This window comes from Hibiscus syriacus, unplaced genomic scaffold (genome assembly GCF_006381635.1).
Source record: "Hibiscus syriacus cultivar Baekdansim isolate YM2019G1 unplaced genomic scaffold, ASM638163v2 tig00111358_pilon, whole genome shotgun sequence".
NCBI lineage: Eukaryota > Viridiplantae > Streptophyta > Magnoliopsida > Malvales > Malvaceae > Hibiscus > Hibiscus syriacus.
This window is the reverse complement of record NW_024063070.1, coordinates 1,147,220-1,219,308: the sequence shown is the minus strand read 5'-3', so window position 1 is coordinate 1,219,308 and position 72,089 is coordinate 1,147,220. Positions and strand designations below refer to the sequence as shown.

Sequence of the window (72,089 nt, the reverse complement as noted above, 5' to 3'; positions counted from 1 at the left end):
TAATCATAATCATTGGCGGTCGACAACTAATATTAAAATTGGTGTCGTCACTGGCTAAACAAGAAAAAATAAAAAAAAAAGGGGGAGACAAATTTGATAAAATAATTAGGTTGAAGAAAAATAAAAATAAAGAAACATGTTTATAATTGTTGAGTTAATCGATCGATGGAATAGGCCAAGAGGGGGTGAATTGGCAATAAAAATTTTGGTGGAAGGTTTTGCAGAAAATTGAAAATATTTGCACAGCGATTTAGAGTGGTTCGACTTTCTCAACCAAAGTCTACGTCCACTACCTTAGCTATCCACACTAAGGATTTTCCACAAATTCACTAATTTGTCTTTCTTTTGAGGAAAAAGAGTAACCTTACAAATCCCTCAAGAATTATACCCCAAATTCTTGAGAACACTCTCTCCCAAAGAGAACAATACAAATTTTGCAAACTTACAAGAAAATCCTCACAAGGAAAGATGTTTGCACAATTCTAGAACAAAGAAAGAACACTCAAGAATAATGCAATTGAGCACAATAAGTGTTCTTGAAAGCAAGGATGAATATTGAATGAAATTTGGCTTGATATTGCTCAAACTTGAGGTTTGATGTTTTCTCTTTGATTCTCTCTTGATTCTTGTTTCTTGTTATTTCTTCTTGTTGATCAATGGCTTCTAAGCTTGTTTAAATACTCATTCAATTGATTATGAACGTTGGGGATTATTAGTGGAGTTAATGGAGCCGTTAGTGTGTGAAAACAATTAATAAAACAGTTGGAAGCGTGTGTGCATCGATGCATAGTCAAGGTGTATCGATGCATCAAGTGTAAAATTCAAATATTTCGACCGTTGGAACACTTAGTGCATCGGTGCACTAAGGGTGCTTCGATGCATAAATTGCATTCGATGTTTCAAACAAGCCTGGAGTGCATCGATTCATAAAATGCATTCGATGTTTGAAAATAGCTGAGGTGCATCGATGCATGGCTTATGCATCGGTACACTAAATGCATTCGAAATTCAATTTAATTAGGAGTGCATCGATGCATGACATAGTGCATCGATACATTCTTTAAAAATTGAATCTTTGGCTTGTTTTTTGTTCGAAATACTTTGTGAAAGTTGTTTCAAAAACATTTAAGATTAAAACACAATTTTACACTTTAGTAAGGATTGAAATAGATCTTTGAAAGACTTGGAGTAATATTTTGATATTTGAATAATTAAATCGAATATACTTAGAAAATTATTTGGAAAATCTTAAAAGTCATTTATACTTAATTTGTTATATCAAAACATCAAAATGTTTTCAACAATCTCCTCATTTTTGATATAACAAAACACTTGAAATTTTTTTAAGATTTTCTTTGAAAAATAATTTTTTTAAACAATGTTTTTGAAAATTTACTCCCCCTTACTATAACATCTTTTCTTCTCCACATTTTTGTTAAATCAAAAAGATTTTAAGAAAATAAAGATTGAAATTGAAAGCTCAAGCTGCTAAGATCACAATTAAAAGAGATATTAGCCATTAGTTCCATCAATATTCATAATAAAAAATATGAAATGATAAAAATTGGTCATATGCTAAATGATGCAGAAATTAAGATAAAAATTCAAACAAACCAAATATGTATTAAGTTCAAATGTCCAAGCTTCCAAAACACAAATCCAAATAAATAATCATACAAAATAAAAACAATCCAAGAACAGCAAAATATTTATCAATCCAAGTTCTAAAACCAAGAAAGTATGGCAAGTAAAGATCTACTCCATCGGAGGGTCGGGAGGAGGAGGATAATGTGCTCGCACTTCAAGAGTGAGAGCATCCATATGTTCACGCATCTCCCGTTGAAACTCAATCAGTTGAGATTCCATGGAGGCAAACCTCAGATCAAATGACTCCATAAATGATCAAAAATATGGAGGCATTTGGTCCTCTTGCTGTGCTGGTTCTGGTGCTGGCTCATTGTTTGGTACGTGATCGTCAATATCTTGCATAAGCTGTTAAAGCTCTGGATCATCGTCAGCAGTCGGTGCCGGAGGAGGAGGAGGAGCCCAAGAAGAGCTAGGTGCAGAAGCAACTCATGAAGAACTAGCTCCCGGAGTTTGCTTATTTGGTCGATAAACCCATTGTCCAGTTTCCTTATCCTGTTTCCAGTCAACTTTCTTTAAGGAAGTGAGATTGATTTGGTTTTGAAGAGGGATGAGATTGTCAAGAGAAACTCTAAGACTGAGTTTGATAAAAATATTACTAAGTAGATACCCATAAACTAAAGTTTCTACATGTTTGGATGGGACTACATTTATGGTATCTACTAGTTCACTAAAAATGATTTGTGGCAAATTTATCTTGTTATTATGTTGGATGCAATGTATCCACCATAAATCTCTGACACAGAGAGTGGAGTACCTACCTCTGGATGGTCTAAACCACCAAGAGATCATCAAATAAAGAAATTGATCGTGATGAGATCGTAAAGTACTAATACTAGCATTAGGAAGATATGGATATACCACGGTCTCTTTCTCATTATATAAACCATCGTCATCTAGTCCAAAGTGAGTAGCGATCGTTTCAGAATCAATATAAATATATTATCCTAAAAGATATGATCTAATTCCTATAGTAGCACTTTGGCGCACATTTTGGACACAAACAACATTAGAGTAAAAAATACGGACTAACTGATGATAGACAATTGGTTTAAGGTGAAACAAATTATTAAACTTCCAGGATTTGAGAGTCGGTAGGTATTCAAAGTTGATATCTACCATGGCTTGAACAGAGGGAATATGTTCTTCCCAGATTTTGTATGTTCGGAAAGAATCCATGTACCTATGGTAGATTTCTTCTTTATGACGACCAGGCATATTAAAATAGAAGTTTAGAATGGTTATATTGGGATCGTTTGGATTTTGAGGTTGAGGAGGAATAGGATTAGGAGGTCGGTTAGAATGACTCGAAGAAGTCCTAGGGCGTTTAGGGTTGGACATGGTTTAAGAATCAAAATTGGATGGGTAACATGCAAATTTAAAAACATGTATGCAATATAATCAATCCCAAAACTCAATTGAGTCCACAATAATTCAAGATTATCTAAACCGAATCCTAATGGGAAAGATTTTGAAAACTATTTGAAAATAATATTTGAAAAATCATAATACGTATAGTTTTCATGAAAACAACACAATTAAATCAAAAAATAAATGATTTTTGAAACTTAATTTAATTTTTTTTATTTTAAAATTTCAAAGAAAATTTTAAAAAGTTGTTTGTTTTTTACGAAATTGATTATAAAATATAGTTTAGAATCATAATAATGTTCATCCTAGAACTAATCTAAACTAGTTCTAAAATCAAAATTTGATAAAATAGAGGTTTTTGGGAAAATACCTTGAAAAATTCGGATTTATGAGAATGAGATGTTGTTTTGCACGATTCAATGATATTAGCAGGATTTGGAGATGTAATGCTTGAAGATTCTGATAAAAATTTTGGTTTTAGAGCAATTTTGAGAGTATAGGGTGAGAGAGAGACGAACGGCGGCTTGAGAGAGTTTGAAGGGTTTTGAGAAAATGAAGAAGAAACAGGGTTTTTAACCAAAAACCCGATAGATGCATCGATGCATGGCATTGTGCATCGATGTACATTCAAGGAGTGCATCGGTGAATCTTCATAATGTATCGATGCACATTCAAAGGGATGCATCGATGCACCTTCATAGTGTATCGATGCATTATGCACAAAAATGTCAAAAAATCCGTTTTAAACACTTAAAATACTAAATAATTTAGCTCTAGTGGTATTGGCAACTCATATATTGAAAATTAATCATGTTCAATCAATCAATTTTATTCTTAAACTACATTTGAACATATAATTAATTCTCACCAAAGATCATAAACTCCCCCTAACTATTAGCATGGAATGCATTCAAAAGTGTTATTTTATAAGCATTTTCAAATTTAATTTATAAGTGCTAAAATTGTTTTAAACACTAAGTGAAGATAGGTAAGTTAAACCTAATTCTCACATAAGTGTCCAAAATATTTCTTTGTCTAAACGTTTTGTAAAGATATCCGCTAATTGGTGCAAAGTATCAACAAACTCTAGAACTACATCTTCCTTAGCGACATGGTCTCTAATGAAGTGATGTCTAATTTCAATGTGCTTAGTTCTAGAGTGTTGGATGGGATTTTTAGTGAGACAAATAGCACTAGTATTATCACACTTGAAAAGAATGATACCTACTTCAATTCCATAATAAAAAATTTGTTTCTTCATCCATAAAACTTGTGCACAACAACTACCGGCTGAAATGTATTCCGCTTCAGTGGTAGATAATGCAACACAATTTTTTTTCTTTGAAAACCAAGAAATCAACATATTTCCAAGGAATTGGCAAGTACCGGAGGTGTTTTTCCTATCTAATTTGCATCCTCCATAATCCGCATCAGAGAAGGCATGCAAGCTAAAGCTAAAGTCTTTAGGATACCAAAGTCCTAAACTAGGAGTGTCCATAAGGTATCTAAAGATTCTCTTAACAGCTAGTAAATGTGATTCCTTAGGACATGATTGAAATCTAGCACATAAGCAAACACTAAACATAATGTCTGGTCTACTTGCGGTTAGATAAAGCAATGAGCCAATCATGGATCTATATAATTTAATATCCACACATTTACCTCCTTCATCTATGTCAAGCTTTGTAGATGAGCTCATTGGAGTGTCATGAGGATTCCCATTTTCCAGTCCAAACTTCTTGAGCATATCTTTGACGTACTTAGCTTGATTGATGAAGATGCCATCTTTTCTTTGCTTGATTTGGAGTCCCAAGAAAAATGAGAGCTCTCCCATCATGCTCATCTCGAATTCACTTTGCATTAGCTTAGAAAATTCTTGGCAAAGAACATCATTAGTAGAACCAAATATTATATCATCAACATAAATTTGAACGACTAATAAATCTTTACCTTTATACTTTAAAAACAATGTAGTGTCAACCTTCCCTTTTTGAAAAACCCTTTTCAATTAAAAAGTTTGACAATCTTTCATACCAAGCTCTAGGAGCTTGTTTTAAACCATAAAGTGCTTTTGTCAATTTAAGAACATGATTTGGAAATTTTGAATCTTCAAAACCTGGAGGTTGTTCCACATACACTTCTTCTTTTATAAAACCATTTAAAAATGCACTTTTAACATCCATTTGATATAATTTAAATTCACTGAAACATGCAAATGCTAATAACATTCTAATTGCTTCCATCCTAGCTACGGGAGCATATGTTTCATCATAGTCTATGCCTTCTTCTTGAGTATAGACTTGAGCAACAAGTCTAGCCTTGTTTCTCACTATATTACCACTTTCATCAAGCTTATTCCTAATACCCATCTAGTACCTACAATAGACTTATTATTAGGTCTTTCAACTAATGTTCATACTTTACTTCTCTCAAATTGATTTAACTCTTCTTGCATAGCCATAATCCAATGTTCATCTTTTAATACTTCTTTAATACTCTTAGGCTCTATGCATGAGATAAATGCAACATAATTACAAATATTTCTAAGAGAAGAACGAGTTGTTACCCCTTTGGATGGATCACCTATTATTTCACCATCCTTGACATAGTTGTATTCCCTTGGGTAAGAGACTTCCCTTTCTTCAATGGTTGGATTCTCGAGAGGATCCTGAGTTTACTCATCTTTCGTTTCTTCCTTTGACGATGGTTCTCCAATGTTATGTGTAACATCATTTGTGTTTATAACACCTACATCATCATTCACACACGAATCCTTCCTCGGAAGGGGATTATCATTGAAAACAACATGTATAGACTCTTCTACAACTAAAGGTGTTTTATTAAATACTCGATAAGCTTTAGAATTTAAGGAATAACCCATAAAAATTCCTTCATCACTTTTAGCATCAAATTTGCCAAGATTGTCTTTACCGTTGTTTAAAACAAAACATTTACATCCAAAAGGATGAAAATAACTAATGTTAGGTTTTTTATTTTTAAAAAGTTCATATGGAGTTTTCTTCAAAATAGGCCTAATCATTACTCGATTAATAACATAACAAGCGGTATTTGTGGCTTCCGCCCAAAAATATTTTGGCAAATTGTTTTCACAAAGCATGGTTCTAGCCATTTCTTTTAAAGTTCGATTTTTCCTCTCAACAACTCCATTTTGTTGAGGGGTTCTAGGTGCTGAAAAATTATGGCTAATACCATTAGAATTACAAAATTCAGTAAATCCAATATTTTCAAATTCATTTCCATGATCACTCCTAACACTAGTTATAGAGTAACCTTTTTCATTTTGGATTACTTTTGAAAACATGATGAATTTTTCTAATACTTCATCTTTAGTACTTAAGAATAGAACCCAAGTATATCTAGAATAATCATCTACCAATACAAATGCATATTGTTTTCCACCCAAGCTAGTAGTTCTAGATGGCCCAAAAAGATCTATATGGATCAATTGTAATACTCTACTAGTAGATGCATCATTAATGGATTTAAAAGAAATTCGCTTTTGTTTTCCTTTAGCACAAGCATCACAGATTTTATCATTATCAAATTTTAGTTTAGGCAACCCTCAAACTAAATCTCCTTGAATTAACCGTTGCAAAACACTCATACTAGCATGTCCTAGTCTCCTATGCCATAACCAACTATCATGCTCATCCTTATAAACTAGGCATAAATTAGTCAAATCTATAGAATCTAAATGCACCATGTAAATGTTTCCTATTCTATGACCAATAAGCATAATCCGATTAGATACAATGCCAATGACTTTACAACCATTAGTATCAAACATGACATTGAATCCCTTATCGCACAATTGACTAATACTCAATAGATTATACTTTAATCCATTCACATATAAAACATTCTTAATTTGTATGGATGAGGTATTACCTATAGTGCCTATACCTTCAACGTGACATTTTGAGTTATCACCAAAAGTCACCTCTCCTCTATTTTTGGCATTGAGCTCTATGAACCGGCTTTTGTCTCCGGTCATGTGTCTTGAGCATCCACTATAAAGGTACCATGAATTTGAATTTGTTTCCCGTGCCTTGTAGCAATGCTCATTTTCCTACAAACATAGATTAATTTTTTATTTTTGGAACACAAATTCTTTTGGGTCCATATTCATTAGTTTCCAAAATCTTAGTCCCCTTCGGTATCCATTTGTCTAGGATATCCTTATCTTTAGTAGTAATGAGTTCTTTAGGAACTCATATACTTCTAATGATTTTTCCATTAGAGGTTCTTCGGGGGCCTCTATGATTGTATTTTTTAAAACTTTTTCTAACAAGGTTGGATTTTGAATTTTCTTCATTTTCAAAACGTTTTGTTCCAACTTTATCAAAAGAAGCTTTAAGATCATCAATTTTCTTTTGATGATCATCATTGACATTTGAAAGTAAATTATACAAATCAGAAATTTTCTTTTCAAACTCTTCTAGTTTGATTTGCAAATTTTTTATTTTACTTTCAAGATCATTGTTGGTCTTGGATATGAGATTATTTTCATTTTTCAATTTCGAAATATCATTTTTATATTTTAAAAACAATTTCTTATAATCCGAAGCCAACCCATTATATTCCTCTAATAACTCATCATAAGATAAATCATCTAAATCAAATGAGTTAGAGGTTACCTTAGAATCTTCCCCGAATGCCATCAAGCACACGTTTGCTACTTCTTGTTCCTCTTCATCGGAACCTTCTTCATCGCTCCATGTAGCCACATGAGCCTTGTGCTTATTATTTGATTAACCCTTTTTCTTCAGTTATGGGCAATCATATTTGACATGCCCCGATTTTTTGCATTCATAGCAAATGATCGGGTCTTTCTCTTTTGGTTCATTCTTAAAGCCTTCATTTCGTTTGAATTTTCTTCCTCGGTTTGGCCTCATCATTTTTCTGAACCATTTGGAAAACAATGCCATCTCATTGTCATCATCATCTTCATCCGAATCACTCTCGTATTTTGTTGATTTGAGAGCAACTCTCACGTTCTTCTTCTTCTTTGGCTCGTCTCTTTTCTCAAGGTCTTCCTCTTCTTTAAGCATCATTTCATGCGTGAGGAGAGAGCCAATAAGTTCATTGAGTGTTAAAGATTTTAAGTTCTTAGCCTCGATGATCGATGTCTTCTTTGATTGCCAAACTTTTGAAAGAGAGTAAACTAACTTTCTTACAAGCTTGTCATTTGGAATGATTTCTCCATATGATTTGAGACTATTGACAATCGTGGAGAATCTCCGTCATAGCTTTGACATCTTCATCCAGTTTCATCCTGAAATTTTCATAGCTATAAGTTAGAAGATTAATTTTAGATTATTTTACCTCGTTTGTGCCTTCATGAGTGACTTGTAGTTTGTCCCATATCTCCTTGACGGTTGTACAAGATGAAACTCTCCCGTATTCATCCGGTCCAAGAGCACAAAAGATAATATGGATAGCTTTGGAGTTGAGCTGGAACATTCTTGTCTCTCCTTCACTCCACAATCTCGGATGAGTGGAGGGTTTGATGTATCCATCTTCTATGACATTCCATGCTCTCATGTCACTTTCTTGAATGAAATACATCATTCTATTCTTCCAATAATCATAGTTAGCTCCATTTAAGAAAGGAGGCTTGTTGACCGACATTGAATCGAGAACGAAGTCAGAGTTTGAAGCGTCGGCCATTGATGACTTGAATATCGATGTAACTCTTCCCGAATCGACTCAAGAGATGATTAAACCTTCAAATTAGTGAGGTTATGATACCAATTGTTGAGTTAATTGATCAATGGAATAGGCCAAGAGGGGGGTGAATTGGCAACAAATATTTTGGTGGAAGCTTTTGCAGAAAATTGAAAATATTTGCACAGTGATTTAGAGTGGTTCGACTTTCTCAACCAAAGTCTACGTCCACTACCTTAGCTATCCACACTAAGAATTTTCCATAAATTCACTAATTTGTCCTTCTTTTGAGGACAAAGAGTAACCTTACAAACCCCTCAAGAATTATACTTCAAATTCTTGAGAACACCTTCTCCCAAAGAGAACAATACAAATTTTGCAAACTTACAAGAAAATCCTCACAAGGAAAGATGTTTGCACAATTCTAGAACAAAGAAAGAACACTCAAGAATAATACAATTGAGCACAATAAGTGTTCTTGAAAGCAAGGATGAATATTGAATGAAATTTGGCTTGAAATTGCTCAAACTTGAGGTTTGATGTTTTCTCTTTGATTATCTCTTGATTCTTGTTTCTTGTTATTTCTTCTTGTTTATCAATGGCTTCTAAGCTTGTTTAAATACTCCTTCAATTGATTCTAAACGTTGGGGATCATTAGTGGAGTTAATGGAGTCGTTAGTGTGTGAAAATAATTAATAAAACTGTTGGGAGCGTGTGTGCATCGATGCATAGTCAAGGTGTATCGATGCATCAAGTGTAAAATTCAAATATTTCGACCGTTGGAACACTTAGTGCATCGATACACTAAGGGTGCATCGATGCATAAATTGCATTCGATGTTTCAAACAAGCCTGGAGTGCATCGATGCATGGTATGTGCATCGATGCATAAAATGCATTCAATGTTTGAAAATAGCTAAGGTGCATCGATGCATGGCTTATGCATAGGTACACTAAATGCATTCGAAATTCAATTTAATTAGGAGTGCATCGATGCATGACATAGTGCATCGGCACATTCTTTAAAAAATTGAATCTTTGGCTCGTTTTTGGTTCGAAATACTTTGTGAAAATTGTTTTAAAAATATTTTAAGATTAAAACATAATTTTACACTTTAGTAAGGATTGAAATAGATCTTTGAAAGACTTGGAGTAATATTTTGATATTTGAATAATTAAATCGAATATACTTATAAAATTATTTGGAAAATCTTAAAATTCATTTATACTTAATTTGTTATATCAAAACATCGAAATGTTTTCAACAATAATAGATTATAAATATATATTCTTAAATTTATGTATTTGTGTAAATCAACACTACATTTCCATGTCATTAATCCAATAAAATTACATGTCATTAAAAATTTGTCATCTAATTAAATGAAGGTCTTTAATGAATGTAAGATAAAGAAAAAGAACTTATTTTGGTAAAAAGTAGGCTAAAATATAATTATCACTATTTAATTATTATCTCTTTCTTTAGAACAGATAATATTTTAACTATTAATTCTTTTAATTTTGTAATTAAATCACTTCACTAATTGAATCACTTGCCTATTTAGGTGTTATCAATCTTTACAAAAAGAAGTTAAAAAAAAAGTTAAGTGTTATCCAATCAAACTACTCCCTTTAATATTAAGTAGAGGAGGTGACATGGATATTAAAAATTTAATATAATTACACATTCAATTCTTAATATTTATTCATTGTATCATTTTAGTCATAATCTTAATTAAATAAATATAATATTCAATTAGATGATAACACATATCACTACCTAAATAAAAAAAATTTAAATTCGAATTGAGTTATAAATAAAACTCAAATAACTCGAAATTTATTTACTCAAAAAATTTAAATTAAATTTGAGTTATTTTATTTGAATTGTAGAATAAAACTTGTCAACTTAATTTTTTTTAACTCGACCAAGCCAAATACTCATCTCTAACTACGCACGAAATTCTCCTACTCGAATTGTACCAGGGTTTCCCATGGTATTCTTTCGTGTGGATGACATGAAAAACATCAGATTGGATGAATGATGCCATTCCGAATACAGTAGTCTCATTGTGTATCAATTTGTGCAAAACCGAAAAGTTGGGGGAAATAGGTTGTTATTCCCAAAATCATGAAATGAATCAACAGGATACAAAATTATTTCCCAAAAGAACATGCCAGCCACTAAAAAACAGATGAACCACCGATGTCGTTACCGACGACGTGCGAGACCGATTCTATGTCCTCACACGATCATCCATGTCAAATGCCCGTAACCAACCCATTTGGCAGCAAGATTGATTCCGATGGCCAAGGCTGCACCTAATAACGGCGTCGGAAGCCGCTTCTCTGTAGCTATATCTCTTGTTTCCTCCTTTACTTCTGAAAGCTTCTTTGAGTGGTGAAAGATAGCTAAAGCTAGATACGAAGTCATCACCAGAATCCTCTCCAAAGGCAGCCATTACAACTGCAAAAGGCAGTGCTGATGTAACATCATCGCACTTTTTAATCAAGCGTGAAAAACTGTATAACCCCAACAAATATTTTGAAAAGCACATACTTGTGGACAAAAATATTATGACAAGAAGATAAATAAAAGTGTCAAGTACTTAATTTTTAAGAAGTTAGAAGTGGCTTTGAATATTATGACAAAAATATTTTGAAAAGCACATACTTGTGGACAAGGTAATTGCGAAGAAGCACGCATTTTTGCAGCAAATGCATTCGAGCTGATAGGCCCTTCCATGACAAATTAACCGAATTAATTCAGTTCGGTCGATTAATTCGGTTAAAACCGAATTTTAAACACCCCTAAAAAATCATAACAAACGACGACATTTGGTTTTTTTTTTAAAAAAAACCCGGCGGTTTACACCGATTTTGTCGGTTCCTAGTCGGTTCCCAGCAGGTTCACATCGATTTTATCGGTTCTCAGACGGCTCATTGTAAAACTGGTTTTTGGAAGCTGACCGGATCGGACAGGCAATTGATTCCCGGTTCAACCAGTCGAATCAGCCGGTCCAATTCGGTTTTGATAACCATGAGATTTAGCATTGTTTTAATGTTTCAATGTTCACCTTTTTTCTGTTTACCACAATTCCCCTCCATTGTTTTTCAAACTGCAACCCACAAAGCATCTGTTATAAAAAGTTTTTGAGTCACATTAATTGCATCACAATAAAAAAATGACTTAAGGTAAAAATAAGTATTCAAAGTATGTTGTAGGTTAATTTTGGGTGCATAAAATAGTTTTTGTTAAAAATTGGTATGTAACGTTTTTAGCATTATACTTTTAGGGGTTTATCCCATAACGATAGTTAAAAAAATCATTAAGCGACATGCATGACGTTTATGTTTTTTTATTTTTAAAATAAAAAATATTATTTTAAAAAAAATTACACATCCCTTCTCTTCCTCCTGTCATTGTTTTTACTCCCTCTCTACGTCCCATGCTTTCTCTCCCTCCTGTTCGGTTGTTCGGTCATCCGACCCGATCTTCCGCACTCCTCTACTTTCTCTCCTGCAGTATGTCTTTCCCCTCCCAACTAAATCCCATTTAAATCTCCACATATTAAATCTAGGGTCAGGGATTTAGGGGTTTATGTAATTAAGAATTTGGGATGATGAAAAAGATGATGGTCAATCAATTAGTGGACGACGATAGAGACGATGGCAAAAAATAGCCAGTGACGGTTAGTGATAGAGATGGGAATGGAAGATTTTTGTTTCGGGGATTTCTTTCGTAATTTCAAAAAATAAGTTTTCTTAAAATTAATGGTTTTTTAAATTAAAAAAAATAAAAATAATTTCAAAAAATATAAACGTGACATGTGTCACTTAATGATTTTTTAACGGTTGTTATGGGTAGGCACTTAAAAGTGTAACTGTAATGCCCCAAAATCTGGGTTAGTAGTTTTGGATTAAACCGAGAGTGTTTTGGAAAAGTTTTCTAGCATTGTATGAAGCTTGAACCAAATGAGTGTTGGTTTAGGCTTGATATGGGCCCAATAGTGGTAAAGGAGGTATTTTTTAATTATGATCAAAGTAGGAAAGACCAAAAGGGGGATTACACCATCCTTAGTTTGAAAAGTTAATTTCTATTAAAAATTGGTGATCTCACGTTGTCTCCCTCTTTTTCCTCATTTTCCTTTGTCTTCTTCCTTCCCATTCATATTCTTATTCTGCCTCTTCAAGAAGTAAGCAAAGTGTCACGAACTTGAGCTTTTTCCCCACACTTTGGGCTATTTTGGCTATGATGGGCCACATTTGGTCTTGGAGGTTGATAGAATAGTGTAGATTATTCTAGAACACTCAAGACTTGTACATATTCTAGAAGCATTCTAGAGTCTTCCTTGTTAGGTAGGAAATTATGGAGAATTCTAGAGAATCTCTCCCTACCGTAGGATCAAGTCAATCTCCACCGTCCATTGAGGAGGTGGGATGCTATAAATAGGTATAGAATCCTCATTTGTAAATCATCCAAGAGTTGTAAGCTTTCAAGCATATCAACAAGCTTTCTTTCAAAGTTCTTTCCTTTCTTCTTTGCTTCCTTGTCAATCGTTTCCCACACTAGCACGAGTTTGAGTGAGGCTGACTTAGCTATCGTGAGGGACGAAAAGGAGCTAAGGCCGCACGAGGCTTATTGAGAGATTAAGTCCGTGACAAAAGGCAAGCTTAGTTGAGGTTCTAAACATAAGAATCTTAATCCTCTTCTCTAGGGCTTTAATTTAAGCCTTAAAGCTCCTCATTTCACCATAGCATCAAAAATAAGGGTTTAGTGGGGTTTTAGAAAACCACAACAAACTAGCTCATTTTTGAAAGAGTTAAACTCTAAGAGATATTCTAAACTCCTTTCTAAGTTTCTCAATAACGTTAATAACCTATATGTTTGGTTTTGCTTAATGAGAGAAGTTGGAGAAACCTCCAAAGCTAGAGGGAAAGAAAAGCTTGTGTTTGGGTGACTTTGATGTATCTTTCAGTAGCTTAGAATTAAAGGTTACACACTTCTAACTCAATTCTATCACATGTAGATCATTAGGTGTTTTGGTAGTTGCATGAGTATTAAGCATGTTCATAGTAGCTTGCATCTTTTTATGTTTCAGCATGTTAAAAAAACCCTTTTATGACCCCTTTAATCATACTTTAAACTTAAATAACAGTTGGAAACCTCAGTAGGGCGTTTGGGGTAGAAAGTTAGCATTTTTATACCCAAAATAGGGTATTTATGGGCACGAGTATTAGTACTAGAAGAACAATATCGATATTGTTCATTATATATAGTAAAAAAAGAGTTTTGGGAAGAGAGTATCGATACTCATTTATGAAGTATCAATATTATAGGTCCGGTTTTAACACTCACATGGTGGTATCGAAATAGGGGGCACAAATCATGTTCCAAAATATATTTTTTTGTATCGGTACTCAATGAAGTATAGATACCCATAGTAGAGTATCGATACTCCAGTAGGGGTATCGATACTAAAGTATTTTTTCAAAACATCGAACCTAATTTCGATATCGATACTCAAGATAGTATCAATACTTCAACATTAGAGTATCGATATACCATCCCCTATCAACATATAATGGTCAGTAGGTATCGATACCAAAAGGTGAGTATTGATACCCAGGGTTTAGTATTGATAGTGAAATACCAATATCGGTACCAACAGATAGTTTTGGATAAGTAATCCAATAAGTAAGGGATTAGACCTGAGGGGCCCAATATCATCAGTATATTAGCAGATAAAACTACAAGAAATAATAAAATTAATTTTAGAACAGCTAGAAACAGTAACATCTATGACTACATAAAACTAGTCTTGTTTGACACTCGAGAAACAACCAAGATACCTGAGTCTCTGTAGCAGAATATGATAGTCAGTTGGATATCCCAGTCAGTGCCAAGGCGCTTTAATAGTCGACTGGGTGCAGATGCCCCAACACTTGACATAGTAAGTTGGTCGGGTATACGTTTTTGATGTAGTTTCGGATCTCACCCCGGATACCCTAGGGTATCTCAGAAAGACTAGAGGGGTGTGTGAGCTCCGAGATGTAAAACCCTCAATCGTATTATGATGTATACTCATCAATTCATAAAGTTGTTCCCATGGTCATATTCCTATGCCACTTGCATGTTTATCTAGCGAATGCATGTTGTATAGTACATTTATTAGGGTGGCACTAAACTCGTAAGCTCAACGTATGTAATGTGTTTCAGTGCGCAAGTTCATAGGTGACCAGTTTAGGAGCGTTACAATCACCAGATATTCCAGCTCAAAAGGGATCCTTAGAGTACATATTGATTTGTATTATAGGGCATTTACTATTTATGGACCCTTATATATTCAGTCGTAACCCATTTTGATTTAAACGCGATATTGTATTATTTTGGATATTTTGGGAGTTATTCTATTTTATTTTACTATGGATGGATTTTATCATATGGTTTTAATTTAGTTTTAAAGAAAAATTTTGTGTTAGCCATTTTGGTGGGTCTCTTGTGACATGTTAATCTATCGATCTTCAGGTCATATTGGATTAGGGTGTTATATTTAATGGTATCAAAGCGTCAAATTTAGTCATTCCTAAGAACCGCTAGTTAAAGTCAGTTATTGTATATACATGTACATGCCTTTCGAGTAAAGAGTGCTACAATGAAGATAATGGCTTTCATTTCTTACTAATTTCTAAGAAAACCTATAGCATACGATCTAGCATATAATCAGGACGGTAGGGATGAGAGTCGTGCATCCCTAACAATCAATATCAGTCGAGTTCGTCCTAAATGCAAATTATCCAAAGATACTCGTAGACGTGCGGGTCGAGGAGGCAACCTTCTTCACGGACCTTGCCTCCATACTTAGGAAATTTGTTAGGTCCTTACCTAGCACCTCAGCTGCTCCACCTCTCCCACCTATACCCCCAGCTCAACCAACAGTAGTACCCTATAAGTCTCTAGTAGAATGGCTTCACAAATATAAGACCTCATATTTCCACAATTCAGTGGATGATGATCACATACCAGAAGACCATTGGCTTAGAGAGACTCTTCGCACCCTCTGTCAAATGCATTTTGTAATACCTCAAATTTTGACCAGTGACTAAAATGTAAGTTTTGAAAGTTTAGTGCCTAAAGTATAAACTTTGAAAAGTATAGGGATTGAAATTGTAATTTTTAAAAGTTATATATTTTAGCTTGTAAATGAACAGTTTGGAAGAAAAATATTTTAGTGGAAATCATAATTTCGGTACGAGATTTGTGTTAAAGGCTATAAAGCGGTAAAATTTGGTATTAAAATTGGATAATCAGATCGAATCAAAATTTCACGAAAATGTGAAGGATGCTAGATAAAGGTTGGAAATATTTTTATATATTTTAGAAAAGTGAAATTTAACATGGATCAATGGAATTAAGGTTGATTTTCCATGTTAAGCTAAAAATTTGGAATTAGGTGACTAAATTATAATTTTCAAAAAGTTGCAAGGACAAACATGAAAAATCAGAATTTATGATATTTTTTATGGATATGATGAGGTAAGGGATGATCTCATTGAGTGGCATGGGTGTAATTTTGGGAATTCATTAATGGTAATTTAGTCTTTTGGCCAAAATGAATAAAAAATTAGTTTTCAATTGATTTTTAAAGGCCAAAGTAGGAGATATTTTTTAGAATTTTCGTGAACTCCTCTTCTCTCCTTCGGCAGGCTTCCGAAACTCCAAGTTCTCCAAGGTAAGGATTTTTATTTTTGATTTTTGAAGCTATATACTTGATTTTTGAGTTTAGCTATTAGATAGAGAATTAATCTACATGAAATTCTCTATCATTTGGTACAAAAATTTCATGGTGAAGATAAATGTGTGATGAGATTTTATGATTTGGGGGTTATGAAGAGTTAAGTGATTTTAAAAAATTAGTTGTAAGAATTGATGAAGAACATAAGGATGCAAATTAATGAAAACAGTTTTTATATGAAAATAAACGGGGATCAATTTATATATTTGTGTTATTATATCAATATAGTTTTGTTTAAAATAAACGGGGATCAATTTCAAGGTATATAAAAAATATATGAATTTTTAACTGAGGAAAGGTCAGAAAAACGGGGCAGCAGATTCTGCACAAAACAGATTCTATCGGTCAACTTTAAAAATTTACCATAAATTGTACAGATAAAACTAGAAGGATTTCTTTATATGGATAGATTTGTATTCAAGTCTAGTTTTCAACAGAAGAAACATAATTAAATTTCAGTGTGTATATCAATACATAATACTGATTCTTTAAAGGTAGTGCGGGTTGTCTAAATATGGAAATTTTAGAATTTAAGTGGAAATGGATTAGAAGCTGAAGAGTAATGTTTTAATGTTTGAGTATATTTTTTGATGCTTGGAATTGAAGTTAAATGTCAAGATATCATTTTGAATAAATTGTAAATGTTGAGAATAATTCTAAAAGAATTCATTTTAATGGTTAGATGGTGGAATTTGAAAGGTTCCAAAACTTTGGAGACTTGTTTGCAAGTTATTAAATGAAGAAGTATTATTAGAGTAAATTATTGAATGATGGAAAATTTTTTAGTATTCTGAAATTTAATTAAATATTGAGCTGAGGTTGAATTACAAATTTATTGAGTTTGGTGGTTGAAAATCGAAAGTTAGGAAACTTTGAGTTGAAATTATAAATGTTTGAAATGTTGAGGTATTGATTTGAACATTTTATTAAAGTGCTGGAATTTTTATATTTAATGTACAATGAGCATAATGGTGAAGACCATTATGAATTAAATGGAAAGGTTGAGGTGAATTCTAAAAAAAATTCACAATTTGTGGCTTATTTGTGTAATTTAGCAAAGATGAAGGGTTAAATGGTGGAATTTGAAAGGTTCCAAAACTTTGGGTACTTGTTTGCAAGTTATTAAATGAAGAAGTATTATTAAAGTAAATTATTGAATGCTGGAAAATTTATTAGTATTCTGAAATTTGAATTAAATATTGAGCTGAGGTTGAATTACAAATTTATTGAGTTTGGTCGTTAAAAATCGAAAGTTAAGAAACTTTGAGTTGTAATTATAAATGTTTGAAATGTTGAGGTATTGATTTGAACATTTTATTAAAGTGTTGGAATTTTTATATTTAATGTACAATGAGCATAATGGTGAAGACCATTATGAATTAAATGGGAAGGTTGAGGTGAATTCTAAAAAGAATTCACAATTTGTGGCTTATTTGTGTAATTTAGCAAAGATGAAGGGTTAAAGATGAAAATAAGTATTCATGAATTTGGAAGAGTATTTTTGAGAAGTTGGAAATTATAATGGAAATGTGATTTAGTTAATATCGATTTAATCTCATTTTTTTAATATATTTTCGAATGTTAAAATCAGCTCATGCTAGTACAATACTAATATATAGTTCGAACATTTTGTGTTATAATTTGGTATTGTCAGACTACGATAAATCTAGCAATCCGAACAATACGAAAGGACAAAGCTCATTACTAAGACTATTTTATAAAAGTTTTGTAGTGAGGCAAAGGTGAGTGCAGTTATTTATTTAATTATTTTGATCGATGACAACTTGCGATAAGTCAAACTCACTCCAATTTACAGTATGATTTATAAAGTTTATAAAGAATATATTTTTATAATAATCTATATCAGTTTTATGAATGATTTAGGGTATGAACTGCCCAAGCATGATATTTTGATTATGGATTTATTATGATACATCAGCCCATTGTGTGTTATAGTGAGAACTGTTGGTACACATGCCATGCCATTAGTTGAGTATTTATCCATTATCAACTTTGATATATTCGTGTATCAATGTTATCATATCAGTTTTGGTACATTCATGTATCAATGTTATCATATCAGCTTTGATACATTTGTGTATCAATGTTATCATATCAGCTTTGGTACATTCGTGTATCAATGTCCAGCACCGTTGGTGCTTATTCAGGTTATGATGGCACTGACGTGCATCATATCTCAGTATCAGTTACGATTTGCACCATGTTGTGCATAGTGCACACCTTACTCACATATCTTATGTTCCCATAAATATGCATTGGGCTATGAAAATGAATATGCAAGTTGTGAATGATTTTCAGTTGACAGAAAGCATGATATGCTTATTTTATCAGATATGATTTATTAGAATTTTCATGAGTTCATGATTCAAAAAGAAATTTCAGCTCTCAGTGAAGAAATCGACTTGGAAAATTTGGTTTGTCAGTTTAATGTTTTAATTCGAATTATTTTATTTATATTTATAATATTTTCAGATTTTTCTCACCTTAGATTATTACTGCCTCACTAAGTTATACTTAGTGCATGATGATTTTCATGCGTAGGGCCTAATTGAGATACAAACGTTTTATGAGGAGCCTTACAAGCATCATGTGCATATCATCTATAATACCATATCAATAAGATATCATTGAAGTTTCTTTTTACCATTAGTGGCATGTATAATTATGTCAGTAGTTTCTATTTATCGTACTTATTTTAAATAATTTGTAATAGTAAACTAGAACTATTTTAGTTTATTTTACTTAGTTTAGTTTTATCAGTATATATGCATGAAAGGAATATATTAAGTTATTATATATTTAAAAGATTTTATGAAAAGACATGGTTTAGTAAAATTATTGATTAACAAATGAATTTATTTTCCTGTGACAAAGAACTAAATTATAGTTGATATATACGTTAAAATAGATTTTAAAGTTAAAATAGAAGTGTTTTCAAGTGAAACAAATTTTTAGACAATTTCAATTCAGTAAATGTTTTTAATTTGATGTGACATCTTTGACTCGTATATCGAGACATATACAAGTTAAGAGTGTTACATTTATTGGTATCAGAGCTACATATTTAGTCTATTCTCAGCCTAAATCAAGCCTATGTTATGTCAAAAATACGTACATGCCACTAGGATGTCAAAATTACTGATATGGTATGGTATGATGATTTTATTTATGATATTGCTCCTTTCTAACTTAAATTTGTGATTGTATTTATATGTCGGTTCGAAAGGCATAAGACAATTCACCGAACAAGAGGGGATAGTAATGAGGTAGAGTATGTACCTCAACAATAGGGAACACAAACACATCAGAGAGTGTCGTCTCCAGATTTGGAAACATTTTACAAGCTCTAGGTGCTAGCATGACTCGATATCAGCTAGCTGCAACACCTCCTATTCCTATGCCTCTATTTCCTCCTTCAGTTCTGAGAATATCGGTTACGAAAGAATCAAAAAGTTTAGGAGCTGCAGAATATAAAGGCGAAACAAATAAAGGCCAAGTAGTGGTAGATATATGACTGAATGATGTGGAAATAATGTTAGACAATATTTACTGTTATGATGATGAAAGATAGGATGGAATAATTTCATTGTTACAAGGCCAGACTCGTATATGGTGGACGAACATGATGACATGTGTTCATCCAGATCAGATCACTTTGTGGTTTTTCCTAGAAGTATTTAGAAGAAATATATCAGTGAGTTGTTTATTATCCAGAAGAAGCATGATTTCTTTAATTTGATTCAGGGTGGTAAATTTGTATATGTATAAACATGAGTTTAATAAACTTGCTCGATATGCCTCAGAGATGGTTCTCACTGAAAGAGACATATGTCAAAAATTTATTTGAGGCCTCCACCTTAGACTTAGGGAACTGTTGTTGACTACAAATATTACCACTTTTTAGGAAGTGGTGAATAAAGAAAAAGATTTGAAAATGGCGTAAAATGAGAGTTATATTATAGATCGGAGATGACAAGCCAAAAGATCAGGAGTGTCATCCTCATTTTAGACTAAAAGAGGTCGAGGTATTCGGTTATCGGTACCAAAATAAATCTGAAAGTGATACTTTCTATCTTTATGATGAACCTATATTTTTTTTATTGATCCGGGTTCTACGCATTCCTATGTTAGTTCGAAATTAGTTAAAAATAAGAATATTTTGTTAGAACCCATCAATAGTGATATGATAGCTATAAAACCACTAGGTCATAGTGCTAGAGTTACACGGATTAGTACAAATTATCCGATAAAGATTCAAGGGGTCGTATTCTCAACAAATCTTTTGGAGTTACCTTTTGATGAATTTGAGATTATATTATGCATGGATTGGTTATCTCGGCATTATGGTTGGGATTAATTTTCGCATGAAGCGATTATTTATAAAGGATGTAAAGGGTGCCGAGATAATAAAAATTAGAGAAAAAGTGAAATCTTTGCCTAATGTGATATTAGCAGTGATAACAACGAAAATGATGAAAAAATGTTGTATAGTTTTCTTAGCAAATGTGATTGATACCCGAACATCTGAAATTGAATTGGAAGATATTCCAATAGTTCGAGAATTTCCAGATGTATTTCCTGATGAATTACCCGGATTATCTCTTGATCGAGTAGTAGAGTTTAAAATTGATATTTTTCTGGGCAATGCATCTATTTCAATGGCTCCGTACAGGATGGCTCCAATGGAATCAGAGAATTAAATGCCCAATTACAAGAGCTACTTGATCTAGGTTTTATTAGATCGAGTGTATCTCTGTGGGGTGCACCGGTACTTTTTGTTAAAAAGAAAGATGGATCGATGTAATTATGTATTGATTATTGTAAACTGATTAAAGTGATAGTAAAGAATAAATACCCTCTTCAGAGGATCGATAACCTGTTTGATCATCTTAAAGGTGATTTAGTATTTTCGAAAATTGATATTCAATCAGAGTATCATCAGTTAAAGATAAAGGAGGAAGATATTCCAAAGACGGCTTTTAGAACCTGATATGTCATTATGAGTTTGTTGTGATGCCGTTTGGATTGACCAATGCTCCAATAGCATTTATGGACTTGATGAATCGGGTGTTTCAGCCGTATTTAGATCAATTTGTGGTTGTGTTCATTGATGATATTTTGGTGTATTCTAAGACTAAGGAGAAGCATAATACACATCTTCATATCATACTACAGATGTTGCGAGATAAAAAATATATGCTAAATTTTTAAATTGTGAATTTTGGCTGTCAGAAGTTGCTTTTCTGGGCAACGTGATTTCAGTAGAAGGAATTAGAATTGATTCCAAGAAATTGCAAGCGATAGTGGAGTGTAAACTTATGCAAAATGTTTCAGAAGTCCAAAGTTTCTTGGGGGTTAGTTGGATATTATCGGAGATTTGTGAAGAATGTTTTTTTCGATAATTGCATCTCCACTTACCAAGTTACTTCAAAAGGATGTACCATTTTTCTGGACTAAAAAATGTTAAGAAATTTTCGATAAGCTTAAAACGATTCTGACATAGGCCCCAGTGTTAGTGCAATCAGAGTTAGGAAAAGATTATGTAATCTACAGTGATCCATTCCATAATGGTTTGGGATATGTTTTAATGTAAGAAGGTAAAGTGGTAGCCTATGCTTCAAGGAAGTTAAAGGCACGCGAACGGAATTATCCAACACATGATTTGGAGTTAGCAGTTGTAGCACTTGCTCTGAAGATATGACGCCACTACTTATATGGTGAGCGAAGCTACATTTGTAGAAATTATAAGAGTTTAAAGTATTTGCTCACTCTGAAAGAATTAAATCTAAGGCAAAGAAGATGGATTGAGATTCTCAAAGATTATGATGTGATTATTGATTATCATTCAGGGAAGGCTAATATGGTAGCTGATGCACTTAGCCAAAAAACCTTTGCTACTATAAAAGCGTTAGATGCACGACTATCAATGGAAGAAGGTGGTGCATTAATTGCATAATTAAGATTGAGACCTTCCCTATTAGATTTAATCAAGGATCTTCAGAATAAATATAAGAGGTGTCTAGATATAATAGATCAAGTAAAGAAAGAAAAAATGACAAATTTTAAAATTAATTCTAATGGATGTTTGTATTATCGGAATTGGATTTGCGTACCTGATGACAAAGAACTGAAGAAATATTCTTTTACCGAAGCTTATTATAGTCTTTTGACTATGCATGCAGGATGAATAAAATGTATCAAGATTTGAAAAGTCGATATTGGTGTGTAGGAATGAAAAGATGAAGGGTTAAAGATGAAAATAAAAATTCATGAATTTGGAAGAGTATTTTTTAGAAGTTAGAAATTATAATGGAAATGTGATTTAGTTAATATCGATTTAATCTCAATTTTATATATTTTTTAATGTTAAAATCAGCTCATGCTAGTATGATACTGATATGTAGTTCGAACATATTTTGTTATAATTTGGTATTATCAGACTACGATAAATATAGCAATCCGAACGATCCGAAAGGAAAGGACAAAGCTCGTGACTAAGACTATTATATAAAAGTTCTATAGTGAGGCAAAGGTGAGTGCAATTATTTATTTAATTATTTTAATCGAGGAGGACTTACGATAAGTCAATTTATAAAGTTTATAAAGAATATTTTTTTATAATATTCTATATCAATTTTATGAATGATTTAGGGTATGAACTGCCCAAGCATAATATTTTGAATATGGATTTATTATGATATATCAGCCCATTGTGTGTTATATTGAGAACTGTTGGTACACATGGCATGTCATTAGTTGAGTATTTATCCATTATCAACTTTGATACATTCGTGTATCAATGTTTCATATCAGTTTTGGTACATTCGTGTATCAATGTTATCATATCAACTTTGATACATTCATATATCAATGTTATCATATCAGCTTTGGTACATTCGTATATCAATGTCCAGCATCGTTGTTGCTTATTCAGGATATGATGGCACTGAAGTGCATCATATCTCAGTATCAGTTACGATTTGCACCGTGTTATGCATAGTGCGCACCTTACTCACGTATCTTATGTTCTCATAAATATGCATTGGGCTATGAAAATTAATATGCAAGTTGTGAATAATTTTCAGTTGACAGAAAGCATGATATGCTTATTTTATCATATAAGATTTATCAGAATTTTCATGAGTTCATTATTCAAAAAGAAATTTCAGGTCTCAGTGAAGAAATCGACTTGGAAAAGTTGGTTTGTCAGTTTAATGTTTTAATTCAAATTCTTTTATTTATGTTTATAATATTTTCGTATTTTCCTCACCTTAGATTATTACTTCCTCACTAAGTTATACTTAGCGCGTGATGCTTTTCATGCATATGGTCTGATTGAGATACAAACGTTTTATGAGGAGCCTTACAAGCATCATGTGCAGATCATCTATATTACCAGTATCAGTAAGACATAATTGAAGTTTCTTTTGACTAGTAGTGACATGTATAATTATGTCAGTAGTTTCTTGTAACACCCATCTCCCGTATACCTTTATGTATACAAGATACAAATGTCACATCACTTTTAAAACAGTTTATCATACAAAAAGCCGTATAAATTTGTTTCATTTTTTTGTATATCTTTATAATTTACTTATAATAAAAACATGCTTCAACTTACATACATCATAAAATAGACATTTAACATTTCACTATTATACATTAGTTTAATTTAAAAGCTTTTTAAAACATTTTTATTAAATCTATTACATGTCGTCTAAAATATAACAAAAGTAGACCAATATGTCATACGGTTACTGATGAGGTGACTATGACTTGGATGTCCAATGATCTCCTTACTCCTCTGGTATTGCACCTACGCGTGAAATAAACACACGTTAAGTATTACTTTGTGAGGCAAGACTTGTTACAATTACAAATCTAATCACCACTTTTTTTCATTACACTTTACATTTTCAAGAATCTTTCATAATTTAGGCACACCAAATGCCAATACGAAAATTCATACATTTAGTTTGAATTTATCTTGTTAGCACACAAAGTGCCCTATAAGGAAATCCATACTCTCAATATGAATTTCTTATCTTGTTAGCACACAAAGTGCCCTATACGAAAATTCATACACTTAGTATGAATTTCTTATCATGTTAGCACACAAAGTGCCATATAAGGAAATTCATACTCTCAATATGAATTTCTTATCATGTTAGCACACAAAGTGCCCTAAACGGAAATTCATACACTTAGTATGAATTTCTTATCATGTTAGCACACAAAGTGCCATATACAGAAATTCATACACTTAGTATGAATTTCTTATCATGTTAGCACACAAAGTGCCCTATACGGAAATCCATACACTTAGTATGAATTTATTATCATGTTAGCACACTTAATGTCATTTGGTAATCACCATGCATACATAAATATTTCATAACACTATGACTATTATAGCATATTCGTACATAACTAAATGCACTCACCTGGTTCGCCTTGCTTAAATATCCTGATTGGAAAGATGACTACTCTAGGACTTGGCCCTTGCCTTTCGCCTTACTTGACTTGGGAGCTTGATTTCGAACTATCCCATATTTATTTACATATATGCATAATATCAATTGTTAGTGTATTTCCTAACAATTATAACTTAATTGTAATCAAAATGCTTATTATTAATCTTTCTACAACATTATCGTCCCAACTTCACATTTCTGGCCCTTAGGTATCGATACACTCTATAGGGTATCGGTACATCCCTTGACTGGTGTATCGGTACACCGCCTATGTATCGGTACCCAAATTACATTCGAAATTTTCATTTCAAGGGGGTATCGATACACTACCTATGTATCGATACACTTATTGAATTCAATAATTTTTCGTTTGAGAGTGTATCGGTACCTATTGAATGTGTACCGATACACTTTACCCAAAAATCATATTTTAAGCACGAAAATTCCCCTAAACTTACTTAATTCTTCTCATATAACCTTCTTTTTACTCTTTAAACTTAACTACACTTATTCTAGCCAACTTATATCACTATAACTCACCTTAATATCCAATATTCTCTCTTAAATTTAAAAAACCAAGAATCTTAACAATTTATCAACATGTTCTAACTTTGTTTCTAACACTTTGAATTTCTTATTTTGACCGATGACAAGTTAAATCTACCATAAAACATCTATAAACCCTCATATTTTAACATGTCACTCAAAAACTCATTTTCTTTAACCTCTAATATCTCATCAATAACTTAGTTTTAATCTCATTTAAACCTTCCTTTAGCTTCCATAATGTACAAATCTTCAATACCCAACAAAAATTGGAGGAAATAACTATTAAATTGAAAACTTACCTTTGAGCTATGGAGGAAAGTTTCTCACGGCCAAGAAGAGAAGAAGAGAAGAGTTGACTTCATTTCCCCCACTCATTCTTTTATCTCTTCACTAATATCCATTAATTGATTATTAAATTCAATTAAATCTAAATGACCAAAATGTTCTTTTAATCATCCTTTATTCCAATTTAATCTAAACCACTATTTCAAATCCATTATATCTTCTAACATTTTAGCATTTAAATACTCAATTGTTAAATCTTTTCAATAAAGTCCCTCATTCAATAATTGGGGTATTATTCTATTTATCGTACTTATTTTAAATAATTTGTAATAGTAAACTAGAACTATTTTAGTTTATTATGCTTAGTTTAGTTTTATCAGTATCTATGCAAGAAAGGAATATATTACGTTATTATATTTTTAAAAGATTTCACGAAAAGACATGGTTTAGTAAAATTACTGATTAACAAATGAATTTATTTTCCTGTGACAAAGAAATACATTATAGTTGAAATATACTTTAAAATAGATTTTAAAGTTAAAATAGGAGTGTTTTCAAGTGAAACAATTTTTTAGGCAATTTCAGTTCAGTAAATGTTTTTAAGTTGATGTGAAATCTTTGACTCGTATATCGAGACATATATGAGTTAAGGGTGTTACACATCTTACCTTTGACGGTAAACTCAAGTGCATCACTACCCTACTAAATAGTGATGCCATGGATTGGTGAAAGATAATACAGTTGGATATGGAGCCAGAGAAACCATATGAGAACAATTCCTCTCCGAGTTCAAACAAAAATACATAAGAGAGGCTCACATAGATAACCTGAGGGAGCAATTTGTATACTTAGCTTAGGGGGATTGGATGGTGATAGAGTACGAGAAGAAGTTCCTCAAGCTGAGTAAATACACTCCAAAGTTAGTGTCATCAGATGAGCATTGCTGTCACAGATTTAGAAAGGGTTTGCACTTGGATATCTTGTCGCACCTTGCAGTCGACCCTCATAGGGTATTCGTGGAGTTATCTTTCCCGATAAAAACTATCTAGAGGGTTCTAAATAGGAGGGCTAGGAAGCCTAATAAGGATGTAGGAAAAACCAGGAGATCCCCTAAACTAGCAAGATCTGTTCTAACTTCGGCTAAGAGGGCTAAAGTCAGTCAGGGTTTATGGAGACCCCCAACAGCTTAATATAGGAAATTCAGTTAAAGTTCCAATCGGGGGGCAGATATGAGTCTTTGAGGAGAACCTTAACACTAGTTTCTGGAGCTAGTGCTAGCGAGTCGACCAGAGTCTTCACCCATTCGATCTATGCGCAATGTGGGAAAAGACACATAGGGTCGTGCCAACAAGGTTCGATGGGTTACTTTAGTTACGACTCCTTATACCACTTTGTTAGGGACTACTCAGGGATTTAGGGAATAACTCATGTGGCATCTTAAAGATCAACACCGTTAGTACAAAGAGGTCGAGGGACAATGAGGGATGACAGTATTGCATTTGGGCAGTAGAGTAGAGGGACAATCAAATCAATGACTGGTGCAGAATCGAGAGTAGCCTTCAGACAGTAAGTGGAGAGAGCCCGCGAGGAGTATAATGCATCTGATGTTATATAAGGTACCTTTATAATAATCTCTATTCTAGTTACTATTTTGATAAACCCTAATTCCACCCACTCTTATATGTGTTCTGACCTAGTTCAGGAAATAAACATTCTAGTAGAAGACCTAGAGGTAGGTGTGCGAGTATCAAACCCCCTAGGTATAGACCTTCTAGTAGACGTCCTATTAGACAAGGTTCATAAACGATGCTCAATAGAGATTCAAGGTTAGACTTTCCTAGAAGACTTGATGGAGTTTCCCTTCAGGGAGTTTGACATTATCTTGGGTATGGATTGGTTAACTGTGTACGTTGCCAGTTTGAAGTGCAAGGCCATGTAGCTTAAGCTCAGAGCATGCGATGGTAGCAAGTTTATAATGTCGAGTAAGACATCAGGCCAGTCTAGGATAAGTGTCAGCTATAAAAACCCATCGGATGATCGACTGGGGATGTGATGCCTTCTTGGCTCATGTGTTCGACACCTGAATCTCAATTCCAACACTCAAGGTTATTCGAGCAGTGTCATATTTCCCTAACGTGTTTCCAAAAGAATTGTCAGGTTTATCGCTTGAGCATGAGTTAGAGTTTGGTATCTAGGTGATGTCAGGTTCAGCTCTGGTGTCTATTGCGCTCTACTGCATGGCACTGGCAGAACTAAAGGAGTTAAAAGCTCAGATTCAGAAGTTGTTAGAGAAGGTCTTCATTAGATCGAGCATCTCTCCGTGAGGAGTATTGGTCTTGTTTGTTAAGAAGAAAGATTGCTCGATGAGACTATGTATCGACTATAGAAAGTTGAACAAACTAATCATCAAGAACCATTATTCGCTTCCAAGGGTAAACGACCTCTTTGACCAGTTTATAGGAGCGTGTGAATTCTTGAAAATCGACTTGCGACCAGGCTATTATCAATTGAAAGACAAGGATGCACATGTAGCAAAGACAGTTTTCAGAACAAGATACAATTATTATGAATTCTTAGTAATTATGTTCGAACTAACCACTGTCCCGAAGATATTAATGGACTTGATGAAATGAATCTTCCGTCAGTACCTAGATCAATTTGTTGTGTTGTTCATAGATGACATCCTAATGTACTCTCGATCCAAGGAAAAGCATGATCAATATCTCTGCATCATCCTTCAGACACTTCGAGATAGACAATTGTATACCAATTTTGAAAAATATGAGTTTTGACTACTATATGTTTTATTCTTAGGCATGTTGTGTCAGCAAGCGGCATCCGAGTTGACCCCTAGAAAATTCACGCCATAGTTAAGTGGAAGCCACCAAGAAATGAGTTATAAGTGCACAGTTTCCTCGGTTTAGCCTCGTACTATCATCGATTCATTCATGGATTCTCGATGATAGATGCCCCACTGACCAAACTGCTCCAGAAATGAGTCATCTTCAATTGAGATGAGAAGCGCCAAAAAGCATTCGAGTAGTTGAAGGCCATCTTAACCAAGTCCAAGTGTTGACCAAACCAAAGTCGGGTAAAAACTTTCCATTTTTCACTGATGCCTCATTGAATGGTCTTGGACGTTTATTGATGCAAGATGACAAAGTTGTAGCTTACACATCCTATCAGCTTAAACCTCACGAGCGAAATTACCTACCAATGACTTAGAGTTAGCAATAGTGGTGTTTGCCTTGAAGATTTGGCGTCACTACCTTTTTGTAGAAAAGTATCATATTTTCATCAAGCATAAGAGTCTCAAGTATCTACTCACTTAAAAGGAATTAAACCTTAGGCAGCGTAGATTGGTCAAGTTGCTTAAGGACTATGATTGTGCGATAGATTACTATTTGGGTAAAGCTAATGAAGTAGTAGACGCCTTGAACAGAAAGTCGATGACAGAGTTGCAAGCCCTCCTAGCATGTTTGAGTTTAACCAATGAATGAGGATTGTTAGCCGAGTTACACGTTGAACTAGAATTGGTAGGTCATATCAAGAGATTACAGAGTTCAGACGATCGATTAAGGACACATGTTCAGCAGGTTCACCAAGGCGAGGCCCAAAGTTTTGAAGTGCGTGATGGAGATATGTTATATTTCAGATGTCGATTGTACATACCTTCAGATGCTCAGTTGCACAGTAAGATTCCCCATAAAGTGTATTCCAGTCCACTCTCAGTTCACTCATGCAGTAACAAGATGCACCAAGACCTTCATCAGTTGTTTTGGTGGCCAGGCATGAAAAAGAAAGTTTCAGAGTTTATCACTAGATGTCAAATGTGTCAGCAGGTTAAAGTAGAACGCAGGTTCCCTTTATATTACTCCACACTATTCAGATACCTCAATGGAAATGATATAAGGTAACCATGGACTTTGTGACTAGTTTACCAATGAGAAGACAAAGACATGCCATAGTTTGGGTTATAATAGACTGCTTAACCAAATCAACTCATTTCCTTCCAATTCATATGAACTATACTTTAGAGAGATTAGCTCAGTTGTACATTCATGAGATTGGGAGGTTACAAGGGGTACCGATTTCCATCATATCATATAGAGATCATCGATTCACTTCCCATTTTTAGAAAGCCCTTCATGAATCCTTAGACACCAAACTACACTTCAATACAAATTTTCATCCTCAGACAGACGATAAATCAGAACATGTCATTCAGATCCTAGAGGACATGCTTAGTTGCACCATTATAGATTTTGAGGGTAGTTAGGAGGACCATTTTCTTTTAGTGGAGTTTGTCTACAACAACAGTTTTTAGTCAAACATTCAGATGGCTCCGTATAAGGCCTTGTTTGGGTGCAAGTGTAGGACTCCACTATGTTAGACAGAGCTTAATAAGGGTAAAATAGTGGGTCTTGGCCTAATTAGAGAGAACAAAAAAAAGGTCTGGTTAATTCAGAGTTGATTGAATGAGGTCTGAGATAGACATATATCTTACACAGACTTGAAGCGTAAAGATATCGAGTCCACAGTGGAGGACAAATTATTCCTCAAGGTTTCCCTTTGGAAGAAGGTAATTCACTTTGGGCGTAAAGGAAAGTGGACTTCGCACTTTATAGGGTATTATGAGGTACTAGAGAGAGTTAGACCAATTGTATAACGCTTAGTCTTACCCCCAGAGTTGGAGCGAATTCACAATATGTCCCACATATCCTTACTCAAAAGATACCGCAAAGGTCCTTCTCATGTCATACCCCTAGAGTTGATCGAGGTCACCCCAGACATAACCTATGCAGAAGAACTAGTTAGAATCATAGCAAGAGATATGAAGGAGCTAAGGAATAAAAAAATCCATGTAGTAAAGATGTTGTAGAGGAATAATGATGTTGAAGAGGTAACTTGGAAAAATGATTAGGACATACAGCTTCAGTACCCTCATCTCTTCTATCCAGGTAAATTTTAAGGACACAATTTCTTATTTAAGAGGGATAATCATAATGTCTTAAAAATCGAGTTAGTAGTTTTAGGTTAAACCGAGAGTGTTTTGGATAAGTTTTTATCCTTGTAGGAAGCTTAACCTAAATGGATGTTGGTTCGGGCCTGGTATGGGCCCAATAGTGCCAAATAAGGGATTTTTTTAATTATGATCAAAGTAGGAAAGACCAAAAGGAGGATTACAACATCCTTAGTTTGAAAAGTTGATTTCTATTAAAAATTAGTGATTTCACGTTGTTTCATTCCTCTTTTCCCTACTTTCCTTAATCTTTTTCTTTCTCATTCACCTTCTTCTTCTTCCTCTTCAAGGAGTAAGCAAATGTTAGAACTTAGTGAACTAGAAAGCTTAGTTAAGGTCCTAAAGGTAAGAATCTTAATCCTTTTCTCGGGGGATTTAATTCAAGCCTCAAATATCCTCATTTCACAATAGCATCCAAAATATGGATTTAGTTGGGGGTTTTAGAAAATCACAACAAGCCAGATCATTTTTAAAGGATTTAAACTCTAAGATATGTTTTAAACTCTTTCCTAAGCTTTTCAATAATGTTGGTAACTATATGTTTGATTTTGCTTAGTGAGAGAAGTTGGAGAAAGCTTCAAAGCTATAGAAAAGAAAAAGCTTGTGCTTGGGTGACTTTGAGGTGTCTTCCAGTACCTTAGAATCAAAGGTAACACACTTTTAACTCAACTCTACCACATGTAGATCATTAGGTGTTTTGGTAGGTTGCATGAGTATCAAGCATGTTCATAGTAGCTTGTATCTTTTGATGTTTCAGCATGTTAAAAAGCCCTTTTATGATCATTTAATCATACATAAAACTTAAATAATAGTTGAGAACCTTTGTAGGGCATTTAGGGTAGAAAGTTAGCATTTTTCGTGCCCAAAACTGGGTATTTTTTGCACGAGTATCGGTATTAGAAAACGGTACTGATATTGTTCATCATCTATAGTAAAAATAAGAGAGTTTTGGGAAGGGAGTATCGATACTCATTAAGGGAGTATCGATATTGTAGGTTCGATTTCGGTACTCAAAGGGTGGTATCGATACCGAGGGCACAAATTGGATTCCATAATACATTTTTGGTATCGGTACTCAAGGGAGTATTATACCCATAGTAGAGTATCGATACTCCCAGTAGGGGTATCGATACTAAAGGGCCATTATCGGTACCAGTGGAGAGTTTTGGTTAAGTAATCCAATGAGTAAGTGATTAGACTTGAGGGGCCCAATAAAATAAGTATATCAACAGATAGAACTACAAGAGATAACATAAATTAATTTCAAAACAGCTAGGACTATATAAAATTAGCCTTGTTTAACACTTGGAAAACAGCCAGAACACCCAAGTCTCTGTAGCAGAATACGACAGTCAGTTGGATACCTCAATCAGTGCCAAGGTACTTCAGTAGCCGACTAGGCGCAAATGCCCCAAGACTCGACAGATTAAGTTGGCCAGGTGTATGTTTCCAATGCAATTCTATATCTCATCTCGAATACCCAAGAGTATCTCAGAAAGGCTACAAGGGTGTGTGAGCTCTGAGATGCAGAACCCTCAACCGCACCATGATGCCTACTTAGCAGTTCATACAGTAGTTCTCATGATCATATACGTATTCCACTTGTATGCTCATCTAGTGAATGTAGGTAGTATAGTTATTAGTGTAGCACTGAGCTCATAAGCTCAGCGTTTGGAATGTGTTTCTGTGCGCAAGTTCATAGGTGACCAGTTCAGGAGCGTTATCGTCACCAAATATTCCGACTCAACAGAGATTCTCATAGTACATCTGATTTGTATTAGAGGGCATGTAGTATTTATGGACCCTTATGTATTTAGTCGTAACTCCTTTTGATTTAAACTCAATATTGTATTATTTTGGATGTTTTGGAAACTCCCCCGTACTTGTAAAATTTATTACCATGTTATATTTTATTTTAATATGGATGCATTTTATCAAATGGTTTTTAAATCAGTTTTAAAGAAAATTGTTGGGTTAACCACTTCAGTAGTCCCATGTGTCATGCTAATCCATAGGTCTTCGGGTCGTACTGGATTAGGGTGTTACAGTAACATTGAATACGTTAAGTACTTATTTTTAACGAAAAATACTTTAAGCATCTAAAGTTAGCTTAGGGTATATTTTAGGCATTTAATTTTGCATTAAGCCTAAATAAATTAAAACCTGCGATATCCTTAAATATCCAAGTTTGAGTACTCTTAGATCATTACCCATTTTGACCTCGTTCTTCACCGGAAAGTGCTCTTAAGAAGTTCCAAACCACAAGAACAAACTGCTTACAATTCATTGACCATGAATGAAAAGATTGAATTATGCAAACCCATTTCCGTGTAGAATCCTTTTATTCATGTGGAGAAATACAGGAATATGGATAACACATCTGTTACAGTTAGCCTGCTAAACCTTATTATCGTCATTGTATCCAACTTGAATCTGTTTCCCCAAACATTCTTCATCTGTCAATTTATAAGCGTGTAAATATTTAAACATATCAATAAAATGATTATAGACGAGCCCACCAGCCAGCAATATGTATGGGAAGAAGCAATTTGAGTACATAGTAACCCATCCCGACATGATCCAAGTCCACCACCAGCAACTATCATCTTCTGCTAAGACCTCCATATCACTATCAGAGTGCTGCCGCCATGGTTCTTCTTGCAGCCTCTCGCTTCATCTCGTCAGCTTTACCGCTACCTCGGAAATACATGTAAACTTGCTGCAAATTCAAAAGAGAGGCTTCAGTAGAAATCATAGGAAGCGATTCCACTGAAAAAGTAATGAAAGACGAGGGATTTCCAACCTGAATAACCCAGACACTGAGCAACGATTCAATGCAAAAAAATCCAAAACCGATGAAGTAGAATATCTGCAGGTCAAAATGATGAAGACAATCTCAAGCCTTCTCAAAGACGTAATGAACAGTAAAACTAAAAACATCAATTGCAGGCAAAGCATTCTAACGGATTAAAACTTACCCCCACGAAAGCATGTGTGCTACCAATGAGATCAATTGCAGGCAAAATACCTCTGCACCATGGAGACATCATCAGCTAGAGATTACCATCCACTCTCGAAAAGTTGTTATCTTCTCTATAAAAGAATCAAACAAAAAATGGAAATCGCAACATCCAAAATCCCCTAGGGGGAAAAGGTTGTAACGAACTTACGCAAGGGATTTTCCCTTGAAAATAATTGGGGGAGCAACTGAAGCAAAGATGCAAAAGCCAATATGCAACTGCAAGGAAGAAGAGAAGTCAGAAATGAGGAGCTTTCCAATATGTCTTCCACGAATATAACACTACTGCAACAAGAAAGAAAGAAGCATACCAAGTAAAACAAAAAGAACCGTCCAAAACTCAATGCACTATCAGTCCTGTTAAATGAAAGGAACATAACGACACAAGATAAGATTAAGGATTACAATAAAAGCTTACATTTATTATTATTGAACTCAAGATAGTAGAAATCATCACGCGAAGTACAATAATTTCATAAACAATAATTGGACATACAGTTTTTAGGTAAAAAAGGAATAACCCACAAGTAATACCTCATAGCACGATAGAGAGGGCGATACCACAATACATAAGCACCAGGGACACCAGATATGAAATATATAATGGCAAGGAACCAGATTGTTGGGCCTGAAATAAGAGATAAGCTCACACAATGATAAAGATGCCAAAAGAGAAATTAATCACTTAATGATAAAGGCAATGCTAACTTTCAAAACCCACCTTCTCCTTTGATCCAGGCTGCTGTCACAGCTACTATATTCCAAACAAGACAGAGAAACAAACCTTCCATGTCAAGAAAACAAAGTCAGCATGCCACGATAACAAATTTGCAACTTAACCATTTTTCAAAACAAGCAACTGAACATTACAACCAATACAATTCACCTTTTGTAGCTGAAAGACTCACAAAAGACTTAAATGTAAGAAAAATAAAGAAAGAAATATAATGATGGATAATAGGAGCAACATACTGCATCTCTTTTAGGTGGATTGGTATTTCATTTGCAATATCATTATGGAATATGGTTAATAGGAGCCATATTGTGATGTAAGAAAGAAATAGAAACCTGCACTTGAACTCACCTAAAAATGTTGTAAAAGCAACATATTGCATCTTTTGTAGGTGGATTGGTATTTCATTTGCAATATCATGATGGAAAATAGGAAAAAATGGTGGCCAGTTTTTCTCCTCTATTACAATTCCAGCTAATAAGAAGAAGGCAAGAACATATGTCAAGATCAAGCTTGACTGGTAATGCACAAGTCATCGATATAAAAGGGAAAAAAAAAGAACCTACCCCGTGCTATTGCATCCTCCTTCCTTTTCAATTCCTGCAAAATATAAAGATAACATTTAGTTACAATGAGCACAATTAACTCTGGAAGCCGATGAATTGTAAAGCCGCCTGACAGAATACACACTTAAATATTGCATCAGAACATTCAAGGATCAAGTCATTGCAAAATTTAGATTTTTCATAACAAAAAAGAAAAGAGTTCAGAACAAAAAGATATTATACAAGCATTTAGACAAATAAAACAATTAAACAGAAAATGAGACGCAAAACTATAGTTTTCATTTTCTGTAGCAAAAAATTAATTACATCAGAAACGTGTATAATTTGAAACTTCAAAGCAAAAGGTATAACATATAACAAATGATACCAAATACCGAAAACAATAAATTGGAAGCACCAGATTACTTATTCATCGCCAAGCCTCACCCGAGTGCAAACAGATGAGAACAAATTACCTGTTCCCGCTTATTCAGTTCAGCCTCTTTTGCTTTAAGTTCCTTCTCTCTTGCTTTCAAATCCTAGATTTGATAAGAGAAAAATATCAAAAGAAGTCTTTTGCTTAAACATAATATCCAGAAACATGACAATTGGCCATTCAACATATGGAAACTTTTAGGATACCTTGGCAGAATCAAGAGGGATATCTACAGTTGCACCACGGTCGTATGGTTCAGGAGGGAGGGGTGAAAGCCTTGATGTTGCAGGAGGAACACTACCAGGGTTCTAAATTTTGTGTATACAAGACTTTAAGCATTTGCACAGGATCATTAATTTATGCATACAGATGAACACCAAATATAACAGCATATATAAGACAAGAAAGTAAACCAGTAGAATAGTCAATGAGCACTCTTGCAAAAAGAGGTTCAAAGGAAGGTTTAAGCTAATGGAGAAATGAGTCCCATACAAATACTAGATAATTAATGATGCACAAAACTGCACCTAGAACCAGGTTTCAACACAGGCCATATTCCAAAATATCATGATAGACATGACTTTCAAGCCACATCTTCTGTCTCAGGAAGAAAGCATATTTTCATCCCTACATTATACCTCTCCTTGAGTTTTGCTTTCATTCTTGTCTTGCATAATGTGGTCTTTCTTGTAGTACCTATTTCCGGATCTACCTGATTTCAATTCTAAGAAAACACTGCTTAAGAATAGGGAAATAAAATAATTTATTGAAACCCAACAACATAAAATGTAGTCTCTGAGGAGGGTTATGAATTCAAACATTGTTGCATCTTTGTCGTAATGATAACCAAACAAATCATTGCAACAACCAGAAAACTATAATCTAGTCTCACTAGCCTTAATTAGTTAGAATAATGTCAAAGCGTGATTAACATGTGAAAATCAATGATCGATTTTCACTAATCACTGCAATCAACCTATGCAGTTATGCACTACTAGACACATACAGAATAGGTCAGTATGTCAACCATTCTATGCGTACCATCGGTTTTTCCTATTCCCACCGACTGAAACTATCAAACATTATGCAGTAGAAGTAACCACACAATTGTATGGAAATTAGTCCTTACAGTAGTATAAAAGGCACCTCCACCAAAATTTGACTGTCCTGTCCCTTTCCTAACTGTCGGATCCTGCGATAAATAAAAAGGAACCATACAGATCATTCAAAGCAAATACAACAATGAAGAGCATAAAAAAAAATCATCATGCACAAGTTAAAACTGAACCCATTAATATTGCCACTGAAATGTTCAGTGTGTTCAAGCTTAAGAAAAACAAGTAAAATGAATTCACATCATCACAGTTTTTAGTTTTACGTATCAAGAACAAAGTTTACTATTAGAATAATGGCATTACTACAGTCTTACTTCGGTATCTTTCACTTAGTAGCTTTACATTCACAAAAACGAAGAGAGAAAAAATACACGAACACAGTTACTAGAGCTACATTATGAAAAACAACAAACCTTACTTAAACGAAATTAATTCTAACATGAAAAAATTCCAATCGGCAGCAGAAACGAAACAGATCTAGCAATTTAGCTAATCAGTCATCCAAGTCCACAAAGCCTACAGATCAAATCTCATAGAGAGAAATCTGAAAGATGTGCAAATCTACAATAGGAGGAATTGACATGTCATGAAAAAACTGGAATACTAAACGTGCGTATGAAACTTACCGAGAAAGGATTGACCTCTTCCTCCTCGAAAGGGTTGGAATCGAAGTGACTCATCGGACCTCAAGAATGGAGCTACTAACACTAACACAATGAGATATAGATCTGAATTTGAGACACTGAGAATAAAATATAATGTTTGGTGATAAAGACGGTTAACAAGATGGATTTCAAAGAGAATAAAGGAAAAGTGCAAGGAAAGAGAAAGGATTAAGGAAAGTCGCAACGCCAACTGGGTTTGTAAATTCGAATTCTAATGGGCTTGAGTCATAGGTTAGTTAACGTCCAATTTGGGCCGATTCCGCTTTGTTTTACTTGTTAAGACTACTTTTTATTTTATTTTTAAATATGTTTAATTATATATTTAATTTAATTATTTTTAGTTTTTATATTTTTTAAAAATTTTAAAATTTAATCATATTTTAAATGATATATAAAAATAAAATAAATTATATGGTCTTAAAACAATCAAATTAGAGAATAATAACTAATTCTGCAACTCACACATAAAATAAAGACTGATAATAAAAAATTTCTTAACAATTTGGGTCAATATTAAAATATCAAAACTTAAAAAGTACAATTATAAATTAGAATATAAGGATCAAATTCATAAGTTATAGATGATATAAGGACTAATAGAATAACTTAACCAAAAATAAATATTTTTCTTCTATTTAAATTTTATTTATGATTTTTTTATAATTACTATGAAAGTCCACTTTTGATTGCCCTGCAAACAAGTAAGGCGAGTCAACACTGATTCCACCATTGTTTTAAATCGGACCGGATCGGTCGGTTTAATCGAAAATCATTGCTTAATCCGGTTCAATTTATAACGGTTGAACCGTTACTAGTGAACCAGCCGGAACCGTTGAACCGTTCGAACCGGACCGGCTGAAAACCGGAAAAAACTGTCAATTTTGTTTTTTTTTTTTAAAAAAAAATTAAACCAAACGACGTCGTTTGTTAAACGAGCCAAGTCGAACTCGAGTATTGCTGAGCTCGACTCGAACTTGAAAACTTTAAAAATAAGCTCAACTCGACTCAAACTCACGAGCTAAAAATTATCAAGTTCAACTCGAACTCGAAATATAATATTGAAACTTGAACTCGAAAATGCTTGAAATAAAAAAAAATTTAGAAGCTCGATTGAAGCCTAAAATTCGAGTTTGATTAAAGTGAAAGAATAGTTCACTCAATGCTCACTAAAAGGCTCCATGATTTTGAATGTCAAATTACCTCTATTATTTATAAAAGTTAGTTGGGATGCTCTTCTATGTTTCTTAGCCATGTGAGATTATTTGTTCTCATATTTTTACTCTTTAGACTTTTGGGATGCTCTTCTATGTTTCTTAGCCATGTGAGATTGTTTTAAAAAAAATTAAACCAAACAATATCATTTTGTTATGATTTTTTTAGGCCCAAATTTATTTTTTAATTATAGTTATATAATTATATTTATTATTTAATATGTTTTACCTTAAATATTATGTTGTAGTTAATTTGAATCATTTTGTTTCACTTGATTTTATGGTTTTTAACTTATATATGTTATGATTTGCTTTGAATATGACTTGTGATATAAAAAATTATTAAATATTTTTGATATTTTTATTTAATTTTTTAAATAATTATGAATTCGTCTGCTTCTTCCTACCGATCGAACCGATTCGACCGGTTAAACCAATAAATCAGTAGCATAGTCGGTTCGCTAACCAGTCCGGTTCTGAAAACCATGGATTCCACCCGGCCAACGGATTTGAATTGCTTGTGACGAGGTCAAGTTAATTTTATACTTTACTATGAGATAATTATATAGGATGTCCCTAAGTTATGATTCAAATTTCAAATTAATTTTTAATCTTTAAAATATTTTATATTAGTATCTAAACTATGACTTATATTTTAAATTAATCCTTAAACTAAAAAGTTTTATTTATGAAAAAATAAAAAATATTTTTAACCCCTCTATAATAAATCCTAGTTCCGCCCCTACCGTTAACTTCTTTGGTTAAGAAAAAGTAAATATATTTTGAAGGCCCTAAAAATTGAGCCCTTAGGTCCCGTTTGGATCAAGGATTTCATTATTCCTGGTTGGTATATTTTTTTTCTAGTTAAAGATGCCCATGTTTGGTTGAGTAACATTCCCAAGTGGAAGTAAAATTTATTTCCCAATAGTAAATATTGTGTGCTTAATCTCGGGAATGTTATTCCCACACACATGTTAGGTATTCTTTTATTCCCTGTGTTAAGGGCTAAAATGCCCTTCTTTTCCCCCTTTTCCTCTGTGTATATTCTTCTCCCCCCTTGAGCTTGCCTCTGCGTATCTTCTTCTCCCCTTTAGCTTGCCTTTGCGAAAAATTCATCATTCTCCTGGTAAGAGTTCTTCTCTTCTCCCTTTCTTCTCCTCTCCCTTTCGTTGATCGCAACGACTTCTAATGCTACCATTCCGTGCAGTGCCGTGATCAAGGACTTGAGACCATGTGTGAACTATCTGGTGAAAGGGAGCGGGAAACCGCCGTCGACTTGTTGTGCCGGAGCGTCTGCTCCGGCATCCGCGACGACGTCGTTGACTGACAAGAAGGTTGCTTGTGCGTGCATAAAATATACAGCTAAGAACATGAAGCCCAAAAATGACTTGGCTCAGGCTCTTCCTTCAAACTGTGGAATCTCATTGCCCGTCGCCATTTCACCGAACGTCAATTGTTCCAAGTACGTAATCCCTCGAAAAAATTAAAGAAAAAAGAATGTTCATCGACTGTTTCCCGTATATCGATTCACTATTCTCATTTAGTCGGCGTTTCTTTTTTTTTTTTGCAGGGTTGGTTGAGAACTAGAAGTACTGTGGTTGGACACATGAAGTAATCGAAACTCTATTTTATAATGAACTGGAATCCTGCCATGGTATTTGGATTCCTTCGATGAATAAAGCTTGATATCATCATCTATTGTTTCTGTTATCACTTTCTCTGGTTTTATGTATTTGTGATCATGTTGGATTTCCCTTTCTTTACAATTTTTGACTTGTTTAATTTTTTCAGAAAATTGGTTTCGGGTAAGAGTTTAGCTTAATCTAGTATTTCTTGGTCGAACCCATTTTTTCAGAAAAATGCTTTTAGGTTAGGGTTCTTAAGGTTTTGGTTGCTTTTTGATTGGAAATTAGTGTAGTCGATTTAAGTTAACCTCGATCGATAGTTTCCTTATAGTTTCTGTTTTGCTTGGATTCATTCTGCCATTTTTCATATTCTAGTATGTTTGGTCGAACCCATTTTGATTGGAAATATAGTTATAGTTGTTGTTTTGCTTGGATCGATTCTGCCAGAATTTGTTGCAACACTTCTCATTTAGATTTTGAAATTGAAGAGACTGACGAGAATCATTAGTGGCTGGTAATGTAAAAAAAAGTAGTTAGAAATAGACTATTGAAAAGTATATCAATAACATAGCCTATAAAAGCACTAAAACATTAGACAGCTCAAGCTAAACTTTAGTTACAGGAAGTTGCAGTAGAACGCAGGGCTTAGATAAAGGTAACCTTGTATAAGCCAAGAGAGTGATAAGTTTTTAGTTTGAGTTGGAAACATATGCCTGCAGAAATAGCAGAAGAGAGATTGAAGGAGTGAAAAAAAAGATGATGATTATTAATATATCATTACAAATGTTTGTTGAATGATCAGTATATAATTATGCTGTATACATAAGTTGCATAGAAGGAAGGAAACCAGTGGAAGCTTTGTCGGGTTCATCACCTAAACCTTATAAAGCAATCATGAATTCAAGCAAAGATGCGCATAATATAGTAATTATTCCTTCAATCACCCAATTAAGAGATAACTCAAGTGATCAATTACAAAATATAGTAACCTGTTTATGCCGGAGTCGAATAAAATGAAAATCGTCTTTTCCATCCTTTTCAGCGCATAATTTTACTCGGTAGGTAAATTCGTAGAAATAGGCTTGATCTTTTCGTTCTTTTAAACTATCTTTTTTGCTACTAATTAACCTTGTTATCTTTCACAAATTCCTTTATATTTATGTAGTAATTATTTATTGAGATGAGTCTGCATTACTTTATGCAGGCCTTGCAAAAAGACCAGATAGCGTATAAGTTCCAGCAAATGACTGAAGCCATTGAGGCAGCTTTGAATGAGATTCCATATGATGAACTTGATATATCGGAGGAAGTTCAGGAACATGTACTTTTCCACGAACATTTTGCCAAAATTAGATCTGTTTTGTTGATTCTTTGTTTTGTTTGAATTGTTCCATGCACATTTAGGACAATCGAAATTATAGCTTCACAAAAACAAACAGCTAGATTCAAGTGACATGTTCTTACTATTTCTCTTTCGTATCAGATTGAACTTGTTCATGCACAATTCAGACGAGCAAAAAGAAGGCCGGACTCACCTGATTTACAAAAGGAACATGATTTAGCAGTAGCACAGAAAGAAAAGGATCCCGACCCTGCAATTCTCAAAAGACTTTCAGATAAGTTGCAGCTGAGGACAATCAATGATCTATCGAAATAGTCGGTTGTTTTCCACGAACTGGTTATTGCAAGTGGTGGAGATCCGGGGGAGCGCTTTGAGGAGATGGCATCACTGCTCAAGAAGCTTAATGATTATGTTCTGACCGAAAACCCTGAAACATTGTACAAACTTTTGATGGTTAATGTTATAATTCTTTTTGTTATGTAGTATATGACTTGCAAGTAGTGTGCTAGTTTTCGAATATGTTAATTACTTTTGATAGTTCTTGTTATGTAGTAAAAACTTTGTCTTTGATAGTTAACAGTTATCGCTTTCATGTGTGCATGCATTATTGTATGTGAAGGTATATTTCCTAAAATTCGACACTATAGCTAAGAAATTGCTTAGATTTAGGCTAGTCCAGTGTAAATAACTAGGACATTTCATCATGATTGACTTTGCATCTAATAAAGTGAATTTTGAATAGTTCTTGTTTAATATCATGACGGAGTTTGCTAGTCAGGAGGTAAATTTTATTAGAGCTCCTATTTTATATTTTTAGTTCAGAGAAACTATTCCATTGGTTCTCTAATTTATTTAAACCAATGATGGATTTTGGGTTTTGAAGTTTTCATCCACTGTATGTTTTCTCTTCTTTCTTCCAGTCGATCTTAACTGGCGACGAGCTAGGATCTCAAATAGTAAGCTAGATGAGATAATTTCAAGAAAGTTGTCCTGCTATTTGTTGAACCTTCATTTATTTTTGTTAAGCATTAACTTGTTTTTTATATTAGTATAATTTTAATTTTGTTTAAAGCTTCCCATTGTTTCTTGCTTTACTTTGTATCTCTTTAGATACATATAAGCTATTTCACTTGTCCTTTATGTATGATCTGAAAGAAATTAATGGTCTAGTATGTTCAAAGTTTGGCCTCTGTCGGTTTTTATATGTTCGGAGAGAAATTACAGGTCGGGAAACATGAAAAATTGGGTTGCTTGCTTTTCGTAATCAAGAGTTAAGTACAAATCAGATTAGAACCGAGTATTAATAATTTTATTAAAATATTAGCAAATATAATGATAAATGACGGTGAAATATAAAATTATAGAAAATATGATTTTTAGTATTATATTTTCTTACTTATTTGAATTATGTTTTTGTAATATAAATTCATGAGATAAATAATAATGATAAAGTATGCATAATTAAATATAAATATAAAAGATAAATAAATAAATAAATTATATATAGAAAATATAATAAATATTATATCTTAGATAAAAAAAATAATTTACATCTTTTTATTATTATGAATATTTATGAAGAATGTTTACAATGTAAACATTTAGCTAAATGTTGATGTAAAATTTTAATATATTTTTACATAAATTATGTAAAATTTAATATTAATTAAAATTAAAATAATACATGATATATTTAGATACTCAAGTAATATATTATCAACAAATAGAATTTTTATATAAATAATTTTTATTTAATATTTAGAATTTCACTTGTTAAAAAATATAGAACAAGGACAATTTGGTAAAATATACATTCCAATAATCTTTTATTCCTTCAACCAAACACTGTAATCTTACATTCCTGCCAAACCAACCAAACACAGTAATGTAACATTCTCAGTAATCCTATTCCCTGGTAATCTTTTATTCCCACTGGTAATCTTACATTCCGTGAACCAAACGCACCCTTAGAGTTTATGACATGGTAAAAAAAATATCGAAATAGAATGATATTGGTATTTTAATAATTGCTATCAAATGTTTTAGAATTCAAGGTCCGATTCAAAGTAAGAATCATAGTTTGAGTATTGATATAAAAATATTTTAAAAATTTAAAGACTAAGTCATACATAGTTTGATGACCTTCTATATAATTAACTCTGTTTCTCTAGAACTTTCCTTGCCTTCACGTTATTGTTTTCAAACCAATGTTTAATATGTGAGCCAGCAGGAGATCGACTCGAAAAATTAATTTTTTTATTTGACTCGATTCGAATCGAAAAAATTGATTCGAAATGACTTCGAGTTGTAATTTCATAAACTCGACTTAAAAAAATTTCAAAATCAATTCGAGTTGTAAAATACAACTTGAATAACTCAAACTTTTTAGTAATTAACAGATGAATTTTTAAGTTTGAGTAGAGTCTCTTATAATATATGTGTATCACACATGAAAGAAATAATATATATTGTATTTTTTTTTATCAAAAATCACACAGGAATGTATTGTTATATATATGTATTGTATATGATGATAAAAATCATTTAAATTGAAATCAAATAATATCATAAATATTGATAATTAAATTTGAACACAAACTCGAAAATTTGACTCGACTCGAATTTTATAAACTTGACTCGAGTCGAACAAATTTCAAGTCAACTTCGAGTTGTAAAATAGGACTGGTCAACTCGAATAACTCGAAAATTTTTTATTCGACTCGATTCGATCGAACGCTCACCTCTAGTAACTGGTGGTTTGGTAACTTATATTTGTATTAACTTTAGTATATATTATAAATGATTAGTTTGCTGTTTTAAAATGTTGTGATGATTAATTTAATTAATGATTTATTCTAAAACTGATTCTAAGTTCGATAATTTAGAATGTAAATTATACGTTTTGTTTTAATATTAGTTTTAGGTTTAAAAAAGCTCTTTAGTTATTAATCCAATAATTGTTGATTATTTGATGATAGTTTTAAAATTGGTTATAATGAGAAGGCTAAATATGTATTTTGGTAGATGTACTAGATTTTAAGGTTAAATTTGATACTTTCTTTTTGTTTATTTAGGTAATTAAACTTAACTTTAAAGTTCGAATTAGTAACTAATTAGTTTTAGTTTGAGTTAACTACATGGTTGATTACGTATATTTTGTCCACTTTTGATTACTGATTTTAAAATACATAAGATATGGTTACTTAAGTTTTTATTTAAACAAGATTTGGTCACCTGAGCTAACTGTCGTTAATAGATGTTAAATATTTTGATATATTCACACATTTGATACCTGTTATTTATATATTCTCTCAATTTAGTCATATTTTTAATAAATTAAAGTAAAATATATATTTTTAAATAAAAAATAAAAAAAATATTTTTAAATGAAAATAAAAATAAAATATTTTTATATTAAGTTAATTGTAAAATATATTTAATAAGTTAATATAAAGATATTTTAAGTTAATATATATAAAATTATATTATATTAATTAGGGTAACAGATACTCGATTCATAATTTTTTTTCTTTAAATTATATTATTTTTTTAAAAAAATTATATAAAAATTATAAAATTATAAAATTTAAAATTCTATAATATATATAATCCACACATAAAGTTAAAAAATCAAATTAAATAATTGAAATAAAAATTATTAAAATTTAAAATAATTAAATATAATTAAATTTCAAATATTTTGAAGTTAAAATAAATATTTTAAAAAATAATTTAGAATGTTAGTGTGAAATAATTTAAGAAATTAAAAATTTAGAACGTTATGGTGTCAAAATTTAAGAAATTAGAATTTTAGAATTTTAGTGTGAAATACTTTAAGGATTATGAATAAAAATTTAATATAAAAACTAAAAATTATATAATAAATCGGGTACCGGGTCAGAGGGTACCTAGTTAACCAACATTTTGTGACTCATGCTCGACTTAGAAACCCGGTTGGGTACCCGACCCGAAAAATCGAGTATTTTTATTATAAAAATATGATATTTTTTAACTGGGTTAGCAGGTCAACAGGCCAGCTCAATCGAGTCAAGTATTTTTGAACAACCTTACTAGCATGACATGTGTCATCGTTCGACTAGAGGATTATATTTATTTTAATTTATTAGAATTATGACTAAATTGAGAGAATATATAATAACAAGGACTACATTATGTGTGATTATATCAAAAATATTTAACTGCTGTTAAAAACAGTTAAATCGGGGTGACCACATCTTAATTAAATAAAAACAAAAGTGATCATATCTTTAAATAAAAACAAAAGTGACAATATCTTATGTTTTTTGAAATCAGTGACCAAAAGTAAACAAAATACAAAGATAAGTTACCATCCATGTAGTTAACCCTTTTAGTTTAGTTAGGTACTTAAGCTTAATTTCTTTGTTAAAATTGACATATTGACTTGATTTTTTTATTCGTATGGATACGTACAATAATTGAATTATTTGAACTAATTTAAATCATGATGCTTAAGTTTAAATGCTAATTTGAACTAAAAATCAAAGATCATGTATCTATTGGGATCAAAACAAAGTTTGAGTACTAAATTGAACGTTGAAGTTAAATTCATGTACCAAGATGTATATTTATTAAACGAATGATTGTGAATAACGTTTCTTTGTTCGTAAATGAATGATTGCTAATAAGGTTTCTTTTTTCGTTTAATTAAATGGACGAATAAGAATAAATGGTTCATTCGTCTATTTATATTCGTGAATTTTTAATAATTTATTCATTTATTTATGTTCATTTATGTTTAGTAGTATGTTCATTCATATTCATTTGTTTAATTAAATTTATATTTATGTTCGTTTCTATCAATTTATTTATTTACATTCTTTTAAAAAAATTGTTTGATTTTAAAATAATTTATATTTTATATTCGATTACATTTTAACGAACGAACATGAATAAGATACATTTCTCAAAGAACGAATACGAACAAGAAAATTTATTTGTTTAATTATTCATATTTTTTATTTCATCGATTAAAATTAACCGAATGAATATAAATATGTCACCTTGGCATTTATGTTTATTAATTTATATCCATTTAGATGCCTAGCTACGGGAGAACGAAACAAGCCCAAGAACAAATGAAGTTAGTGTAAAAGGAAGCCCAAATCAATTATCCGGACGTTAAATAACTGACAAATCACCGGCGCAGGCTCAGCCACAGCCACCCACGCCCACCCTCCTCATCTCTTTCATGTTGTTTTTGTATGTTTAATCCACAGACAACAACAGAAAAAGAGAAGTTGTAAATAAAACTAGAGCAGGAGCAAAATGTTGCGATCTCGCTCTACATCGGTAGTTCGCACCCTATCGTTCGCCACTAAGCTTAGACCCTTCTCATCCACGGTCGATTCATCTACCACCAAACCCGAGTTTCCGCCCACCCTCGCAGGTCTCCGGGCCCGCCTCGCCGCTGAATCTCCCACCCTCTCCGATTTCGTCGGTCTCCAAAGCAATAATCTCTATTCCGTTGAAGTTGGGACTAAGAAAAAACCGCTCCCTAAGCCCAAATGGATGAGGGAATCCATTCCCGGCGGCGAAAAATACGTTCAGATTAAAACCAAATTAAGGGAATTAAAGCTCCACACTGTCTGCGAAGAAGCTAGATGTCCCAATCTCGGCGAGTGCTGGTCGGGTGGCGAGACTGGGACCGCCACTGCCACCATAATGATATTGGGTGATACTTGTACTCGTGGTTGCAGGTAATTCTTGTTTAATTAGAAAAAAAGTGGGATATGCATTATAATGCATATGCATGAAAATAATAAGTTTGAATTTCACTGTTTATGATTTTCCAGGTTTTGTAACGTAAAGACATCGCGAACGCCGCCTCCGCCAGATCCCGATGAACCAAGGAATGTTGCGGAGGCAATTGCATCGTGGGGTTTGGATTACGTGGTGATTACAAGCGTGGACCGGGATGATTTGGCTGATCAAGGAAGTGGGCATTTTGCGGAAACGGTTGAGAAGTTGAAAACTTTGAAGCCTAAAATGCTTATAGAAGCCTTAGGTAAAACTTTGCTCCTTTTATATATAGATAATAATTGGCCTTAGATTATCATATTTGACATTTACAATTGATAATGATTTATTTCAGGCGATTATGACTGTTTGCATAAACAAAATTGCTATGTGGGGCTGTTCTTGCTTATTTGCATCTTTAGAATTTCTCATCCGATCTGAGTTATTACATTTTAGCTGAGCCTGCACTATTTTTCATTGTTTAGTTCCTGATTTCCGTGGAGATTCCGGCTGTGTAGAGAAAGTTGCAAAATCTGGGTTGGATGTCTTTGCTCACAATATTGAGACTGTTGAAGAACTTCAAAGGAATGTACGTGATCACCGAGCTAATTTTAAGCAATCATTGGATGTTCTAACGATGGCCAAAGAGTATGCTCCTGCTGGAACACTTACCAAGACTTCAATAATGTTAGGATGTGGAGAAACGCCTGATCAAGTTCTGAAAACAATGGAGAAAGTTTCAGCAGCAGGTGTTGATGTGATGACATTTGGTCAGTATATGAGACCATCAAAGCGCCACATGCCCGTATCAGAATACATTACACCTGAAGCCTTTGAGAAATATAGAGCCCTTGGCATGGAAATGGTATGCAGTGATGTTTTATTCTAAAATTTATAGTTTTCTTCATTAATTGCACCCATATCTTTGCTTATGTTGATCGAATGACTGACCAATATATCTTATCTAGCTTCTTCTGATAAACTTTCTTAGTCTGTCTATGGCTTAGTTGAGCACAATTGCTTGTTGAAAAAAGGTGTCTCTTCTTTAAGCAGATCTTGTTTCTTTTACCCATGGTTCGTAAGTGCTTTTAGAGAAAGGGATCTAAAACTTAGAAAAGAAAATGATAGAATAGATGACAATATAATTGCCAATACTAGCCTTGTAAACTAAATTCATCTCATCTTTTTGCTTTCCCCTTTTAAAACACCTTAGACATTCATGATTGTAGCTGACAGCTAATGAGTTCTAATAATTGGTATTACTTGTACTCGTATCCATTCAAGTCTGATGTAGAGCTTTATGAAAATAGGTTAAAAGTATTCTCTACTTGGTAGTTGGGACATACTTAGGAAAATAATAAAGCACAGTGAGCATTATACGGTACTATTAATTTATCTATATCAGTCCAAAGTTTTCTAGGAAAATAATAAACACAGTGAGCATTACACGGTACTAATAATTTATCTATTTCAGTCTAAAGTGATCTTGCCTCGCGCAATTTAGTCATTTACCTGTATGCAAGTTAATTTTTTTGCTTCCTTCTATATGTTTGCTCAAGATAGCTGTGTAAGCTAGATGGTTGATGTCTTGCTATTCCTTGCTTAAAGAAACAAATTGTTGCAGTAAAAATAGCAACCCATTGTTTGGTATTATTGGTAATGTAATGAGAAAAATAAACAAATAAAATCTTAACTAGTAGTATAGTAGTATGTCTAAAACACAGTACTGATATGGATATAATGCTAATTGCATGTCCTTCTCTCTCTCTCTCTCTCTTTTTTTTGGGGGGGGGGTTGATGTTGTAAGTTGAAATTTCTCATTCTCATCCAACAGAAACAGCAAGGCTGCTACATGAAAACAATAATACTAAGATTCAAACATGCCAAACTTTAGCTCTGTCTACTTTAGCTCCTGGCATTAGACGGAGCTAAATTTACATCGTCAACTACAACTTCTCTAAGACACCATAATTTGATGGATTCACCTTTTAGATTACTCACAGCCCAGTGTAGTTCATTTTCGGCTGCAGTTTCTCCAAATAGCTATGCACATCAAATGGGAAGTTATTGGCTGGGATTCGAGATCATGTTATGCTAATTGTTTGGTTTTCTTTTATGCATAGTCTTAATCAGTTTATACATCATATTCTTTTAGATTCCCAAGTTTAAGTAAATAAATATATTCATAAATTAATCACAAACTGATTACTTCGTAGGATATTATGATATATATCATGTACACAACCTGATGTAATGTTGTTAATTTATGACTTTGATAACTTGCTATTGTATAGGTGTTGCATTTTGGTCAGAATATTGAATTAGCCATCAAAGATGTAATAGTAGTTGCTAAAAAAGTGTGAATGTGCAGGGTTTTCGATATGTGGCATCCGGTCCCATGGTCAGGTCATCTTACAAGGCAGGAGAATTCTACATCAAATCTATGATAGAATCTGATCGTGCTGCTGTTTCTTCATAACTCCTTTTTCTCCTCGTACCTATGTTATTCCTTTTTTCTTCCGGATCATAAATTGGTAGGGGGCTGGCATTCAATGGTTGGGTGCTCCAATCGTTGCAGTATGTGGTACCATTCTGATTGAACTTTGTATTGTAATTGTTCTTGTAATTATATATAAGCTACAATATGGTGCTTTATGCATTATGGCATGGATTTTAGCACCAATCTTTATCTGAAGGGGATTGACCAACCAGCATGCTATTTACCCTCAAAGTACCATACAATTTTTCACTTTACATTGAGCTATTTGAAGGTGTTAGAATTTGTGAATTGTGATCAGGCTCAAGCTCCTTGGACATTTGTTGTATCATAGAAGAATGATTTTCAGGATAATTTAGGCCATTAGTTTGCAGTCAATGGATTTTGGTTGTTTAATGGCTTATCTACATAGAAGGGTTGGGTGCATTAGTTTTGTGTTCTTTGAGGTTGGTTTTAATAAAATAGCAGCAAATCGACAGTTTCAGTTTTCCTCTAATGCAATTGTAAAATCCCTAGTGCTTTATTATCATGACATGCTTCTCTGTTCAGCATCAGCTTGAGCTTGAAGACACACCAACACTTTGGTTGAGTTAATGCAGAGGCTTCAAGGCGTGGTCTGGTGGACACGGCACCGAAGCAGGATGTGCAATGAAAGTAGGAGCTTATTCACCGGGCATTAAAACTGATACCACATAAACTGTCGTCTGCATTCAATTGTAAAGAGGTTTGAGAATCAACATCAGTGAAGCTAGGTTCTAGAAACCAGAGTCAACTCAACCACGAGTGAAATGACAAAAGGTAATATACCAAAGCTTCAGTTGACACCAAATCAAGGGGTGATAGGCTAGCCAAGCGGCAAGCAAAGCTAAGATGATATGCTAAGAAACGAAAAAGGGACAGATGAAGGTGTGCCATGCTTTGATCATACAAAATGGAAAATCCACAGCATGATTGCTCTATCATCATTCAATGCTTCGGTTTAGTAACACATGAGGTGATGATGTTGGCCAACAGTTTTTAGCCACCGATTCAGCATGAAAGGCTTCACCCTCTTGTCCATGCACTTAATGCAAAACGACAGTATACGAAGATGGGAGATTTTCAGAGGGGATATTTATTCATATTGACCCTCTATTTGCAGAGCTAATTGGAAGGAAAGCTCACAACGTCAATATGATTGGATGTAGAAATAAAACGAAAGTTAGGCAACACTTGGAGTCTGCCCGTCATTAAGTGAAACAAAAATCACATGCTGCTGATGAATGATGTCTACCCTTAGCCCTAACCAACCCACATAGACAGCATTTTGTAGATCATGATCATCTATGTTATAAAATAACATAGCGATTATTGTTTGTTGTCCTTCATTTAAAGGAAAACTATGATTTAAAAGATAAACATCTGAAACTAAAGTTGAATAGTGCATACCACAATGGGAATAGAGAATCCCAAGCAATATCCACCATTCATCCTTGATGGAGATAATGGGATTAGTATTCAATTAGTATGCCTTGTCCGCAAATTAATCCACAATCCTCAGAAAATTAATTTATTGTACCTATCACCTATTGTTACTTATTTATGTGTGGGAAAAAGGAAGCTAGATGGGCATGGTGAAATGAACTCTGCCTGGTGCGTGTACATGTAATAAGATGAGTACTTGCAAGTGACGAATTCAGAAATTAAAAATGGGAGTCCAAAAGTTTAGTATTCATTTTTTTCAGTAAAATGAGCATGTAATTTTTTTTTTAATTTTTTCTATTCCCTTTAATTTATTAAATTATATTTAATCATTTATCCAAAATAATGTATATGTACTTAATCCCATAGGAGACCAATTGCATTCCCCTGCTCCTTGCTACCAACCTTTTTGTACAAGGAAAATAGATTTTGTCCTTAAAAACAAGGCCTAAAAGAAAGATGTCCACACTGAAATTAATATACTAACTATAGACATCAAGAAATGTTCAGCACTTGAAATAGAAGTTTGAGAGCTGAGTTGATGCACAGCTGAAGAATCTTCTTCATGAATATTGATGCCTTTGCTTTATATAATATGCACCAACACTTGTTTTCCCTTCAAGCATGGTTTAAAGGAGAGAGATTATGGCTGGTTGAAAACGACAGCTTTTTGGGCTTTATCTTGTCTGAAAATAAAGCTTATATTCTTTTATACTCGCCTCTCACAAAATAAGTAGAACGCATGGATTTTTTTAACGCGACTTTCAGGATTTTAAAAAAAAAATATTGTCCGTATATTAAATAAAATTTTAAATTTTTATAAATAAAAAACATGATGCCAGAGGAGTAATAAGAAGTATGAAATTTGATTTTGCCTTGTGATTTTAATATTTACTGAATTATTTAGTCGTCTTTTGTGATTATGTATAATTTATTTTAATTTTTTAATAGGTTGAAGTAATTATAAGATAGTATAATAAATCTTTATAAATTAATAATGTTGAGATCACATAATTTTATTAATTTAAAGAGGTATTAATTAATCGATAAATTAATTTATTAACTTAAAGAAAATTTTCCGATTTAACGAACCTACATTATTTATCATAAATAAAACATATACACTATATTGACTAATTGAATGATGTTCATGTACAATATAATTAATTAAATATAACACGTACCCATGAAAGAACAAAGTTTATTGTAATATGTAGTACTAGATAAAATTTGATGCAAGTCCATGTATGGTAAAGAAATCAACCAATATATAAACAACATCAAACATTCCAAGGGATGTAAAAAGCAGACCCGATCTGTAAAATTGACTGAAATCGACTCGAGTCAAAACTGTTTGTGACCTGAGCAATGATGATTCGAAACTGACTCGAGTCAAAAATGGTGATGACCTGAACCTGAGGTGGACATGGAAATTGTGGACTTGAACCCTACTTGCACCCGATCTGAGAACGACATGAACATAAATTGAACCGAAAATATGATAATTGAACCTGACTTGCATCTGATTGATATGAACCCGAACCCGAGATTAACATAGTAAATAACTGGTATTACCCGACCTGTTTTCAACATGACATGTAATTGACTCAACTTGTAAATGATCCGACTTATTATTGAACTGATATGATATTTACCTGACTTGATATTTATGTGACTTATAAATTACCATTGATGAAATTATAAGATTTTGATGAAGTTGTGAGATTTTGAGTTTATAATAATTCATGCTAATTAATATGATTAATTTTTAAATGTTATAATAAAATATTAGTAATGATAATTATATTAATAAAATATTTACTTACTATATTAACTATGATTCTTATATTATAAATCTTAGTTATAATCATTAAATTAAATTTATTAAGTAATTTATTTATTGAATATGATTAATTAAATTAATTATAATCATACAAGTTAAAATAATTTATTTATTGAACATGATTAATCAAAAAATAATTTAAATATTTATAAGTTTAATTTATGTTTCATGTAATAATTAATAAATAATGTAAAGATAATTTATCGGAAAATGTTAATATATATATATAAGATAATATAAAAGATGAATTTAATTGATATTGAAAATTTGAATAGCATGTGATTGGAAATTTGAATAATATAAAATTTATGACAGTTCAATACAATAAAATTGCAATAAAATGAACAAAAACAAATGTGTTAAAATTTAAGCTCTCAGATCTTTACTACCAGAAATCTCTTCATCGAACTTTTATCTCAAAAGATCTAAATGCTGCCAACATTATTAAATTACGTGCAACTTTTCAACTTTAAAAACTAAAATGCCACCAACATAATTTAACATGAGTAAATTTCAAAAGATCTAAATGCTGCCAACATTATTAAATGACGGGCAACTTTTCAGCTTTAAAAGCCGAAATGTTACCAACATAATTTAATATGAGTAACTATTTAGAAAAGAATTTACAAGTTACAGTAATTTATTTCAGTCAAACCAACAATAATTTGCAAGGCAGCACAAGCAATAACATGCAGCAATAAACAGTAGCAAACAACATTGCATCAATTCAGCATTCAACATTTTTGCATTCAACAAGCATCCAGTCAGTGGTAAAGCGAAGGGAATACGATGGTCAATAATGCCAAACATTTTTTACTTTACCAAAACCTTATAGAATCAAACATTTAACAAACATTTCTAAATCAAGCAATATCAAGAAGAATCAGGGCATAATCATTCAAGAAGCATTTAACAAACATTTCTAAATCAAGCAATATCAAGTAGAATCAGCGCATAATCATTCAAGAAGCATTTAACATGATGCTTGTTGTAACTTGCAAGACACCCTACAAAAATCAGAAGCATTAATAAACCTTTTAAAAAATTAATTTAATAAACATAATAAATATAAAAAATGAATTTACCTCTAAAGGGAAGAAACAAGATAGAATCATTCACAAACCAATTCCAAAGTTTTGACTCACTGTTAAACACCCTACAAAATTAAAATTAAAATCATTAATAATGAATTTGAAATATTAATGAAATTAAAATTAAAAATAAAATAAATAATTTATTTACCTTTACATAATAGAATCATTAACTACAGTAAGATAATCTTCATCATTTTCCTCATGCTCAAAACCATAAAACCAATTACAGGTTGTTACAAAAATCTCAACATTTTTAGGTAAGAGTTTTGGTCTCAACTTGCTCAAAATTCGACCCCCATACTAAAGGATGATTCAGATGCAACTTAATTAATTGGAATAACCAATATATCTCTCGCCATGCAAAAAAGTATCGGATAAAAAATACTTTGATTTTTCCAATACTCCAAATATCAAAGTCAGATTCTCCAGTGCGAGGGAAAAGGGAAAACTGATGAAAGAGTTAACATCTTATCGTCCACTCCTTGAAGCAGCTAAATTGGCATCAAAATTTTGAAAAAAATAAAGAAAACAGAATAAATAATTTATGAAAAAATAATAAAATAAATAAAATTGAATATGAAATTCTAAAAACTAACCTAAAATAGATATGGTTTTTAAATGATCGAGGCCGATTGGAACTTGATCCACTTCTGTCTAAAGATGTGTTACTTTGGATAGAAGAAGAAGAACCATAAGTTGAATTTTTTTAATAAAATACATATAACTCAAGAAACTCATTATAAATTAGACTTATCCTTCGTTGAACATCATCCTCTACATTAATAACATTGTACAACTACTTTAGAAGTTGTAATTTATATCGAGGATCAAGTAAAACAGTAAAAGATAGAATCATTGAGTGATCAGACCAATATTTCTCATATAGTTCAAGCATGGGTCATGCCATTGCAGAAATACCTTCACAAAGATCATTGTGAGCATCACACAACAATTTTTCAATTGCAACAACGTTAGCCAAGTACAACTTAGAAGTGTGATACTTAGATCCAAAGAATAGAGTAGTAATTTCATAAACTGACTCAAGAAAATCACAGATTGTTTGAACAATTTCCCACTCATGATCAGTAATGATATCCAATTCATTTTCCTTATTAACAAACAAGTTAATGGCTAATCTAGCCTCAAGTGTCATATGAATCATTGAGTAAGTAGAATTCCATTGAGTAGGAACATCCAATAACAACTTACCACGGAAAGAAGAATCACAGTCTTTAACAACTAATTCAAAGGCACAAAGTCGAGAGTCAGAAGAATTAATAAACTTAACAATTTCACGCAATTTAATAACAAAAGAATCAATTATCTTCAAACCTTTTTGAACTATCAAGTTCAAAATGTGGGCAGCACACCTTATATGGAAGTACTTACTATTGCAGGGAAGAGAAAAAATGGCATTCAAGCCTTCTCTAAGTCTCTTAACCATTCTATCATTTGCAAAAACATTATCAAGTGTTATGATAAAAGCTTTTTTCAAGACCCCACTCATATATCATTTTTTTACAAACTTAAAAATTGACTCACCATCATGGGGAGGAAAAAAAAGGCGAAAATTCAGTATTTTAGACCGAAGTTTCCAGTTATTATCAACATAATGAGAAATAAGAGAAAAATAAGAACGTGAAGTGCAGGCAGACCATCCATCACATGTAAAACAAATACGAGTTGAAACAGAATACATTGAATCAAGTAACAATTTTTATGATTTTCATGCTCCAACACGCAATACTTAGTAACAATATACCTTAATATATCCTTCACACTAGAATTAAGGTAATGATGCAAATCCTTAAGTTTTTTATGCTCAACCATACTCAATGCATAACCATGACACATAATAGCCTTAACAAACAATTCACTGTATTTATTTTGATCAAAAGAACTTACCCTACTAGGATTTTGAGCAAGATATTCCTTATAAGCTTGGCATTTCTTAGTATGTCTTCTAGGGTTAGATGTACCAATATAAGAATCAGCTTTATACCTTTTATTTTTACAATACTTACACTCGACATAAGCAGAACCATCGACATATTAATGAATGTGTAATGCTCCCAAACATGAGAACTTCTTCTCCCAAACTAGGATGAACATGTAGCATTCCTCTTAGAGGATTTATTGACATCAACTGCTTCATATAGTTGATCATTTAAATCCCCTTAAAAATATATATATTAGTATATATATTATACATAAAATTTTTAAAAATAATTAAAAAATTTAACAGAGAGATAATGATGCAATTTACCTCTTTTAGAATATTGTTCATTTTGATCTGTTTGGGTTTATCCTACGAAATATAAAAAGAATTTATTAATTTGAATAAAAAATAAAAAATATAAAAAAAATCATAAGCTTACATGGAAAGTTCAACTCGCATGACAAATTATCCATGAAACCGTAGAAAAATAAAGGTTTCAAATGCATAAGGTTAATAGTCTCAGTTAGAGAAGATTAACAGAGACTGAAGTAGATGAAGAGTCTCGGTTAGATTTAGGGTTAAAGAAGATGAACAAAATATGAATAGTATTGGTTAAGGTTTAAGGTTAGAGAATATGAGTAATATATGAATAGTCTCAGTTAGGGTTTAGGGTTAAAGAATATAAACAAAAGATGAAGAGCACTCTCAATTAGATTTAAGGTTAGAGAAGAAGAAGATGAATAATATTAAGTTAAATTTAGGGTTAGAGAAAAAGAAGTTGGAAGATGAACAATACCAGTTAGATCTAAAAAATAGGTTGGGTTTTGGTTTTGGGTGTTTATAAGGATCAAACAAGGGTTTGGGGATGAACAAAGGTTTAGGGTTTAGGTGTTTGATTAAAAAACAAGTTGGGTTTTCGGTTTGGTGTTTGTAAGGATTAAATAAAGGTTTGGGGATGAACATAGATGAATAAGGGTTAAGGGTTTGAGTGTTTAAATGGAAAAAATAGGTTGGATTTTGGGTTTAGGTGTTTGTAAGGATCAAATAAGGATTTGGGGATGAACACAAATGAACAATAGTTGAGGGTTTGGGTGTTTGATAAAAAAAATAGGTTTGGTTTTGGCGTTTGTAAAGAACAAATGAGGGTTTTGAGGATGAACACAAATAAACAAGAGTTGAATTTGGGGTGTTTGATCCAAAAAAATCAAAGGATTTCTAGGTTTTGAGTGTTTGTGGATGAGATTTCTAGAGAGAAATTAGAGGATTTTAAGAGAATCAGAGTGTGGAGAGAGAGAGAAAGAGCAAAATCTTAAAATGAGAAAAAATGATCGAAATTAGAAAAATTTGGTCTATATATTACTTAAAATTCGGGCCTCTTGGTCCGCGTGTTTTTGAAGTTTATTTGGCATTGTAGTGTCGTCCCTATATTTTATATTCATTCAATTTAGTCCAAAGGTAATGATGCAATATAAACCTTATATTTTTAATTCTTTCAATTTAATCCCTATATATTTTTCAATTCTTTCAATTAATATTATAAGTATATGTATACATGAATGTATTCAACTATAGTTTATATTAATAAACTACATAGTTTATATATATATATATATATATATATATAATGGTTTATATATAGTTTATATACTTCATATGTAAACTATATAGTTTATTATAGTTTATATATATAGATCTGACAAACTTGACTCGAACTAATACTCGATATTAACCCGAATATGATAATCAAAGTTGATCTGATACTCGACCCATACCTGATCCGAACCATACCCGACCCAAAATTTAGCGAAATCGAAAGTAACCCAAACCAAAATTAACTTGAACCAAAAGTAACCCGAATTGAATTTTAACCCGATTCGAAGCAACCCAAATAGATATTAATCCGAGCAGAATAATAAATTAATTTAAATAAAATTGATAATTTATTAAAAAAATATTAGATTTATAATAAAAATAATTAAAATTTTACTTATATTATTTCATAAGAGGAATATAAAAGTAAGAATCTAATTGTAAGATCGAAAACAATAATAAATAAAGTTTATTTATCTTACTTGTAATAAAAATATTAGATTTATAATAAAAATAATAGAAAACAACTAAAACAAAAGAAATAATATTAGATTTATAATAAAAATAATATAAAGTTTACTTATGTTACGACTAAAACTTAACAAATAAAATTATGTATTATTTTTTAAAATTTAATAAGAATTTTAAATTTATAATTGGAATTAAAATTTTTAATAAATAATTTTATTTCTTTATCAAATAGTTCTCATTATAAACTTTTCATACAAGATCAATATAAAATTTTGATAACAAATTCTAACACGCATTATAGGATCATATTTTTGTCAAATTATTGATTTATCATCTCTAAATGTTGGTTTAATTCAAAATATTGAACGAATTGAGAATTGAAATTAAGTCTAAATAATAAGATTAACAAACAAGAAGACATTTTTTTACAATAATATATCAATAATTTTATATATACTTGACTAAACTCATAATCAATTTAACTCGAATTGACCTGATCTAAAGGTTGACCGAAACCAAAAATCAACCGATTCGATATTGACTTGACCCAAAAATTAACCGATCCGATATTGATCCGAACCAAAAAACAATCGATCCGATATTGATCTGAACCGAAAAAAAATCAATATGATAATCACCCGACCCAAAAATTGACATGACCTGATACTTACTTGATCCAATGTACCGTACATTCGAACTAGATCTGATCCGAACTCAACAAAATTAAACTGAATATAATCTAGAGCATAAAAACTTGAACCGAAATGACCCGACCTAAACCCGATCCGAATGACCTGTTTGCCACCTCTATATATAAATATTTTATCTAGTTTATATTAATAAACTATATAGTTCATATATAGTATATAAATAGTTTATACATAGTATATAAATATAAACTATATAGTTTATATATAGTTTACATAGTCTATATATAGTTCATATATATTTTATATTAATAAACTATATAGTTTATTTATAGTATATATAGTTTATACATAGTTTAAAATAATAAACTATATTGTTTATATAGATATATTATTATATACTTTATATATATATATTAGTATATTATAGTTGTTTTAATTTTTTTCTCAACTTTTGAAATGAATGTAATTTAGTCTATTTTACATATTTTATTCACATTTTACAATTATTTCAATTTGATCCCTTTGTGTTGTTTAATTTATTTAAAATTTTATTTTTAATTTCATATTTGTTCAATTTACTCCTTAAAATTATATTTGCATATGAAATTGACCTATACTTATTTCTTATTTATATTTTTGTAATTGACCCATAACTTTTTAAATGGGTATAATTTAGTCCCTTTTTATATTAATTTCAACCTCACAATTTAAAATTATTTTGATTTGGTACCTTATCAATGTGTGTTGTTTAATTAGGGACATCAATTATAAAGGTAAAAAGTGAGACTAAAAAAATTAGGGGCATCAATTTTAAAGGTAAAATATGAGATTGAAAAAAATTAGGGGACTAAATTATATAAGTAAAAAAGGGGTTTGAAAAAAATTAGGAGTCATAATTATAAAGGTAAAAAGTGAGATTGAAAAAAAATCAGGAGCTTAATTATAAATGTACAAAGTGAGATTGAAAAACTTAGGATCAACAATTATAAATGTAAAAAAATGAGATTTAAAAAAATTAAGGGCCTCAATTATAAAGATAAAAAATAGGATTATAAAAATTAGGTACCTCAATTATAAAGATAAAAAACTAAAATTAAAGAAAATTAAAGGTTAAATTATAAAAATAAATAACATAATAAAAAAATCAGGGCCACTATAAAAAATGGGAGGCATGAACAGTTGCTCAGGGTGTACCCCTTAATAGCTAAAAAATAAGAAGTATAATTTTAATGAAAAACAAAAAATAATTTTAAAATATCATATCAACTTCGTTGTTGATCTTTTAATGATGGATACGAGAGATAAGCCCATATGTACTCAAAAAGATTTGTAATAGTGGATTGATAAAAAAATTCATTTGAAAGTTAGTCAAGGTACAATATCAAACACACTCAAGCTATCATTTGAGTACCTTTTCGACTAACTTAGAAAAAATAGGAGATACCGAAAATAGTGGATTGATAAAAATTTTCATTTGAAAGTTAGTCAATGTACAATATCAAACCCACTCAAGCGATCATTTGAGTACCTTTTCGACTAACTTATAAAAAAATAGGAGATACCGACAATAGTGGATTGATAAAAAATTTAATTTGAAAGTTAGTCAAGGTACAATATCAAACACACTCAAGCGATCATTTGAGTACCTTTCGACTAACTTAGAAAAATAGGAGATACCAAGCAACACAAACAAGCAAAATACCAAGAACATGTAAACATGTCCGGAGAGCTAATTTTGAATTGTGGGTTGAGAGGCGATGAAACTTTTGTACCCTCAACAATCTCCTAAGTCGAATAAATTTTTTAAAATCATAATTTACTAAATTGTCTCAATTATATTTGTAATTGTATAGAATTATTAATTAATAATATTGAATGGACCATAGATTTATATAAGGGTCTTCCAAAAAAAGTATTATCTTGTTAATTTATCAAAATTATTAATTTAGATCTTGGGCCCAAATCGGGACCAAGAAAAAATTATTTTAGAGATGTTATTAATTTATCGAATATTAATTTATAGAGTATCTATTGTATTTGATAACTTCTTAAGAATTTCTTTAACCAATTGATAATGCACACATTATAAACGCAACTGTTTGAACTCAATTTCAGAGAGTAGGGGCAAAGCCCGAAAATTTATTTTGGAGTGTCAAATTTGAGAAAAAATTATTTTGAGATATCAAATTTAGAAATTGTATGACTTTTTTTAAGTGAATAAAAATGAATAATGAGTGTAACTTTATGTTCAAGGTTGTCAATATTTGTTTTTCAATAATATATTAATTTTATTTATTTTTAATATTTTTATATTAAATTTACAAAAAATTTGGGGTGTCATGGCACTCCTCATAATAAGTCGACTTCGTCATTATTAGAGAATAATATTTTCTTTTACTATTGAAATCACTTGATAAATTTTAATTTATTTAACTAATAATTTTGGTTATAACTATGTCAAAAATATAGTATATTTTTATAATGATCACGTTTAGTTTATTATTAGAGAATAATATTTTTCCAATAGTAGTATTTTTTTGTTAAAATGATGGTAATGTCATTACCTCCAAATTCTTTGGTATTAGACAATTCCCATCACTTTGAACAAAAACACTACTAAATTAATGATTTTTTTATAATGATCCTTCTTGATTCTTATTTTTTTAGTTTTTATTAAAATTATAAGCATAATAATAATATACAAAGAGTTTAATTTAGTAAAATATTACTCTCTCTATCCCATTAAAAATGTTTTTTTTGTGTTTTGAAATTGTCCCACTTAAATTCTCATTTTGGAAAAAAAATAATAACTTTTACTAGGCACATTTCCCTTTTTACCCTTTTTTAGTTTCCCAATAAAGTAAAATTTAACTTTTTAGGGATAAAATGTCATTTTAATTTTTTACAACACATCTCTTACAAATACTTTTTTCCTAAAACTACATAAAAAATCAACAACGGACATTAAAAATGGGACGGAGGGAGTAATAAATTTGAATATTTAAAATTATTTTTTATTTTAATATTCAATACATTAATTACTCATAATTTTATGAGGTGAAAAATAATATTATTACAAAAATGTAATTATTTAAAATAGTATCTAACTTCAAGTTATTAAAACATAGATCTTATACATTAAAAATAATATCTTTGTTCACTTGAGATCATAATATTATTTTTTATATATATATTATATTTTATATAAATAAATATGATGCTTATTAAAATCATTTAAAAAATATAATGTTAGCTCTAATGAACAACCGAAATATGCAAAGGGGGTGAATTGGTCTTTTAAAACTTTGGTGGAAGCAATCGAAAAAGAAATATTTTGCACAATAATTTAGAGTGGTTCGGCTTCTAAACCAAGTCTACATCCACTATCTTAGCTATCCACACTAAGGATTTCTCAAATCCAGTAGATTTGCAAACCTTTAAGGATAAGGTGTAGCCTTACAAAGGCAAACAAGGTTTATACCCCAAAACCTTACTTACACTCTCTCTCGAAGAGAAATTACAAATTTAGAAAACAAAAGAAAACCTTACAAAGGCAAATGAGTTTGCAACTAATTAACCACACACCCAAATTACACTTAAGCAAGAATAAACAAGAAGTTCACAAGTGTATTTACAAAGAATTTGACAATTTAGCACAAAAAACTCTTTTGATGTTGAAATGATCTTGCAATTGACTTTATTGTTGTTCTTCATTTGAATCTTGGTCCCTTTTATGTCTTCTAACATCAATCTAGTTGTTTGGAGTCATTGAGGATTGAATAGAGCCATTGGATTCATTAATTTTGAGTAGTTGATTTTATCCTGAACATTTGGTATCGATAACAACAAGTTGATATCGAGATCAAGTCTTCGAACGGTCAAATTTATAATATCGAATTAAAGTTGTAACAAGGGAAAAATTAAGGACCAAATTGTAAATTTTTAAAAGTTACAGCTCAATTTTGAACTTGTGAGAATTTCAGGGACTTAACCTTAAATTAGACCATTTTTTCTGGTCAGAGAAAATAAACCCCCTGTGAAATCCTGAATTCTCTATTCCCAAAATCCCTAAACCCCAAAACTAACATGCCATCTTCCTCCTCACTTCTCCCTCCTCCGACCGGCAATGTACGTCATCCTCCGTCCCAATGAAGATGTCGTCGTCGTATAATCGAAACCCCTCGACCAATTCATCAAATGGAGTCGTCGTTCGTCGGAAATGAACGATTGAAGTTTCATTGAGAAACTCCTCATTGTATCGGTTTTTTCTCGATTTCGACTGATTCGACCATCGACTTGCCTCACATCATTACCAACGTGTTCCCCGACCTGTTCTTCTCGAAACCCAACCGATGGGTCGCGTCAACATCACCAGTTTTGTCGATCGTCGACATGGGTAAGTGTTTCGGCCCTTTTTCTTTATTTCCAATGGATTTTGGGCTGGTTTTGGCTAGATATTGATTTGTTATTAGTGAGTTCTTGAACAATGAGTAATCATCAGCCGTCCCCCGACCCGTCACCGTCGTCACGCGCCACCACATGCCTCACGTGCGCGTGGGGCTAGCCCCTAACTATGGGTCTGAACCGAGTCAACCCGACCCGAACTGAGTCAACCCAACCTGACCCGTTGACTTTGATTCAACAAGTTGACTTTGACCGGTCTGACCTTTGACCAAAAAATGCAAATTTTTTGAAAAGACCTATTATATGTTTTTTGATATTCTGAGTCCGAATTCGAAGTCTGTTTTGCCAAATTCGCACTCGGTAAGATGTTTTCAGTGATTTACCCTCAGAATCAAATTTGGTTTTTCGATTAAGTCCAGTTTCTGACGTAAATTCGTTTGCTATATATCCGAGACATCATGGGGCCTGGAATTAAAGTTCCAGGGAGATCGAATGGAGTTTAAATATTCGATTAGTGGAACATGGAAATCGAGGTAATACATTACTACCTTATGCATGTTGTATGAAACATGTTGGTATTGGTAAATGCATGGTTGAATATGGTTACATGTGTGGGGGGGGGGGAATTATAATCTCGGTCTGATTGCGAAATAAAATAAATTAAACTGAATAACGCTCATACTATCTGCATAGACATAAGAAGAATGATAAGAATTATTTCAAGTTTAGCGATTATCCAGAAAAGCAAATAGCCTCAGAATTTCTAAATTTTATTTATCCTCATTAAAAACTTTAATATCGAAATTACCTGATTATGAAATCACGGAATTGCCCCTGAAGTGTAAAATGTCCAAAATATCTTTTTAGTGTAAAATGACTATAGTAGATGACCAAGTTGAACTAAATGGAAGTATTGTATGTTTATGAATTATGGAAATGACTGAATTGCTTTGGAAACTCCAAAGTGACCGGGATAACTTGACTACTAAATGACCTAAGTACCCTCAAAGACCTAGAATTAAGTGAAACACTGATGATCTTATATGTTGTATCGTCCATAAGGGTTTTGGACCACGAATCAAGCACATCGACAACTCTTGGTATCGTTGCAATACATAAATGAATTATTTCCTATCGAGAAGAGAAGATCTCTCATACCATTCAAAAAATCATTATTAATTCGAATACATTAATGGTGATAAAATAAAGTAGAACAATTTGAATTAAAAAAAATTATCAATCCTTTTATAAAGAGGAAGGGTGTTTGATTATTTAAAGATGTCGAGGCCAGACCTTTTATAAGTTCTAACGATCTTTTCTCGACGAATTTAAATAAGCGAACATTTCTTTTTCTTTCATTCCCAAATTTTAAGTGTAATCAATTTTTAGGGTTTTCACTTAATGGGATACACTCATATTTTAAAATTATCGGAAGTGACTTTCTTATACGTTAAGACAAACACCTCACGACAACCCTAAAATAAAAAAAAATATTACTCTTAATCCAATTATTTGAACTAACTCGAGTTTAGTTATTGTGAGGGTATCATAAAATTTAATTAAAGGATGAACTTAGATCGAATTAAGTGAGATTTAAGGGGCATGCATGAAAATATAAATTTAAGACCATTTAATCATGTGATATATTCACCATACTAAACACACAAACAATAAAAGAAAAGAAAAGAAAGAAACGCATAAACATGCATTAGTACCTACTTAAAATTCTCTAAATAAAGCACGGAATACACCTACCATATATATATATGTACATTATCCTAAAAGTAAAGAAAGAATCCATGTCATCTGGCATGATAAGAACCATAATGTAATATAAATATATGTATTAAACACAGGCTAGGCTTAGACAATTAAGTAATGACAAATAAAAACGTGATCGAATATATAAAAATACATTTGAAATAATATACATGTAAAACAAATGTATGTATTAAGATATGCATATATGTATAAACAATAGAGTCAAAATATTATATATATATATATATATATGTGTGTGTGTGTATAGTACCAACGAAAAAAAAAATGTGTAAAGACTCAAATATATTAAGTATAGATGTACATATATTATTTGGTACACGCGTGAATATGATAAACAAACAAATAAATATATATATATATATATATATATATATATATGCATCAACAATAAAAACATAACTTATATATGCATAATATACACGTACTAATATATCATGATGACCAAACTTAAAAGGAGGAATTTTACAGTCATAACAACAACTATGGGAAGAACAAACACCAAAAAGCAAGATAAGACTAATAACATACATGATCAAAATGAGAGTGTTGAGAAATTAAAAGCTCCAAACAAACAGAAATAACTTTTATTTAATGATCAGTAAGTAAACATCGCGTAATTAACCCCAACGCCAAACTTATAGTTTTCTACCCCAAAACTACGTAGTTTCTAGTTAGATATATAAGCATGAACCATGGTTAAAATAAGCCTAAGCCTTCATTTTTAACTTCTATCTTCTTTTTATTCAAAGTGTAATCCTAAATTCTTTCTCCCTTCTCTCCTACAGGTTATAGAGAACCCAGTCGACCATCGAAAAAAGAGAAAAATAAACCTGAATGTTCTTCCCACTCTCCTAAACGCAAAACTCTCGCTATTTTTACCCAAAACCAACCCAAAAATCCTAAATCTACCAAAGAAAATAGAAGAGTCTACCTCTCGTCGCCGTCAAATCCACCGTCTGGTGGAACCTTTGTTGAACTATGTTGTTCCCCGCTTGCCGATGAAGATCTTGACCGGAGATATTTTTGTTTTGAGGTTTAAATCGAAAGGTAAGTTTTTTTCTTTTCTTTTTTTTGGTTGTTAGATGATTGAATTTCTAGGTTATTCTCTTCTTTTTTTCTCTCCAAAATATACTCCCCGAAAAAATAATTCCATTTGCAGGAGATGACTTTCTATTTTATAAAGGTCATGGTTCATCCTATGGACTGGTCGGAACAAGCGCTCCTCAAACGACGAGAAAGTGCCAGCAGTGACAGAGGAGGCCGACGCCGGCGTTGGTAGCTGGATGGCCGGCGGTAGACCTTGGGCAGGTGGCCGAATTAATGGAGGCAATTAATGTCCCGATTTCAAGGGATATTGTTTCCCAAACTTTTCAAATTTCTATTATTTTTTCTTTTATTTTTTTCTTCTTTTTTTCCCTTATTTAATTATTATATTTTACAGCTGCCCGGATAAAATTGGTTATTTCATTTACTTATGGCATATATATTCTACAAATATGTCAAGTGAAGTTGTCTTGATCTAACGAAATTATAAAAACATTTCAATTGAAAATAATGATGAAAACATGTATATTGAAAATATTTTTTTTTCATGTATATTCAACAAAAGGTGTGAAACTGGTCCTGGAATGGGCAGTGGTTCACTACAAAAGGATCATCGCCTTATCCTAGTTGAAGTTCCTTAAAAAATATATCTAAGGTTCCATTTGGATTCCATCGCATCTTCACTTTGATGGAAGTCTAGTGTGGCCTGTTTTAGATTGCATGTTAGCAATCTGTTTAGAGTTTATGTTTAAGATACCATTTAGAATTTATTAAAAACTTTCAATAATGAATAGGAGTGTTATTTTTCTTAGAAATTTTAAATTCAAACAGTTATGTTTATAAAGAAGTGTACCTGCATTGTATTAGGTTAAGAAAACATTTGAATAAATACTACCTTGCGATCAAGAACGAAAGTAGAATATTATATTAGGAGAGCAAGATTTTAAAATTTTAAGTGGAGATAAACTTATAAAATTCTAAGAGAGAAAACATACCGTTAATAGAAAATATAAAAAATAATCTAAAATATATGATAATTTTAAATATTTAGGAGAACTACCCGCATGCTCTCCCGTCAACTTATCTTTATTTATAATCACCTCAAATTATATATATATAACAATTTAAAAATTATTTTATTCAAACCAAATAAATTTCAATCACCGTTCAAATGAGGTTTAACCCTAAAACCCACGAGAAAAAAACTCCAAAAGTCTTCCTTCTCGTCGTAATTTGACATGTGCAGGGATGGGCACTGGTGGGGGTTTGAGTCGGGTTTTGGTCAATCTGATATGATCCGAAAATTTTACACCCTTTCTTGGCTTTTTCCTCGGTCCTTTTGAACATTGGAACATGCCCCTCTTTCTTAGATTGGTATTTTAATCAGATGCAGACAAAATGGCGCAACTAGCATAATCCAATTTGATTTAATAGGTGTGAAATTTCTCCTTTAGTCCATCTTTACCAAAACTCCTTATTTAGATAAATTTGATTTAATTTTCCATTGTCTGGCTAGCTGAATCTTATCCAAAAAGCTGGAGCGTTTAACCAATTTCTCTAGAGGGATAACTCAATATTATAATCACCTTTATCAGGCTAGCTGAATCTTATCCATAAATCCAGGGTGTTTAACCAATTGCTCTAGAGGGACAGCTCAAGCTTTATTGTATACATATAATATTGTAATATGGGTATATGAATCCAATTTCTTAAGTTTGTTAAGAAGAACCTGTTATAGTCTAGGTGTCGTTGAAAGTCAAGAAATATCATCTTTAGAGTTCAATTTCCTAGCAACTGACATAAACTAAATTCACCTACTCAACTATTCCATCTGTAAGGATCATGATCATCATTGAACATCCTCAACAAAAGTATAGTAATGGTATATACAATATATGCCCCATGTTTTCCGCTCTTATGCATACCTAATACCAAGCCTCTTGTTCATTCCCTTATGAAAGGAGAAGGCTATATCGGTTCTTGCAAGAGAAGGGTATGGTGTTCGAGTGTGTCTTCTCGGGTAAAATCAAGGGTCATTATTTTACCAATTTTTAATCATGTCACTTTGTCAAAGATTTGTAACTCTGAATCATTTTAATTCAGTTAATATTCAAAGAATTTCAAGTCTGCAAATTTGATTCATTGCTTACTAAAGTAGCATAAATTCATTTAAATATCCTTACAAAAAGAAATATGAGAAAGTTCAAAAAACAAGCTCAAACAGGATGCTGCAAAATGGAATAAAGCCTCATTAGGATGTCTCATTATTCCTAGAATGTTGAGTGTCTAATTGGATTAGGGACGTCATCTGCATTTGCTCCCCATTTCTCAATCATTTCACTTGCCATGGCTCATTTTGCTTCGAGAGTTTCCTTACTTTCATCGTAAAATTTCAGCTCTTTTCTGTCCATCATTAGCTGGATTAAGGCTCTAAATTTGACACATTCTTGTACGTCATGTCTGTCCTCATTGTAATAACAACAATGACCACCACATTTTCAATTTGATGTGTTAGGATGCGGCACAAGAAACCCCGCATTTATCATTTGCCTCCATACCCAAGCCAGAGGTGACTTCACTTCAAAAACTTTGTTTTGAACTTCTTACCCTTCTCCTTGGTGATTGCATTTTCCTCATTTCCTTTATGATTAGACAGAGGGTTCTATACAACATTGGGTGATTCTGAATTGTTAAAATGAATCCAGATCCTGTTACGCATTCTTTGGATAATCCTCTTAAAGGCGAGACAGTTTTCAATAGCATGCCCTAGAACAACGCCATGATATTCATAGTGCACATTTTTGTTATACCATCTGGGGTATGAGGGCTTTAGAGGTTTCTCTTAATATGGTGACACCACATGTGCGTCAAAAAGTTGTTGATAAAGCTCTTTATATGTCATGAGAATGGGATCGAAATGCTCATTTCCCTTTTCTCTCCTTGGTTCTCACGAATCTTGTCTGTAAGTACTTGATGTTATAACTGCAATTGGTTTTGTAACACGTTTGCTAATTATCTCTCCTTCTTTTTTCTTCATGGGAGGTTTTCTACTCGACCTACCTCTTTTTTTCTCTTCTTGTTTAATGGTCGTTTCTACCATCTTTGTTTTGACTTCCTCATCAAACTTCGAAATGTGGTAATAATATGGATTATTTTGAGGGCTGGTGACAACGGCTTGTGCTTACGCGGCAGATGAATCCTATTGACATCCTAGCAAGATTCCAAGTGAAATAACCATTTGCGGGGTAGGTGGCATAGCTCCCCATCAGATGAACCTGTCTCAGGCGCACTTTGATATAAGCCAGATAACTTGGCAACAATCCCAAGGACTCTTGGCTCTTAGTGATCGTATTCAGAGTACTTTGATTGTTATGGCTTATCTTTTCTTCTAATTCCCTCTACAACATCAACATGTTCTCTTCGAGTTGAGCAATTTTGGCTTCAATATTCTTATTTTTTGAACGAGTATTATGTGGATGAGGTGTGTCCAATACTTGGTATGTCCAGTGTTTGTTCATTTTTCATGAGACATATCTTGTTAGTTAATGTGAATGTAATGAAAAAAAGAAAAAATAATACGAAATATGCAAGAATGCATGAAGTTTTGAGGTATTGATCCAGAAATGTGTTTGTTATTATAAATAATTTTATTGGGACAAAAGTGTTATTTCTTAAGAGACAAAAACACCCTAAAGGCACATTCTGACTAAGTCTTCTAAACTTCGAATAACTTCTGACAGGTTGACTAGTCTTCTGCCTTTGTCTGTCACTAGTTGAATACCCTGTTGAACCGTTCCAGCTTCTCTGGCTAAACCGTGCAAGTGTTAAGCTGCTTTTTGTACTTGTTCCAAGAAATCTCGAATGGCTGCATTTCTAGCTTTCACCCTTTGATGTTCCCTAATGAAAATGCCATTGGAGCCTTCCATTGATAGGAACTATCTGAAACTCATCCACAATGGCCTCTAATTCCAACTATCACTTTGTCATCTTGTTCTTGTTGTCTTTGAAGGGACTCTCCAGGTCAGTAACCTTTTTCTCGTCTTGCCCCTGCAACCTTTGTCAACCCATTTTTGAAAGTTGACTTTTGATGTACTTGATTATAGGCACCACATCTTCTTGATTGAATGTGACACATAGTTGCCTTGCAGATTGTCCTCCTTTTCTTTCTGAGTGTTTTCTAACCATAGTCAGACCTCTGTGTTTTTCACCTCTTGTATTATAAACCATTTATTTATTAATGCAAACTATTTACATTTAACGAACATGCTTTTGTGGATCAACACCTCTTTTGAATGATGTAAATGATAAAAATAAAAGAAAACAAAAATGAAAGGAAAAAGTTAGTGAGATAAGGGTAATAAAAAATAATGAAAATAAAAAGTTCTACCTCACATGATATCTAACCAACATGCTTTAATTCTTACCCATACATGCTTTCTACCCCGCATGCTAATTTCAAGCAAATCCTAACCGCATATTTGTATAGTTCATATGCTTTGAAAAAAAAGTAAAATAAAAGATAATTTAAGCATCCTAGGTTTTGAAATGGAGTTTCGGGGTGGACTCTAATTTCCTGTAGTCTCTCGATTTAGGTTCTAAAGAAATGTACCCGATTTCTCCTTGCTGGTGCCCCCTTGGGCTTTCCAGACCCTCAGTCCTAAGTACATTACAAGCTGATATGGACTAAGTTAAACTTGAGAGGATATATTCCCTTATGTCTGCACGGAGAATAAATTCACACGAAGATATAAGGTATATGAATCCTGAAGGCTACTTGCTAGGCCCGTACGGAAAATAAATTCTCACGAAGATATCACTTTTACCCCTACTTAAAAAGGGTTCAGAGCTCGGGTATAGAGCCATAAATGAAAATGTTGAAACATTTTGATGTTTCGATATAACAAATAAAGTGTAAATGAATTTTAAGATTTTTATATTCGATTTCAAAAATTAATATTCGAGTAAATTATTCGAATATCAAAATATTACTCCAAGTTTTCAAATGTCAATTTTAAACCTTACTTAAGTGTAAAATTGTGTTTTAATATTAAAATATTTTTGAAACAATTTTTACAAAGTATTTCGATCCTTAATCGAGCCAAAAACAAGTTTTGTGGAGGGAGGTACCGATACATTCATTGGATGTATCGATACACCCTAACTTCAAATGGAATAAGGGTCTCGATACACAGCTGATGTACCGATACACTCCAGGCTCCGAGAAACATTGAATGTAATTAGTGTACCGATACACCTAGAGTGTACTGATATACTTGGTCATTTAACGGTCGAAATATTTAAATTTTACACTGAGTGTACCGATACCCTTTGATAGTGTATCGATACACCTACGCTCCCAATAGATTTTTTAAATGGTATTCACACCATAACGGTTCTATTGACTTCACCAATGATCCCCAACGTTCAGAATCATTCTAAGGTATATTTGAACAAATTCTGAAGCCATGGATCAACAAGAATTGGGAGAGAATCAAAGAGAAAGCATCAAACCTCAAGTTTGAGAAATTCAAGCCTATTTTCATTCAATATTCATTTTACTTTCAAGAACACCATTTTTACTCAATTGTATTCATTCTTGAGTGTTCTTTCTTTATTCTAGAATTGTGCAAACATCTTACCTTGTGAGGTTTTCTGTAAAGTTTACGAAATTTGTAAGTTTCTCTTTGGGAGAGAGTGTTCTCAAGCATTTGGGGTATAATTCTTGAGGGTGTTGTAAGGTTACTCTTTGTCCTCAAAATAAAGACAAATTATGGAAAATCCTTAGTGTGGATAGCTAAAGTAGTGGATGTAGACTTTGTTTGAGAAAGTCGAACCACTCTAAATCGCTGTGCAAATATTTTTAATTTTCTGCAAAAGCTTCCACTGAAATTTTTATTACCAATTCACCTCCTCTTGGCCGATTCATCCTATCGATTAACTCAACAATTGGTATCATAGCTACACTCATTTGAAGGTTTTACCACCACTTGAGTAT

At 32.3% G+C, this 72,089-nt stretch overlaps 3 protein-coding genes across 3 annotated transcripts; 2 read left to right on the top strand and 1 right to left on the bottom strand.

Annotated features, from left to right (window-relative positions):
* Positions 1 to 33,163: 33,163 nt before the first annotated feature.
* Positions 33,164 to 37,441, bottom strand: LOC120159333 (secretory carrier-associated membrane protein 1-like). Its single transcript, XM_039169942.1, has 13 exons — positions 37,325 to 37,441; positions 36,713 to 36,775; positions 35,790 to 35,891; positions 35,624 to 35,686; positions 35,169 to 35,202; positions 34,954 to 35,076; positions 34,591 to 34,653; positions 34,404 to 34,497; positions 34,181 to 34,226; positions 34,021 to 34,088; positions 33,829 to 33,880; positions 33,654 to 33,719; positions 33,164 to 33,569 (listed from the first exon to the last, which is right to left on the bottom strand). The coding sequence occupies exons 1-13, from the start codon at positions 37,376 to 37,378 to the stop codon at positions 33,483 to 33,485; spliced, it is 915 nt and encodes a 304-aa protein (XP_039025873.1). The 5' UTR covers positions 37,379 to 37,441; the 3' UTR covers positions 33,164 to 33,482.
* A 3,965-nt stretch (positions 37,442 to 41,406) lies between these two features.
* LOC120159346 (U-box domain-containing protein 14-like) lies at positions 41,407 to 41,969 on the top strand. The gene is made up of 2 exons (XM_039169952.1): positions 41,407 to 41,520; positions 41,683 to 41,969. Exons 1-2 carry the CDS (start codon positions 41,443 to 41,445, stop codon positions 41,854 to 41,856), a joined length of 252 nt encoding a protein of 83 aa, XP_039025883.1. The 5' UTR covers positions 41,407 to 41,442; the 3' UTR covers positions 41,857 to 41,969.
* Positions 41,970 to 46,722: 4,753 nt separating this feature from the next.
* LOC120159337 (lipoyl synthase, mitochondrial-like) lies at positions 46,723 to 49,981 on the top strand. Its single transcript, XM_039169944.1, has 4 exons — positions 46,723 to 47,279; positions 47,376 to 47,587; positions 47,805 to 48,184; positions 49,691 to 49,981. Exons 1-4 carry the CDS (start codon positions 46,849 to 46,851, stop codon positions 49,796 to 49,798), a joined length of 1,131 nt encoding a protein of 376 aa, XP_039025875.1. The 5' UTR covers positions 46,723 to 46,848; the 3' UTR covers positions 49,799 to 49,981.
* The last annotated feature ends 22,108 nt before the right edge of the window (positions 49,982 to 72,089 follow it).

Excerpts from the sequence above, each read along its gene's own strand:
- LOC120159333 (XM_039169942.1), bottom strand. The coding sequence starts at position 37,378 with ATGAGTCACTTCGATTCCAACCCTTTCGAGGAGGAAGAGGTCAATCCT. Across the intron at positions 33,881-34,020 it reads TTCAAGGGAAAATCCCTTGC|AGGTATTTTGCCTGCAATTG; the intron begins GTAAGTTCGTTA and ends TCCATGGTGCAG. Across the intron at positions 33,570-33,653 it reads TCAGTGTCTGGGTTATTCAG|CAAGTTTACATGTATTTCCG; the intron begins GTTGGAAATCCC and ends TTGAATTTGCAG.
- LOC120159346 (XM_039169952.1), top strand. The coding sequence starts at position 41,443 with ATGACTGAAGCCATTGAGGCAGCTTTGAATGAGATTCCATATGATGAA. Across the intron at positions 41,521-41,682 it reads CGGAGGAAGTTCAGGAACAT|ATTGAACTTGTTCATGCACA; the intron begins GTACTTTTCCAC and ends CTTTCGTATCAG.
- LOC120159337 (XM_039169944.1), top strand. The coding sequence starts at position 46,849 with ATGTTGCGATCTCGCTCTACATCGGTAGTTCGCACCCTATCGTTCGCC. Across the intron at positions 47,280-47,375 it reads ACTTGTACTCGTGGTTGCAG|GTTTTGTAACGTAAAGACAT; the intron begins GTAATTCTTGTT and ends ATGATTTTCCAG. Across the intron at positions 48,185-49,690 it reads GAGCCCTTGGCATGGAAATG|GGTTTTCGATATGTGGCATC; the intron begins GTATGCAGTGAT and ends GTGAATGTGCAG.